Genomic DNA, 72,089 nt, shown 5'->3' with positions numbered 1-72,089 from the left:
TCCCCTACATGGTGTCAGTGGGCATTGATCCAGGAAGGCCAGAATGAAAAAGTTGAGGTGTATGTCTTAACCACCAATGCCAACACAACTGTAAGTATGGAACCCAAAGTACAATAGTAAAACTTCAAAATGTGTTTGTCAAGGAAATCGGTGGGAATGCAGGGAGAAATCGGTCATTTGTTGGTGGAGGATGCAGACACTGGTGGTGAAAATGCTCTACATCATTAATAATCAGGGAGATGCAGATCAAAACCACAATGAGATACCATCTCACACCTCAGTGACTGGCCCACATTCAAAATAACAAAAGCAACCAATGCTGGCGCGGATGTGGCGAGAAAGGGACACTCCTTCACTGTTGGTGGGAATGTCCACTGGTTCAGCCCTTCTGGAAAACAGTATGGACGATTCTCAAAAAATTAGAAATTGAGCTCCCATTTGACCCAGCAATACCACTCCTGGGAATAAATCCCAGAGAGGCAAAAATGTATAGTCGAAGTGACATCTGCAGTTGTTTGTTCATTGTAGCACTCTTTACAATAGCCAGAAACTGGAAGAAACCTGAATGCCCAAGAACAGATGACTGGTTAAAGAAACTTTGGTACATCTACACAATGGAGTACTATGTAGCTGTTAGAATAGATGAAGTCATGAAATTTACATACAAGTGGTACAACATGGAAAGTATCATGCAAAGCGAAATGAGTCAGAAAGACAGGGATTGACATAGAAAGATTGCATTCATCTGGAGGATATAAAGTAAGAAAGTATGAGATTAATACCCAAGAATAGCTGAGATCAGCACCAGGAGGATTACTCCATAACTTAGAGGCCAGCCGGGTATCCTAGAGGAAAGGGCAGTTCAGATAGAGAAAGGAGCACCAAATAAAGGATGTTTGGAGGATCCTCCCAGGAGTGGATATGCATGTCGAAAGTAGACTATGGACTGAACTTGTTTGCCACTCAATGCCTCTTTTGCAGACCACAACACCCAAAAGGAGAGAGAGAACACAGGGGATTGCCCTGCCACAGAGACAGGGGGGATGGGGGGATGGGGGTGGGGGGATGTTATCCATGGTGGTGGAAAATGGCACTGGTGGAGGGATGGGTATCTGATCATTGTATAAACGAAACCCAAGCACAAAAAATTGTAAATCTACAACTGTAAAAAAAAAGAAAGAAAGAAAAAAAAGAAAAAGAAAGTAAAAAAAAAGAAAAGAAAATGTTGGGGTATATGTCTTAACCACCAATGCCAACACTAATGTAAGTATGGAACCCAAATTACAATAGGTATACATCAAAACGTGTTTTTCAAGGAAATCGGTGGGAATGCAGGGAGAAATGGGTCATTTGTTGGTGGAGGGATACAGACACTGGTGGTGTGATTAGAATTGGAATATTGTATGACAAAACTCCATTATAAATGACTTTGAAAATCAAAATTGCCTAAATTTAAAAAAAAGAGATGTCAACTTACGTCTATATTTCAAGAAATCTTGTCTTAGCAAATTTTGGCAGGGAGACCATAGTTGGTAGTGAGAGGGAGAAAGAAAGCGAGAGTTGACAGTTGGGAAGAGAAGCCTGGATATCATGGAAGAGATGAAAGCTGATCTTAGAAGATTTGGAGCCATCAGAGTTTAGAGAGTTAAATGGTGAGAACATTGCAGTTTAGGTAGTTAAATAGAGAGATTGGTTTCAGTCATCAGCAGTGTATACATAGAGAGAGTTCAAAGACCTCACTGATATTCAGGCTATATTAACTAACAAGGGAAGCGTTTTTTTTTTTTCCTGATGCACTATGTAAGTACGATATATTGCCAGGAAGAATGATAAGAAGTTGGTTCTCTTTTTCACAGATTAATAAATTAGCGATGAAAACTTTTGTACAAAGGAATCTATCATCTTGTCCTGTTGCTCTGTTTTCTTGTCATCATTCCATTCTCCCCCATGACCCTACCTAACCAGGGCTCTCCATATTTCTCAGCAGTGTCACCACATAGCCTCAGACCTGCGTTAAATGCCAGTAGCTCACAGCTCTCATGTTTTACCCACACCCAGGCCAGAGCCATCCTTCTGAAACCAAGGATATTTGCTGAAGGCCTGTTCTTCCTTGAATTGGCAGTCATGGTTTACCACTTCTTAATCATTGTGTTTACAAATTTAGATGAAAGTCACTATACTAGTGACAGGGATTTTCCAAACTAAGGAAAGCATAAACATTTCCCTTTCCCCCAAGAATTTGGGGCTAGTTCTTATCTATCCACTGCTAATAATTTGTGATAATGAGGAAACAGAACTGAAGTCAAAACAGGGACATTTGTCAATTTGGTGCCATGACTAATCAGTCTTAGTATAATTATATATTTCTAGGGAAAAAAAGCAGAAGAAAAGGAGTTGGTTGCTATCAAAGAACGCCAAATCTCTGCTAAGACATTTTTTTAAAATAAAATTGTGACTATGCACTGTACATTCTTGCCACTCAATGCCTCTTTTGCAAGCCACAACACCCAAGAAGAGAGAGAGAACAAAAGGGAATCCCCTGCCACAGAGGCAGTGTGGGATGGGGGGATAGGTGTGAGAGGGATACCCGAATCCATGGTGGTGGGAAATGGGCACTGGCAGAGGGATGGGCAATTTCTCATTGTATAATCAAAACCCAAGAACAAAAATTTGTAAATGTACAACTGCACCTCATGGTATTTCACTAATAAAAATTTTTAAAAAATAAATAAAAATAAAATAAAATTTGTTTTGTCTGCCAGAGATCAGCAGATGGGAACCTGAGTGAAGGCAAAAGATTAAATTGGTTGACTTTTATTTATCATTGAGTGTATTAATTTGATTTTGGAGTCAATTTATATGACAGATCATCAAGACACAGAAATTGTCGGCACTTCTCTTGTTTAAAAGTATAGTGATACACCATATCTCTATCTCACATTCTTTTTATTTCTGATAGTTTGACACAAAAGATACGTCGAAGTTATAGATAAATGTAAATTATTTAAATACTTTTTTGATTATTTAAAATTACATTATAGAATTACATTACAGAGTTTCATAAATTTTTGGATTATGCAGAATTAACGTGCATGTATCATATTACACTCACTACTGAAAAGCCTACTCTGTCATTCACCATTGTTCAGTTTTTCCACTTTTATTACACCTTTCTATCTGGTAACTAAATATTCTTATAGTTCTACAGTTTGTATTTATTGCTTTGAAAAGATCAAAATTATGCCATTTTCAACATTGGATGAAACTAGAGGATATCATGCATGTAAAGTTAGGCTTAAGGAAAGGAACAAATACAGAGAGATTTTTCTCATATCTGGGATGTAAGGACACACAGCAAGGTAGCAACAAAGGTTCAAGGGCAATGTAAGGGGAGAACTGATCCACACAATTGAGTCAGGAGATTGGGAGTGAGGGATTCTGGGGGTTTGGGGGAGAGGGAGGGTTTAATTTTTAAAAGGATGAGGAGTGTCATGTTGGAATTATGTGTATTAGAAACCATTATTAATTGAATTATAAATCATAGAATATAAATATTGTTTTAGACGTTTGTCTGTCTCATTTTATTCTTTTAATTTGCTTTCTACATATGCCACTTATAAATGTACTTGTATGATGCCTATCTTTCTCTGCTTGGTTTATGTCACTAAACATAATATCCTCATGTTATCCATTTTTATACAAGTAATAAGATTTCCTTTCATACAACTGATTAGTATTCCATTGCCTTACCACCTTTCATTTTCAAAATTTGTGGTTTAAAAGATACAAATGTTGGTTTTAACAAGGCTCTGGTGTCTTAACAGATGTGATAAATGCCAGGTTGTTCTCTCTATGGCTTAGAGGCCAGCTGCACTCTCTAGGGGTAAAGGCAGAGCAGATAGAGAAGGGAGCACCAAATAAATGGTGCTGGGAAGATCTGACCAGGATGGGAGATGCCTGCTGAAAGTAGTTTATGGACTGAACATGATTGCCACCCAATGTTTTTTCTGCAGAACACAGCACCCAAAAGGAGAGATAGAACAAAAGGGAGTGCCCTACCAAAGAGGCAGGGTGGGATGGGGGATGGGGGCTGGGAGGAATATGGGGATTGGTGGGAGTGGAGATTGGGCACTGGTGGTGGGATGGGTACTCGATCATTGTATAACTGAAACCCATGCACAACAACTTGTAAGTCTACAACTGTACCTCATGGTGTTTCACTAATAAAACAAAACAAGACAAAAAATTAAAAATAAAAGTAAATTGCTCTTGTGTTTACAAGTCATTTCACTAGTCATTTACTAGTCATTACTAGTCATGGACATATCTCTCTATTATGACTACCTAATGTGAGTAGCTTGAATGGTAGTTTTCACTTTAGGTACCAGAGGGTTGCCTTAGACAAACACTGAAATGCTATACACATTTTATTTATTCTAATATATTTTTTCACAAATTTAAGTGATGCATCATAGTTAATTGGTTGATAATAAATGTTATGAAGTTTGAGATGCTGTGAAATGTGGTTGTTTTGGGTAGGGGCTGGGGGTTGAAGATGGCATGGGAAAGAGTGGGAAGTTATAGAGAGGACAAAGGGGGAATAGACAAGACTCTGAGAAAGAGAAACTTGGTCCAGGGTTATAAAGGCCATAAGAGGAGTAATTGCATGGGCCTGGTGAAGAGTGGGGTAGGATCAGAGGAAGAGTATAGCTGATAGGGCATTTGCTCTGCAAGCAAGAAGGACCCAGTTCAATTCTTGCAATCCTTTAGGTTCCCCAGAGACGCACCAGATGTGAAACTTGAGCGCAGAGCCAGGAGTAAGTCTAGAGCACAGTCAAGTATGCCCCATCCCGGGTGGCCTCCAAAAAAAAAATGGGAGAAATGGCACGGTCTGGGGGTTTGGATTAAAAGAACAAGGTTTACACATCAAGGTTCAGTCCTCCTGAACCTTGTTTTTATTGCCTATGGGTATTATTTTTACACTTGATCACTTGACATCCCCTTACTCATTAATTTGCACGGGCGGGCACCAGTAACATCTCCATTCGTTCCTCTTGGTTGCTAGTGTAGCCCAATGGCGTCTACTCATTCCAGAAACACAAAGAGCCTCAAACCATCGTTCAGGGTCTTGATAAAAAAGTCTGACCATCTCATATATGGGCGACCACATGATCTTCTGACTTCCCATGCAATCCAGTTGGTAATGACTCTAGTTCAGTGGTCATCTCCAAATCGCATTACATGTCCAGCCCATATGATTTTCAAAGCCTTAGCAAACGGGACAGTCTCCCTGATTCTCGATCACCGACCAACGACTGAACTTTGGATTCCTTCCCTCACTTGAGTCAATCCTGATAGTCTAAGCATAGCTCTTTGGTTCCTCTTTCCTTTTTCTTTTTCTTTTTTTTTTCTTTGCTTTTGGGTCACACCCGGCGATGCACAGGGGGTTGCTCCTGGTCAGGCACTCAGAAATTACTCCTAGCTATGCTCAGGGGATCATATGGGATGCTGGGAATCGAACCCAGTTTGGCTGTGTGCAAGGCAAATTCCCACTGTGCTATTGCTCCAGCCCCTCAATACCTCTTTGGGAGACCCAAATAGCGTTCTTACCCTGTTTTCAAAGGGACCACGTCTCTAATGTATGTTAAGGCAGAAAGAATAGTAGAGTCGAAGAGATGTGCCCGGAGCTGGAGGTTCTTCATGCTCTTAGCTATTTCTTTGACACTCTTGACGGCATTCCAAGCTGTTCTCTTTCTCTTGCACAACTCAGGTGCCAGGTCGTTTGTCATGTTGAGTTCCCGACCTAGGTACATATAACTGCTGCATTCAGAGATGTTCTTTTATTTGAGAGTGAATGGAATGTCAGGAACGAGTTCCTTTCTCATGAACATTGTCTTCGTGGGATTCAGCTGCAGTCCGACTTTCCACACTTACTGACGAAGTCGGCCAGAATTTCTACCACTTGGCTAATATTTGGTATTATGAGAACGATGTCATCAGTGAAGTGCACGTGGTGTAGTTGCCAATCTTCTTTCTTCACTCCCGTTCCTTCCCATTCTAGTCATCTCATGATGTATGTGAGTTTGAACGAGCTGTTTGGCTAGGGCTTCGATGACTGCTTCCATCTCAACAGAATCAAAGGCCTTCTTTAAATCAGTAAATGTTAGACAGAGTGGCATCTTGAACTCCCGAGAAACCTCAATGAGCTCGGTTACTGTGTGGATATGGTCGATAATGCTTATTCCTTTTCAGACTCCGGTTTGTCTCATGGTTGTCCTTCATCTAGTGTTCTAACAATCCTCTTCTGGATAACTCGAGTGAAAAGCTTGTAGAGGATGGACTATAGGCAGATTGTGCAATAGTTGCCAAAGTCATGGATGTCTCCCGTCTTGTACAGTAGAACAGTCCTGCTGGTTTTCCATTGGGTCAGAAACTTGCATTCAGACAAGTAGCGTGTGAAGAGCCGAGCCAGTGTATGGATGAGTACTGATGGCAGATTCTTCAGGTGTTTTGATCTTACCTTGTGTGGGATGGGTGCTGTTCGCTTCTTTACTGATGAAATGTCCTGTCAGATTTCGGAAGGGAGAAAGTTGGAACCACATATCCATCCTGTGGAATTTGGTATGTGGGCAGGTGGACATGGGTATTGAAGAGATCTGAGTAGAAGTCATGGAAATATTCTCCATTAACCTCATGGAACATGTGATAGATCCATCAGGACTTCGGAGGGCAGTCATCTTGGTCTTGTAGTTGGCGAAGGACAGGCGGGTGTTATGACTACTTTTCTCGGCTTCTGCTGCATCAGCCAGCACTGCTGCTCTTCTCTCTTTGGGGTCTTCCTTTATTGCTTCTCTGCACTGCTTTGCGATCTTGAACATTAGCTTAGGGTTGCCTGAGGCTCCTGCCAAGCCACATTGGCAAAGGAGCACAAGAGTTTCTGAAGAAAGGCATCTTTTTGTGGATTTCGCTCTTTTGACGTTCCTTGCACAATCGTGGAGGTGCTGAACCAGTCGATCGTATTTTTCATCAATGTTGAAGATGCCATCAATGATGGCATCTTCCCATGTTGCCACAGTTGTGCCAAAGAGCTCCCAGTTGGTGGTCGTTCTGGGAGTTTTCTTCTTAAACTTTGCAGCCCTTTCTCCCCACTCTGTGAAGTAGAATTTTGCACTACCGAGCTGCTGCCATGCTCCAGGCCTCTTTCCGGACTGGTTGGGCCAACTCTCATGCGTGAGTGAAGCCCCACAGAACTACATAAAGTGGAACTTTGTCTCCTTGGACTCCAGGCTCAATGGACCCGGAAACAGAGATCCTCTGCCTGCTTCCACCAATCTACGGTGACCCAGGGATCACACCCAAAAGACCCAACCTGCCAGAGCCAGATAAATACCTCATTGGCCGACCTCTACTACCTCCACTACCCAGCCGCCGCCATGCTCCAGGCGCCTTTCCAGACCACGTGGGCACTTTGCAGCCAAGTGAAGCATCATAAGACACTTCATACCCATTTTTCATTATTGCTGAACCATATTTGATGGGGTTTAAATACGGTTTGAACCATAGGAACACCTGCAAGAGTGGTTAGAGACTTCCCTAAAAGCCTCTATCCCTCTCAGAGACCCAGGCAAGCTACTGACAGTATCACACCTGCACAGCAGAGTTTGGCAAGCTATTTGTGGCATATTCGTCATGCCACATACGCAAATACAATGGGTCTAATTCCCCTGACCCTGAAAGAGCCCCCAATACAGCAGCGTTAAGAAGAATGAGCAAGTAGAGGCTGATAATATCGCAGCGCTTAAGTAGACTGCCAAAACGAAGGACTAAAACAACTGTCTGTATTTTCAACGCACTTACACTCACACTAGAAGCATCCATCAAGGACCTGATAGTGCAAGTGTGGAAGATCAAGCACGACATCATTGGTCTGGCTGAGAGTAGAAGGCATTGATCACATACATGCCATTTTCAACCCTGGAGAAGGAGTGTTCCTCGGAACATGAAACCAAAGAGGTGATGGTGTCGATGACCTTGTCAACACAAACTTGGCCTGGAGTATTGACTCATTCAAATGCCTAACATCCTGAATCCAATGATCGTTCTTGAATAGATGTCTACTACTACTGGCAGCTTCTATTTGCGTTGTCTATGGACCAACATCCAATTACGATGAAGAAGAAATTGAGACGTTCTACATGGAGCTAGAGAAGTTCTATAAAGAAGACCACACCTTCTACAAGATCATTGTCAGTGGTTTTAATGCAACCATAGGACTGAAAAGATAAAACAAAGAAGTCCACATTGGAACCCATGGCCTAGAATGGAACGAACGGGTGAAAGACTGACTTCATCATGTCGACCAAGTCTATCCAGGGTAACTAACAGGTCCAGAAGCCCTAATCTAAACGTTGGACATGGGAGTCTCTTGGTAGACAGTTCCCCAACAAAATTGGCCACATTATATTCTGTCAATGGTTTTGTCGGACCAATGTCGCTGTCGTTCTAAAATTCCAACAGGATTGAACCAGCATTTCCATCGTGCTGAACATGATATTTGAAAAACTATAGAGGGTCTAGATATTTTTCTCTCTTTTCACAGAGGATTTGCCTGTCTTTTGTAAGGCAGCAGAGTAAGAGCGCATCTTAGCCCAACCAGAGAGTGACAGGCCTAGATGCAGGAAGCATCTTCACCACACGGTTAGGGCTCACTCTTTCCAAGGGTACAGCTATGCTGGAACTTCATCTTAAAACTGGGAGTAGTTCCCAGGGTATCTCCCTTTGGCAGGACCCCATATTTGATTTTTTTTTTGTTTCCAGAATTCCCAAAACTCACCTCTCCCAGATTCCTTGTACCTGCAGCACGGAGATAACTCACCTATTGAGGTTATTGCATCAAGGTGATTCACACCCCAGTTTTTGCTGGAATCTTGATCACTTGGGCTCTAATGGAATTGGTAGAGCCCACATCCTATTTATGTCTACAAATCCCCTTCCCACCAGATTGAGGAGACACCCACTGGCTTCTCTGTCTCTTCCTGTTGAAGATCAGCACTCATGACCTGAAGTAGCAGCTGAAGAAAGTATATCTAACTCAGTAGATGTTTCTACTCACTAAGAACTTACCTCTCAAATGTTGCTATTTATAGTTGTTTGCTTCTGCCATCAAATATTTCATTATTAGGTCCAGAGGGATAGTGTAGTGTGTAGGGAGCTTGTCTTGCACATGAGAAAACCCAGGTTCAAAACCTGGTTCCACAGAGGGTCCTCTGACCTTCCAGGAGTGATATCTGAATGCAAAACCTTGGTAAGCCCTGAGTACCATCATGTGATCCAGCCCCCAAAAGAAGTCATTATTAATTGCTCCATTTTTTCTAGTTGCTCTCAGTAAAAAAAGTAGTTCTATAACAAGGTGTCTCAAGATTGCCAGATGCTGAAGTTTATACATATAAGGATGTGTCCTTAGCAATGAGTATAAAACAAGGCAGATTTGGATGGAATCAAGGGATGAGGAAATTTAGAGCAGCAACAAGAAAAGATAGAAGAGGTGGATTATAAAATCTAAGCTGCCTAAGAAAGGGGTGAAGACTCGATGTGCCCCAGAGGGGGCGGGTGAGACCCCCTCCCCGTCTTCAAGCGACCCAGCCCCAGCAGCAAAAACCTCTAGCACCCATCCTCCGCCATGCTCATGGCTGCTCTCTGCATGCCTGGGCTGAGCATCACCATGAGCATGGAGCTGGCTGGGTTCTGGAGGTTTTAGGCTGGTAAGAAGGTGTAATTGTGGTGGGATTGGTGTTTGGATATTAAATGTAATAAATATTGTGAACTCAAGAAGAAAATACCCAACTAAATCAAAAAATGGGGCGAGGAAATGAACAGAAAGTTTTGCAAAGAAAAAATCCGAATGGCTAAAATGCACATGAGAAAATGCTCTACATCACTAATCATCAGAGAGATGCAGATCAAAACAACAATGAGATATCATTTCATACCACAGAGTCTGGCCCACATCCACAAGAACAAAAGCAACCGGTGCTGGCGCAGATGTGGCGAGAAAGGGACACTCCTTCACTGCTGGTGGGAATGCTGACTGGTCCAACCCTTTTGGAAAACAGTATGGATGATTCTCAAAAAATTAGAATTTGATCTGCCATTTGACCCAGCAATACCACTCCTGGTAATATATCTCAGAGAGGCAAAATGTATAGTCGAAGTGACATCTGCACTTGTTTGTTCATTGCAGCACTCTTTACAATAGCCAGAATCTGGAAAAAACCTGAGTGTCCGAGAACAGATGACTGGTTAAAGAAACCTTGGTACATTGACACAATGGAGTACTATGTAGTGGTTAGAAAAGATGAAGTCATGAAATTTACCTACAAGTGGTACTACATGGAAAGTATCATGTTAAGTGAAATGAGTCAGAAAGAGCGGGATAGACATAGAAAGATTTCATTCATCTGGGGATCAGAAAGCAACAAATTGGGAGACTAACACCCAGGAGTGGCTGATATTAGTACCAGGAATTTTGCTCCATGACTTGGAGGCCACGTGCTAGGGGACAAGGAAGCTCAGATAAAGAAGAGAGCAACAAATAAACCAAATAAAGGGTGTTGGGAGTATCCTCCCAGGGTGGGAGAAGCATGCTGAAAGTAGAATATATACCAAACATGATTGCCACTCAATGCCACTCTTGCAAACCACAGGACCCTAAAGGAGAGAGAGAGAACAAGGGGGAATGCCCTGCCACAGAGGCAGGGTGGGAAGGGGGGGATGGGGTTGGGAGGGATGCTGGGACCTGTGGTGGTGGAGGATGGGCGCTTGTGGAGGGATGGGTACCTGATCATTGTATAACTGAAACCCGAGCACAAAAATTTGTAAGTCTATAACTGTACCTCATAGTGTTACACTAATAAAAAATTTTTAAAAAATATAAAAAAGTAAATAAATATTGTGAACTACTTTTCTGGGGGGTTTTGGCCTCCAGGGTTCTCCTGGGGTAAGGCGGGAAACTCAAAGTGCCCCCTTCCAGTTTGCACTGGTGAAGATCTTGGATAGTAACCCTTTATCAGAAAACATTTCTGAAAATGTTTTTTCCCTTTCGGTAGGGTCTTTTAACTAGGACTCAGGATTAATTTTTTTTCTTTTTTTTGGAAATTTTTATAATTGGAACAATAGCATAGTGGGTAGGGTGTTTGCCTTTTACATGGCCAACCTTGGTTCTATTCCTCCAGCCCTTTCGGAGACCCGGCAAGCTACTGAGAGTATTTCACCCACACACAAAGTCTGGCAAACTACCTGTGATGTATTCGATATGCCAAAAACAGAAACAACAAGTCTCACAATGGAGACATTAGTGGTGCCTGCTTGAGCAAGTCAATGACCAATGGGAGGACAGTGACAGCGACAGTGACTTTAACAAATAATAAAATTTTAAAAAGAGAGGGGTGAATATTGAAGAATATTTAAAAATACAAAGGCCAGCCTATTATGAGTCACTAATGGTTAGGATGGGCTGGAGCAATAGCACAGCGGGTAGGGCGTTTGCCTTGCAAGCAGCCAACATGGCCAACCTGAGTTCAATTCCTCTGCCTCTCTCGGAGAACCTGAGAAGCTACCAAGAGTACCTCGCCCTCATGGCAAAGCCTGGAAAGCTACCCGTGACACAGAGGCAGGGTGGGATGGGGGTATGGGGTGTGGGATGGATACTGGGAACCATGGTGGTGGGAAATGGGCACTGGATGGGTATTTGATCATTGTATAATTGAAACCAAAGCACAAAAATTTGTAAGTCTACAACTGTACATCATGGTGTCTCACTAATTGAAATTTTAAAATAAAAAATAAAGAAAATTGGAACATAAAGTAAAAATAAAACAAGAGAAAGTTCTAACAATAGCAAAGAGGACTATAGTACTCAAAAAGTTGAAAAACAGGCACATTGGCAAGTATTTTTAAATAAGCATCCAGGAGACAATATAGCATTGTTCGTGAACAAATCTACTCTATGGATTCACCTAATCCTTGAAATGGAAAAGGACAATTTGTTAGTTACAAATTTGCAAATAAGATATATATCATCTATTTTTTGCTATGTTTCTATGCTTTACCAAGTATTATTCTAATTTTTAAATTTACTTTACTGATTAAAACAGTATTTGCCTGCATTAAACTTTTTAATTAAATGTTTTATTAGAAATGATTTTTAATTATTAAAATGTTTTATTACGTGTCATTTTTAAAAAGAAACATATAGGCTATAGAGCTAGTGAAGTATGTAGAGGGTGTTTACCTTGTATGCACCTAACCTGAGTTCAATCGCAGGAACCCTGAGACTGCCAGGAGTGATCTCTGGATACAGAGTAAGAAGTGAGCCAGGAGCACATCTGGGTGCAATACCCTCCCCTCAAAAAAAGGAAGAAAAGAAAAGAAAAACATATAACTGATTCTTGAATAACATAGAGGTTAAGAGTGCTAGCTCCTATATAGGTGTTGAAAACGCCCAAATTTAATGGAGAGTCTGCTATTGACCAAGAAGATGGTTTTTTAACAGTATTTAATTACATTGTCTACAAGTAGTGATATGTGTGGTCTGTAAATGTGTAAATTTTGATACATTCAAAAATTTACAATGGATTTTATAATAGACTTTATAATACATTTGTATTTCATGGTAATAAGTGATAAATTATATTTCTGTTTTTTGCGGGGTATTTGGGTCAGAGTATGTGGTGCTTGGGACTTCAGACTCTGTGCTCAAGGGTCATTCCTGGTGGTGCCAGCCATTAATTTCTGTTGACTGTGTGCATGGTAAGTGCTTTAACCCCTATACTAAGTCTGGGGTCCAATCAAATCAATTATCTACATATATTTTATACGTGCATGGCATACTTTTTCTTAGATTTTTTGATATTTCTAGGATATATTGATCATCTTTAATTATTTCACATCAATACCAATGTCCAAATATTTTCAAAATATAATTATTGAAAAAAATCATATAGAAGTCAAAATTTGTATTGTTCATGGGATAACTATATTAAGAAGAAAATAGAACCACAAAATACATACAAGTAAAATGAAGGTACATTTCTTTGGAGTCTTTCAATTATGTATTTATATTAGTATATATACAAGTATAATTTTTAAATAATCAATTGCAGTTCCTATAAAATGTTTATTGATATTTTATAATTGTAATGCTGCGGGGAATTTGCTGCTAAGATGACTTTGATGTGAACATTTATATCTATTTGTCTACTTTTCTGATTGTTTACTTAAGACCAATTCTTAAACGTAACTTACTTATGACCAGATATGTAGCTCGGGACAAAAGAACTTGGCTTGCAAGTATGAAATTTTTAAAATATTTGCCTCACATTTCTGAGGTTATGCGTTTGATCCCTGAATTTCCATATACACACACAAAAGCTAACTTGCAAAAAAGTCTCACACTGGAGATGTTACTGGGCCCTCTCGAGAAAATCGATGAACAACGGGAGTATAGTGACAGTAACAGTGACTTAAAGAACATTAAACTGCTTTAAATTCTGTATTGCCTAACTATTATACAGATTTAATTCTCAATAAAATAACTTGAAAAGGTCTATTTTCTAACATCTTTGCTAGGAAAAGATATTACCTGAGCTTTCAATATTTGTAATTTGGGGGGAAATTTTAATTTCTCATTTTAATTTGTGCTCTTTGTCTACTAGTGAGCTTGAAAATTGCTCTTGTGTGGTACTACATGAAAATGGTATGCTAAGCGAAATGAGTCAGAAAGAGAGGGACAGACATAGAAAGAACACATTCATCTGGTTAACATAAAGTAACAAAATAAGAGACTAACACCCAAGAATAGCTGTGATAAATATACAGGTTGTTCACTCCAAGGCTTAGAGGCCAGCTGCACTCTCTAGGGGTAAAGGCAGCGCAGATAGAGAAGGGAGCACCCAATAAAGGGTGTTGGGAAGATCTGCCCAGGATGGGAAATGCCTGCTGAAAGTAGTCTATGGAACAAACAGGATTGCCACCCAATGTCTCTTCTGCAGACCACAGCACCCAAAAGGAGAGATAGAACAAAAGGGTGTGCCCTATCAAAGAGTGAGGGTGGGATGGGGGATGGGGGTGGGAGGGATACTGCAATTGGTAGGAGTGGAGAATGGGCACTGGAGGTGGGATGTGTACTCGATCACTGTATAACTGAAACCCAAGCACAACAAGTTTAATTCTACAACTGTACCTCATGGTGTTTCACTAATAAAACAAAACAAAAAAAATTCAGAAAAAAGAAAATTGCTCTTCTGTTTACTAGTCATTTACACTTTTTTCAATACAGATTATATGATCATGGTTTATGCTTATTTTTTTATTCAAGTTTGATACTTAAATACTGATTTATTTCACAGCACTAATTTATTAAAAACATTCATCCTTGGCCTATCATATTAATTGCCAGTATTTGTTGGTTTTGCTTGTTTTTTGATCACTTAATTTGTTTTTTATCCCTTTTTTTTCAGATAGTAAAATTTTGACACAAATGAGCATATGATTTTCTTTATCTTCTACAGTTTTAAACTGAGAACAAATGTTTGTTTTGTATAAATAAGATACCTTTGCATTTACTATTTCTTCTCATTTTATTTACATTTTAACACATCTCGATTCATCTAAAACTTATCCTAGTAAGTATTGTCATTGAAAGAAACCATCATTTTTTTCAATCATAGCATTGTAGCACTGTCCTCCTGCTGTTCATCCATTTGCTTGAGCAGGAAGCAGTAACATCTTACACAAAATTGTGAGACTTGTTGTCACTGGTTTTGGCCTATCGAATACGTCATGGGGAGCTTGCCAGGCTTTTGCTATGTGGACGAGATACTCTGGGTAGCTTGCCGGGCATTGAAATCGGAATCAGGGTTGGCCTTCTGCAAGGCAAATGCCCTACCCGTTGTGCTGTAAACGTTATATAAAATATACTAGTAATACCGAGTGCTGTTTCTTTAACAGTGCAATAAAAATTATTACTTAGTAATTTTCTTGATTTATTAATGAAATATGTAAGCACTGGAATATAATGGGAGTATTTTTCTAACACAGGCATCTGTTATAACTGTCTTGTAGGATTCCATCTCCCTAGCCTGCTTCATTCTTCCTCTCTCTCTAACCAATCCGGTCTTTTTCTTGGGAATCTGACATCCTGATTGGCTAGCCTCTACCTTTCAACTGCCTACTTTATGACATCATTCTCCCACCAAGTAAACCAACAACTGGTAGAATCTTGGGGTTCCCATGCAGTTGTTTGTAAACAAATTTGAAACATCATGGTAAGTGACCAGTGACCAATGACCAATCACCAGTGAGCAGTCATCTGTACTGAACAATTGTGGTCTTAAGCTGCTTCAGTGTTCAGAGGTAATCTCGTACCATCTCCATTTCTCGTCTACCTTTCATCGGTATTTTCTCCTCTCTCAGCATGTCAGGTAAAGAATATTACTTTTCAAAGCTTTTCATTAGATTTATCATCCCTAAACTTAGCAGCCAAGTAAAAACATCATGTAGTAATGAAAGAAAATATTCAAGTAGAATTTTATAAGCCACATTTTAGTTTGACTTTGACATTTGATGTGTTATTTTAGACACTGGCTTTCTTTTTCTCACATACAAAGTCTTTTTTCTCGTTGATTACATTATATTTTAGACATACTTAGGAGCGCAAATACATGTATATATGTAAATGAGTGTTGATACCCTGTGTTTCTTTTTCCTTTGCATAGTGAATTTTACATGATGTCTATTGAAAAAAAGTAAAACAGAGACTTTTTTTTTACAGACTCAGAAAATAGAAACAGAAAATAGAAAATAGAAACCAATATGATATGTGGGGGAATAAAATAGGAAAGAAAGAAAGAAAGAAAGAAAGAAAGAAAGAAAGAAAGAAAGAAAGAAAGAAAGAATATGGATGGTGATTATCAAGGAATGGGAAAAAGTTTGGAGAGAATATTGAAGACAACCAAAGATTTAAAATAAAAAACAAAGAATATATATTAAATATGCTGAGATAAACACACTGAGAGCAATTCAAAGCAATTTACTTCAATAAATTCCAGGACTAGAATGTATACTATTGTTTGAGTAGGGTACCAGAGGGAAAACCAGTTTATCAGAAAACCATCCTTGGTGGCTTTTTTCCCTTATTATATCTTAGAATATAGTACCTGGTACTTGACAATTTGGAATATAAACATGCTTCAGAAATAATGCTTCCCATAAATAGCTAATAGTGGTTATCTACGGGGGTGGAAGAAACAGAATCTTCAATGGTTTTATTACGTTCTGGTTTTTAAGTACATGGACGCGCTGCCATTTAAATAAAAAATAAATGGTATATTCTATCTTGAATCAGGATATTTGATTCATTTGTGTGGTTAGTAGGTTCCTGGTTAAAGCTTCTTGTCATCTTTACAAATATTATTTTACGTGATTTTGTTTCCTAACATGAGAGTATTTGGAAAATAGTCAATTTCTGTTTTTAGATCCTAAGAGGAAATAGAAAAATCAAGTCTCATATGTCTAATTACACATTTTTGTCCTATTTGCGAATTCTGAGTTTTCCTATACTAAAGATATTTTATTGGATTTTGGTGCTTATTCATTAAACATTGAGAAGAACGTTTTCCTGGTTGATAAAGATAATTCTAATCCTGGGGGTGAAAGCAAATTTACAATATTTTGTGATCATTTTTTAAATGGTCTTTTCTCTTTCTTGTGTGATCAAGTGAAATCCTATGCTATGTTTATCACATGTTGTTTGCTTGTTAATATTCAGAGCTATTGATGAGATTAATTTTTTGTACTTACGAAGTTTCTTTCTGTATTTTACTCATTTGAAACATTTCTTGTCTATGAAATACAATCACGTTTATTCCTATTTTCTTTTTTTATGTAGTTACTGGTAAATCTTTTCTCTTTAATGGACTCATAAAGTGTGCACTCAAAAATCACCTACTATTCAATTTTTTGGCTAGCAGTTTTTTCTAAAATAGAATAATGTCTTCATATTGCATATATGGAACAATTTATTAATAACCTTATTGGCCTGTTTTATTTGATTTTGTTATGGACCACATCCACCATTATTCAGGGCTTACTCTTGGGTCTGCTCTCAATAACTTACTATACTATGCTGCTTGCTACATAGCCCAAATTTCATTAATATCTATATACATGTTTTTCAGTTCTGTGATACATATTTTTCACGATGTTTTCTTTACACTTACTCCTATGTAAATCATATGAAATAGAAAAATTATATTCAAGTATGCATTATTATTCTTAGAGTTATTAGTAACTACATTGTAGATAAACAACTTAAGACACCGAATGTAAATAAAGTTTTCCTTCCAAAAACATTTCTTGGGAAAAACTCAAGTAGTCATTTTTGAAGTGGATTAAAACTCAGGGTAACCTTCAATGCATCAACAAGATTAAGTCGTATGTGAACCATAAGTAACAGATACTCATTGTACAAGTCAAATGGAAACCTGATGATTGCAATGGTAATAGTTGTAAAGTCTCCAATGCCTATATTAATGTAAGGTATATTCCTTTCGGTTTCTGGCCTTGTAGTGATCATGCAGAGTCCTGGCAAGAAGTCCACATGCTTTAGGTTGCCTAACCTGGAAATTCTTAAGGGCCAGAGAGAGAAAGTACTGGAGGGGATAAGTCACTTGCCTTGTACACAGCCAATCAAGTTGAATCTCTGTCATGGCATACACTCTACTGAATGTTCTAAGGGGTCACTCCAGAGTGTAGAGCCAGGAAGAGCCCAAGATCACTGTCAGTTATTGGTCCACACTCTACACCACCCCACGACCAATAAAATTATTGGAATATAGGAAATCTCTTTGCCATCTCTGGGTCTCAGTTTCTTCTTGTCCAGAGAATGTTTCCCATTATCTTAGACTTCCTAGTTTGAAAAAGCTTCCATTCTAGGAAATAGCATAGGACTCAATAGGAGAGCAAGCTACAGGCATTTCTAGGGTAAGGATAAACTATCTTTAAGCAAGAAATCCAGGTTTAGATAAGACCCACTGGTTCTTCTATAGTTCTCTGTTCACAATGGGAGCACGATACCAAATACACAAAGTGCCAAAATTTTCCAGGCTTTGAATAACCCTAAGTTGTTGGAATTTGGGAAACTCAGATGACTGTTCGTACTAGAAGCATCTCAATGGCTTAAATTTTAAGTTAATATTGTTCCTCTCAGCGTTGAAGGAGATTATTAGTCTCACAGATTTTTTTCATCACCCTCTTGGTTCTTACAGAAAGTTATCAAAATCTATCTGTATTTGGAACTGTACATACTCTGCAGTTTTCCCTTCCTGTGGTGAATGATACAGCTTCCCTAACAGGAAGTGTTTGCAACTACTCCAGAGTATCTGCTCCAGTGGGTAGTTCTGCTTGGCTCCTGCCCTCATCCTCTGGCACCTGTTTCCAACCACTGATGGGTAGTGCCTAGCTTTACGAACATTTCAGCACAACAGTTCTATCTGGAGTGTTTCACCAGAGTCATATATCCACCTCAGCTGCTTCCTACCCGAGTGTTTTGGAATGTGATATTGCAGGAAGTGCTGAAGAGAAGTCTTCCATGGAAGATTTTTCTGTGACTGTCCTTGACCAAGACTCTGCTGTCTCTTCCATGTCTATGTCAGCTCGCTATGAGAAAATCCTAGATACCAACAACATGGTGTCTGTGTACCCATCACTTTCTGCCAGTCTTGTTGAGAGAACACCATCTCAGGTTCCACATCAGAGTAAAAGCCTGTCACTTCCATTACAGGAAGGAAGCCAGGTGTATTACTATCATCAAGGCACTCTGGGAACTCTCCGTTCTGGCCTGCAGTCCTATGACTCCATGTCATACACAGGACAAAAGGGCTCTGCCCCCCAAACTTACAGCAACTCATCGCGAGAAATGGTTACGGTTCTGAAGGAGGTTCAGCCCCCAAATAACCAAACACCAGCCTCCTTTTCTGGAATCGACTTCTCTCTGTCTACTCAACCCAACACAGAATCGAGTTATCAAGGTAGGTAAAACTAAGAGAAGGGAAAAAAAAATCAATAATTGAGGTCAAAAAAGAGGAAAACTGTCCATAGACAGGTGGTATTTAAGTTAAGTACACTGAGATTATTAAGTTTATGAAATGAACTTGAAAGAAATCAGTTCATGTTTAATCCTCTCACTCTTTTTACAGCATGTTATTTTCACACTCAACGTAAGAGCTCCTAAAGGAGATTGGAAGATATGATAGTATAATGGACATCTAGGTTTCATGTAATGAAACTTCGGGAGCACACAAAAGAATACCACATTTTTCCCTAGTTTTTCCATTTGTTAAAAATTTTTATAAGTGATACATCATGAGGTACAGTCGTAGACTTACAAATTTTTGTGCTTATGTTTCAGTTATACAATGTTCAAGTACCCATCCCTCCACCAGTGCCCATTCTCCACCACGACGGATCCCAGTTTCCCTCCCATCTCCAATACCCACCATCCTACCCAGCCTCTGTGGTAGGGAATGCCACATTTTTCACTGTTCTAGTTCAGCAGTCCTCCAAAATAACCACACTAAAATAAAATACATGTCTTAAACTAATATTTTTGTATGTTCTCGAGACATTTCAAAACTCTTATTGTGATAGTATCACTTTAACTTTCCCTTCCATGAATGAGCAACAAGGTTCTGAATACACTTGGGTTTCGGTTCTCCTGTCTTAAGTCATCAAACCTAGAATCTGTACTTCAGCACAAATTTCATGATAAAGTGGTGCTTCATTCTAACTCCTATTCCATGATATCAACTTCCTATTATATTTTCAAGAAAGCAAATGAATTGAGACTAGACTACTTTACAATGCTAAGCTCTGGATCGATAGCACAGCGGTAGGGCGTTTGCCTTGCACGCAGCCAACATGGCTGATCCAAGTTCGATTTCTCCACCCCTCTCAGAGAGCCCAGCAAGCTACCGAAAGTATCTCGCCCGCACAGCAAAGCCTGGCAAACTCCCCGTAATGTATTTGATATACCAACTACAGTATGGAACTTAATAGTTTAAAAATATCTATTTTTTTAAAAAAAAGCTTTTGTTTGGATCAGGTTGAATCTGGGTCATAGCCCGTACTGCTCAGGGAATATTCATGGGTCTGTGCTACGGATCACTGCTGAATGTGCTTAGGAGAACATACGTGATACTAAAGATCAAACTGAGGTCAGCTGTGCACAGGGCCAGTGCCTTACGAAATGTACTATCACTCTGTCCTAGGTCTCTTATTTTCAAGTGCAATATATACAGAAACTCTTTCAAATACAAAGAAAACCAAAAATCAACAACACCACATGGCAAACAGTAAGAACTACAACATTTACCTCCACTTCTAGCACAGGGCCTTGTCCATTATCCTTAGAATAGCCAGTAACAATGCCTTGCCTATTTCTGGTAGGTGCACTGTCGTGGAGAACTGATCCACAAAATTGAGTCAGGGGATTGGGAGGAGGGATTTTGGGGGTTTGGGAGAGAGGAAGAGGTTAATTTTTGAGAGAATGAGTAGTGTTATGTTGGAATTATGTTTATAAGAAACCATTATTAATCGAATTATAAATCATAGAATATATATGTTTTAGACGTTTGTCTGTCTCATTTTATTCCTTTAATTTGTTTTCTCTATATGTCCCATATGCATGAACTTGTATGATGCCTATCTTTCTATGCCTGATTTATGTCACTAAACAAAATACCCTCATGTTATCAATTTTTCTACAAATAATAACATTTCACATCATACAACTGAGTAGTATTTCATTGCTTTACCACCTTTCATTCTCAAAATTTGCGGTTTAAAAGAAACAAATATTGGTTTTAACAAAACTCTGGTTTTTTAAATTTTTAGTTCAATGAAGCAAAATAGATTTTTCAAACAATACTTAGAAACTTGTGACAGAGTTGTAGTGTGAAAAGTAATATATGTTCAAGAGAGAAGACTCATTTAACAAAGCAAGCAAAGAGAGACATAGAGAAAGGAAGCACGGTATTTCCTCAAGGGAGAACACAAGCTTGAGAATCAAGCCGACTCTAGTAGTTTAGGAATAAGAACTTGGAGTGGTATGAACTTAACTTGTGCACTTTAGGGGAGAACCTGAGTGAAACTATTAGAAGCAGTTTCAGGAGCATCATAGACTGGAGTCTGCAATTGGAGTGAGGAGGGTAGAGAGTTCTTTTGGAAGATCTGGACTTTGGAGAATAGTAATATTATACCATTAATGATAGTAGCTTTCCGTGGGATTCCAAAAAAATTTTAAACTGTGTTGTCAGAAATGATAACATTCTTAGGTATTTGGATTTCCTGTGGAAACTACTGGAAAGTTGAGTTTATGCTCTCGTTGCCTCCGCCTGAAACAAGGTCAACAAGTCATGAATGAAAAATTGCAAGTTACAAGGATCAAGGATTCTGATCCCATTGGAAGACTAGCTTTTGGGTGTACAGTTTTTACTGATGGACTGATGTAGATTGTGATCCAGGAATACGTAACAGAAAGGAGGTTGTGAAAGGTATCCTCAGAAGTTGAAGCCTCTGAGATAGAATTCATTTATGCCAACTTATGGGTTATCAATGCTTGCTCATGGCTGCTACCATTATAACATGCCATTCAATGGTTCTGTGGTTTCAATTTACTGTGTCAATGTAAAGATGAAGTTTCTAAATGGAAGGTAGAAATCTGAGGCCCTCAAGATGATGAATTATGCGGAGGGGGGAGCTGGAGCAATAGTACAGCAGGTAGGGCATTTGCCTTGCACACGGCCTACCCAGGTTAGATTCCCAGCATCCTGTATGGTCCCCCCAAGCACCGTGAGGAGTAATTCCTGAGTACAGAGCCAGGAGTAACCCCTGTGCATCGCCAGGTGTGACCCATAAATGCAAAAAAAAAAAAAGATGATTCCTTACCTTTAGATACTTTGAAGTCAAGTAGAAACAGTCAGAAAGCTCCCCAGAAAATGCTTCTCCAGGGTCGAAAACATCATCACCTGTAGCGTGAGAGCATACAGAAAATAAGGTGTCCATTTTATGTCAAGTTAAAGCAAGTCAGACATGATCTTGGAAAGTTTGTCAAATGAGAGCATGGATATAGAAGAATAAGGTGCCAGCTGAATCTTAGAGGTAAAATATACAAAGGTCAACAAGTAGGAGGTACAGTGGCGACCAGGTCTACTAAGAAAAGCATTTTTTAAAAAAGAAAATGCAATGAAACATCAAATAAGACCTTTTTAAATGTTTAAGAACAGGAATATAACTCAGTGATAGAACATTTGACTTCCATTGTATAATGATCTGCGTTTGATCCTTAGCACTGCAACGAGCATTATTTTTAATTTTTAATTTCTTTCTTTCTTGCTTGCTTGTTTGCTGTTTTGTTTTTTGGGTCTCACCTGGCAAAGTATAGGTGTTATTTTTAGCTTTTAAGAAAAGTTATAATTTTACATTTTTACCTGTGATTTAAAAGGAAATCTAAAATATTTTAGAGTAAATATATGTGAAGAAGAATAAAAGTCACAGGAATTATTTAGTATATTTAATGATACAGCAGTCAGAATTTTGAGGTTAATTTTATGGGTATTGCATAAATAATTTTTCTCCAATATGTGGGCTGTCTTTTTATCATGGTCACCATTTTTTCTGAGTTGCAGAAATTTCTTAGTTTAATGTAGTCTCATTTGTTTATCTTCACTTCCTCTTCCTTGGTCAATGGTGTTTCATTCTAGAAGTTTCCCTTAGCTTTAATGTCATGGAGGGATCTTCCCACATTTTTCTCCATATATCTTAAGAATTCAGGTATCATATTGAGGTCTTTAATTCATTTGATCTGACTTTGTTCCTGGCACTATAAATAGGTCTGACTTCATCTTTTTTGCATGTTACTGTCCAGTTTGCCCAGCACCAGTTGCTGAAGAGACTTCCTTGCTCAACTTCATAGTTCTTGAGCCTTTATGAATGATTAGGTAATAATAATCTGAGGGTCAGCGTCAGGATATTTGACGACATTCCATTGATCTGAGCCCTGTCTTTATCTGAATACCATGCTTTTTTGATTACTACGACTTTGTCCTAGGATTTGAAGTTGGGGAAGGTGATCCCATCTTCTTTTTCGAAAGATTGGTTTAGCTATTCATGGGAGTTTATTGTTGTTTATGAATTTCAAGAATTTTTAATCTGTTTCTTTGAAAAATGTTATTGGTATACTTATATGAAGCGCATTGAATCTTAATAGCGCTTTGGGGTGTATTGCTATTTTGACAGTGTTAATCCTCTCAATCCATGAGCATGGGATGTGATTCCAGTTCCTCATATCCTCTTTTATTTCTTGAAGTGGTGTTTGTAGGGTTTTTTTTTTTTTTGGTATAGATCCTTAACCTTCTTAGCTGTTTCTAATATACTTGATTTTCTGATGTATTATTGTGAATGGGATTGTTCTTCTCCTATCTCTTTTTTCTCTTTCATTATTAGTATACCGGAAAGCCATGGACTAATGGATATTGATTTAGCAAATAGTAAAAGCTTGAGTTTTTCCTTTTTTATCTGGATGCCCTTGATATCTTTTTCTTACCAAATCATATGGCAAGTACTTCAAGTACTATGCTGAATAGGAGTGGTGAGAGTCGGTAACTTGGTTTGTGCCTGATTGTATTTTGGGATTCTAGCTCATTGATTTCTGACCCAAGCCTTTAGTTTTTCCCCGTTGAGAATAATGCTTGCTGTGGGTTTGTGATAGTTTGCTTTGACTATATTGAGGAAAGTACTTTCAACTCCCATTTTGTTGAGAGTTTTTCATCATGAATGGGTGCTGGATCTCATCAAATGCTTTATCTACATCTATTGATATGATCATATGACTTTTATCTTTATTTTATTGAGATGGTGTATTCTGTTGATTGACTTGAGAATGTTAAGTCATCCTTGCATCCCAAGATAAACCTACTTGGTCTTAGTGTGTGATCATTTGTTGAGTTTCTGGATTTTCTTTGCTGTTATTTTCTTAAGGATCTTTGCATCTGTATTTATCAAGGAAATATCTGTAATTATCTTTTTTTTTGTGGTTTCTCTGTCTGATCTGAGTATCAGGATGAACTTTGCCTCATAGAAACTGTTTGGTAGTATTTTTGTTTCTTTAACTTCCTGGAAAATCTTAAAAAATGTTGGCATCAGGTCCTCTTTAAAGGTTTGAAATATTTCATTAGTGAATCCATTTGGGCCTGGGCTCCTGTTTTAGGGGATACTTTTTATTATCATTTCAATTTGCTTGGTAGTGATAAAGGTAAAAGGTAAAGGCCCTCCCTTTGTTCATCGATTTGCTCGAGCGGGCCCAGTAACGTCTCCATTGGAGACTTTTTTGTTACTGTGTTTGGCATATCAAATACGTCACTGGGAGCTTGCCAGGCTCTGCCCTGCGGGAGAGATACTCTCTTGGTAGCTTGCCGGGCTCTCGAGAGGGGCGGAGGAATTGAATTCGGGTCGGTCATGTTGGCTGCGTGCAAGGCAAACACCCTACCGCTGTGCTATCATATTCGAAATCTTCTTGGTTCAGCCTTGGGAGGTAATTGGAATCCAGTAATTTATCCATTTATTCAAGATTCTCTCATTTCCTGCTGTAAAGATTCTCAAAATAATCACTGATGATCCTCTGGATTTCTGTAGTTTCTATTATGATGTCCCCCTTTGCATTTCTGATTCGTTTATTAGGATTCGTTCTCTTTGTTTATTTGTGAGTCTTGCTTATAGTTTATTGATCTTATTTATTTTCTCAAAGAACCATGTCTTGCTTTTTGTTGGTCTTCTGGATTGTATTTTGGGATTCTAGCTCATTGATTTTTGCTCCAGGGTTTATTATTTCCTTCCTCCTGCCTAGCTTGGACTCCTTTAATTGGTCATTTTCCAAAATCTTGAACTGTAAGTTATTTTTGTAGGCCCTTTCTTTCTTCCTGATGAATTTCGCAGAGCTAAAAACGTTTCTCTTAACACTGCTTTTGCTGTGCCCCACAAGTTCTGGTAGCTCCTCATTCTCATTTGTTTCTGGAATCTTTTTATTTCCTCTTTGATTTCTATTCTAAGCCAATGGTTGTTTACTACTTCCCTCAAATAAAATATTTTCTTGCTGAGTTTTTGTCTGTTTAATATATTGAGAAGTGAGAAAGTACTTTCAAATCTCCATCTAGTATTGTGTTGCTATCAATGTTTTTCTTTAAGTCTGTTAGAACTTGTAACATATTTTGCTGGTCTGTCATTAGGAGCATATACATTGAGGAGGGTGAGTTTTTTCTGATGTACAGATACCATGATCATTAAGAAATGACCTACACTGTCTCTTATAACCTTTAGCCTGAAGTCCATGTGGTCTGATACTAGTATGGCCACTCCAGATATTTGGAGGTGTTCTTTACTCGAAGAATTGGTTTCCCAGCCTTTGAATTTGAGCCCATGTGTTCTTTGATTATTCAGATGTGTTTCTTGCAGGCAGCAGAATGTTGGGTTCAGTTTTCTAATTCATCCTGCCATCCTCTGCCTTTGAATTGCTGCATTTAGTCCATTGACATTGAGAGAGATCATTGTGATGGGGATTTGTGCTAACTTTATGTCGAAATTTGGAGTACTTGTGGGGCTTGTCTTAGATTAATGTAGCCCTGTTAATTCTTCTTGCAGCAAAAATGTGGAACACTTTACAAGTTTGCATGTCATCTCTGTTCAAGGACCATGCTAATCTCTGTATCATTTCAATTTTAGTACATGTGTTGCCAAACTGAGTATAAGAGTTGTTTTTTTCCCTATTTTTCTCTTCTGATTTTTTTGAGTGTTGTCCTTACTCACTCCTATGGCAGACGGTGATTCCTAATCAAGGTAGGTATTTCAAAGCAGCTTGAAGCTATAGATTTAGAACCTTAATGTCCCAGAAGAAAAAGTATGGTTTTTACCATATTCTCTTTTACCATACCCAGGGCGTCAGCTGTGCACATTATTTCTTTTGGAAGATGGTGAATCAGTCTTGTTTAATGCCCTTCCCTGAAACCTTCATTAAGACCATTAAAATAGAGCCTTTTGCTGTTCTCACCTCGGTCCCGTGTACATCTCCAGAAAAAGATGGATGGCATTGTCTGCACTTTGACCACCTTGAATGTAAGTAGGATTTTTCTCCTGAAGGAAGAGGTGAGAAGCATATTGATGATTTAATTCCACCTTATTACAAGTTCAACTTGAACGGAAGGTGAGATTCATGAGGCTCCTGCAAAGGACAGAAAAAAGGGTCTCAGTGAAGTTTAATGGCCAACAAACATTAACAAAACAGATGTCTCAAAGTAACCTGTGTGCATCTTCGTGTGTATAGTGAGTTTTTTATCTACTCATAGTGATTCTCAGTCGTTCCACATGGGCAAAGCACACCTGTAATTAAAAATCGAGTTCTCTGAGCAGAGGGGGTTTTCTTAGGTCATTGAAGAAGTGTATAATAATTTATTGCTAAGCATATACAGCAGTTTGAATGATGTGTACTTTTCGATCTAAAATTAATTCCAAATATGTCTAAAATGACAGTCTCCTGACCCCGCATCTGGCTTTCCTCACTGAGGGCCCTTTGCCCTTGTTGGTGAGGTTCCCTCACCACCCCAAGCAGAGCTCCGGCAGCTGCAGACCTCTGCAACCAGCCATAGGTACGCTTTAGACCACTCTCCCCAAGCTTGAAGGAGCCTCATGCATGAAGGAACTGGCAGAGGATCCCAGGTGTGCGGGACCCGGGGCGGAGACATCCAAGGCTGCTCGGATCAAGACTGGGACTCCTCATCCAGATCCCTCATCTTCCAGTAGCTAAGTGTTACACCCACGAACTTCCCTTGGAGCCATGTAGTCCCATGAATGGCCAAGATCCAGAGACTGGATCTTGTTGATAATTCAACAACTCTTTTTGTCCAGTTCTCTTTCTTGGAGAACCTGGCAGGTTACCGAGAGTATCTTGCCCACATGGCAGAGTCTGGCAAGCTCCCCGTGGTGAATTCTACATGCCAAAACCCACTAACAATAATGGATCTCATTTCCCTGACCGTGAAAGAGCCTCCAATGTGGCACTTGCTAAAATCTCAGGGCTAGGACGAATGGAGATGTTACTGGTGCCTGCTCATGGAAATCATTCTCTACCACCAATGAACCCAGTATTCCTCCCAACATGCCCCCCACCCTGCTTCTGTGGCAGGGCATTCTCTTTGGTTCTCTGGGGCCATGGACAAGCCAGAGAGCTGCTCATGGTGGGCAACTCATGGTCTTGGCGGGGCAGGAAGAATGGGCTGTTTCTACCCCCCACCCCCTATCCCACGAGGCTGTAGTAGCCCTGTCACCGCTAGCTCATACCTGGCTATCCAATAGTCTCTGAGGTGATTGCCATTGTGCTGCCAGGGGAGATAAAGGCAGAAGGGACAAACACCCTTTCCCACCTGGTGTAGAATGGTGACATAGCTTAATGCATAGTTCAGCCACATTTCGGCCAAAAGCCGCTGGGTTCCGAATTGGGTCCATCTGCCTCTGGGGCCATGGTGGTTCTGGAGAGCCACTTGTGGGGGTCAAATTGTGGACTCGGTGGGGGAGAAAGAATGGGTCTATGGTCTACTCTTGCATGAATCTCCCAACTCAACTGGGTCCTCCAAACACCCTTTACTTGGTATTCTGTTCTCTGTCTGAGCTGCCTTTACCCCCAGCATGTGATGCCGGCTTCCAAGGCCTGGAGCAAACCTCCTAGTCCTTATCACTCTATTCTTGGGTATTAATCTCCCATTCTGTTACTTTATATTCCACGATGAGTACAATCTTTCTATGTCTGTCCCTCGCTTTCTGACTCATTTCACTTTCTATATTGATCCACTTTCATTCAAATTTTATGACTTCTTTTTTTCTAAAAGCTTCATAGTATGCCACTGTGTAGATAAATAAACTATCATTAACCAGTCATCTGTTCTTGGACACTAGGGATTTTTTTCCCCCAGATTATGGTTATTGTGAACAGTGCAGCAATGAACATACAAGTGCAGATGTCATTTCGGCTGTACTTTTTTGCCTCTCCAGGCTATCTTCCCAGGAATGATATTGCTGGGTTAAATGGGAGCTCAATTTCTAGTTTTCGGAGAACCATTCATACTGTTTTCCAAAATGGCTGAACCTGTCCGCATTCGCACCAGCAGTGAAGGAGAGTCCCTTTTTCCCCACATCCACGGCAACACCAGTAGCTTTTGTTCTTTTGGATGTGGGCCAGTTTCCGTGGTGTGAGGTGATAATCTCATTGTAGTTTTGACCTGCATTTCCCTGATGATTTGTGATGATGAGCATTTTTCATGTGCCTTTTGGCCATTCGGTATCTTCTTTGAGAAAGTTTCTGTTAATTTCATCACCCCATTTTCTGATGGCGTTGGACGATTTCTTCTTGTACAGTTCAACCAGTGCCTTGTATATATTTGATATGAACACCTTATTACATAGGTATTGGGTGAATATCCTTTCCCATTCTGTAGATTGTCTTTGTATTCTGGTCACTGTTTCTTTTGAGGTGCAGAAGGTTCTTAATTTAAGATAGTCCCCTTTGTTTATCTGTGTTTCCAATTTTTTGGCAGTGGTGTGTTATCTTTGAAGATACCTTTAGCTTCAATGTTGTGGACGGTTTTGCTGACCTTGTCTTCAATGTACCTGATGAATTCTGTTCTGATGTTGAGGTCTTTGACCCATTTTAATATGACTTTTGTGCATGCAGTTAGGTAGAGGTCTGAGCCCATTTTTTTGCATGTAGCTGTCCAGTTTTTCCAGCACCATTTGCTAAAGAGGCATTTCTTGCTGCACTTCACATTTCCTGCTCCCTTATCAAAGATTATTTGAACATATATTTGAAGGTGTGTGTCAGTATATTCAATCCTGTTCCATTGGTAGGCGGCTCTGCCTTTGTTCCAGTACCATGCTGTTTTAACTATTATCGCTTTGTAGTAGAGTTTGAGGTTGGGGAAGCTGAGGCCTCCCATCGTCGTTTTCCCAAGAAATGCTTTAGCTATTCGAGGGCGTTTGTTGTTACATATGAATTTCAGGAGCGCTTGATCAATTTCTTTGACGAATGTTATGTGTAACTTTATTGGGATCACATTGAATTTGTACAATGCTTTGGGGAGTATTGCCATTTTGACAATGTTAATTCTCCCAATCCATGAGCAGGAGGTGTTTTCATTTCCTCGTTTCCTCTTATTTCCTGTTGTATAGGTCCTTTCCCTCCTTAGTTAAGCTGATGCCGAGATGTTTGATTTTCTGAGGCATGATTGTGAATGGGATTGCTTTCTTCATGTCACTTTCTTCTCTCTCATTATTTGCATATAGAAAAGCCATAGCCTTTTGGGTAATGATTTTATAGCCTGCAACTTTACTATATAAGTTGTTTCTAGGAGTTTTTTGGTAGAGGTTTTAGAATTCTCTAAATATAATATCACATCTTCTGTGAATAGTGAGAGCCTGATTTCTACATTTCCTACATGAATGCCTTTAATATTTTTTTTTATCTGACTGCTATTGCAAGTACTTCCAGTACTATATTCACAGAAGTGCCCAAATGAATATTTTTCTTTTTGGGTTTCACCCAGCGATGCTCAGAAGTTACTCCTGGTTCATGCACTCTGGAATTTCTCCTGGCAGTACTCGAGGGACCATATGCGATGCTGGGAATCGAACCAAGGTTGGCTGCGTGCAAGGCAAACGCCCTATCCCCTGTGCTATTGCTCCAGCCCCAAAAATGAATTTTTACTTAACACTTTCTATCTGTAAATTTCTATGCTAAGAACAGAGGTATAAACGGTGATATCTGAGTAATTTAAAAGTAAACTATGAAGACAGATAATATAAAGAATTTCTTTGTATTAATTTCTAAAATGTGTAGCTTTTATTAAATATATTAAGAATGAATGAGAGGTCTTGATTATACCATGAATATTATTTCCCTGTTAGAAGTTACCCTTCTAAAATGCAATAAAGTGACACATTTTGAAAATGTTTATTATTCATTAATTCAGTGAATATTTGTTAGTCTGGGGGTTCAGTGCCTCCAAGAAGTCAACCTGAACCCTCAAGGTTAGTGCATCTACAGTCTGATGGTGCCTTCATGCTGCATGATAACCCCAGATTTCCACTGTGCCTCTAGCTGGATCCCAACACCTCAGGAGTAAGTTTCCCGAGAAATTAAACTCCGAAAAGATATGTGGGAGCCATGTTAACAAACCACCCCTGGCTCAGCTAAACAAGCTAATGTATTGGTCTTGCTTCAGAGACCCATAAATAAATCCATCTCAGGATGGATTTCACTGAAATATAGGTAAAGGTAAAGGCCCTCCCATTGATCGTCGATTTGCTCAAGCGGGCCCAGTAACGTCTCCATTGGAGACTTTTGTTGTTACTGTGGGCTGGAGCGATAGCACAGCGGTAGGGCGTTCGCCTTACAAGCGGCCAACGTGGCCAACCCGAGTTCAATTCCTCCGCCCCTCTCGGAGAGCCCATTAAGCTATCGAGAGTATTCGATATGCCAAACACTGAAATATGACAGCTGAAAATTCGGATATGCGGGTTTTGTGACTGAAATCTCCAGGCTTTCTCTGAGTCAGGGTGGGCAGCCCACTCTCACTGCCCTGTACTTATGGAAGCCTCAGCATAAGTGAGGCTCAAAGCGGCTCCAGCCCTAACTTCCTGATAAAAATACTAAATTCCAGGACTGAAGCGATAGCACAGTGGGTAGGGTGTTTACCTTGCATGCGGCCGACCCGGGTTGGAATCCCAGCATCCAATATGGTCCCCTGAGGTCCACCAGGAGTAATTCCTTAGTGCAGAGCCAGGAGTAAGTCCTGAGCATTGCCGGGTGTGACCCCCCAATAAAAATACTAAATTCCTTGAACAAACATGATGAAATCTTAGTAACTGTATGAGAACCATAATGCACAAAATGAAAAGGAGACAGAGAGAAAGAATTAAAGAGCCTGCCATAGAGACAGGCTGGGAGTGGGGGTAGGGTGTTGGGGGATGTTGTAGGGAACCAGGGACATTGGTGGTTGGAAATGTACACTAGTGGAGGGAAGCATGTTGGATCGTTGTATGACTGGAAGCAAATTATGAATAGCTTTGCAATGGTCAATCTCACAGATATTCAATAAAAATTTAAAAATATATATCCTTCATTGGTATCTCAGACTACTGGTAGAACTTTAAAACCCAGCATATCTATTTTTGTTTTCTCAGTAGTAAAAAAACACGTTAATCACCTGTGTGCCAATAGCTTGAAGAATGCTAAATCCAAAGATATATCAATGACTGTCTTTGGCAAGAATACTGTAATTGCAGGTATGTTATGTTTTAGAATCAGTTCATGCACAAGAAATCAAGAGGAGCAAGTGGCAAAGAGCATCAATGTTGAATGGATAATGTTTGAGGAGCTTTCAAGGGAGACAGAAAGATTTGGCATGAGAAGAGGGAAGAAACAGAAGAGTGAAGTACTAATAAGTATCATGAGAAAAATGCAAGGGAGGACACTTCCTGGCAAGTGTCACACTCTGTTGAGCTTTTGGTGAGGATAAGTGTTAGAAAGTATCTTTCCCATTTAGTGGTAAAAAGGTAACTTTGATGGGTGTATTTAAAATTTACTTTAACAATTAGAATTACTAAGAGATACACAATTACAAAGTTGCTCATAATTGAGTTTTAGTCATCTAATGTTCTAGAACCTTTCCAGTATATTGGGGGTATTTTTGAAGGATTATACCTGGTGCGAAGACTTGGGCATCAGAATCTTAACACATTTCACCAAATATATGATCTGTACTCACATGATTTACACTGTCTCCCCTGCTCTTTGATTTATGTTTTCATGCAATATTTCCTTGTGAACCTCACCTCAAGTGAGGGTCCCTATTTAAAACAAATACATATTTCTGGGGAATTATATATTTTTGGTTGCTGGGAGAGTCTCTAAAGCAATGCTCAGGAGGTGTGGGGGCCCCACAGACAATTCTCAGAAAACGTGGCCATGGTGTTTGGTATCCTCCGAGGCTATAGGCCTTTGATAATCTGGCAATCAGGTGGTGCTGGGAGTCAAATTTAGTGAATGGGAGACAAGTTCCATAAGCACTACACTATCTCCTGCGGCCCTGGGTATAAGATTGATGTCAGCATTCTGAGGTCCTCCCTTTTGTCAGAAAGCAGAAACTTGTGCAGGAGAAAGTGGAAGAGACCTTAGGGTTTAGCTAGGTTGACTGAGTAGATGGTGGTAGTATTAATATTGGAACATAAAGTAAAAATAAAACAAGAGAAAGATCTAACAATAGTAAAGAGGGCTTTAGTACTCAAAAAGTTTAGAAACAGGCACATGGCAAGTAGTTTTAAAAAGCATCCAGGAGATAATATAGTATTGTGAGTGAACCAATCTACTCTATGGATACATCTCATCCTTGAAATGGAAAAGGACAATGTATTACAGTTAAAAATTTACAAATAAGATATATACGTCTATTTCTGCTGTGTTCCTATGCTTTACCAAGTATTATTCTAATTTTATATTTACTTTAATGATTAAAACAGTATTTGCCAACATTAAACTTTTAATGAAATGTTCTATTAAAAATTTTTTTTAAAAAATTTATTAAAAATGTTTTACTAAAATGTTATTTAAAAAAGAAACATATGGGCCAAAGAGGTAGTGCAGTATGCAGAGGGTGTTTACTTTGTATGCAGATAATTTGAGTTCAATCCCCTGAACCCTGAGCCTGCCAGAAGTAATCTCTGGATAGAAAGTCAGAAGTGAGCCTGGAACTCATACAGGTGCGCTCCCTTCCCGAAAAAAAGGAAGAAAAGTAAAACATATAACTGATTCTTGAGTAGCATAGAGGTTAAGGGTGCTAATTCCTATATAATTTTTGAAAGCCCCAAATTTAATGTATAGTCTGCTATTCACCAAGCCCCGCATCTTTTCCCCCTGAACTCGACACCCTCCACAGGGGGACACCTTCTCCAGACACCTAGAACAGCTCCATGGGACTGTCCATCACCTAATCAGCCCCTCCCCTCCAGGTGGGTAGGGGGAGCATAAGCCAGCTTCACTGCTCCTCACGCCCAGCCCTGCGCATTTTCCTGCAGAACTGGACACCCTCCATCAGGGGACACCTGCAGCAGCTCCATGGGATTTTCCATCGCCCCTCCTACATTCCAGGATCCTGGGTGGGAGTGAACCTGCGATCAGACAGGGGCATGCCCGCCATGTAGGGGGAGTGGCCTCCCAGAAGTGGGCGTGGCCACCTCCTGGGTGGGCAGCCACAGTTATATTTCCCAATCTGGGCACTCAGGACTTTCATCCCTCACTTTGTCGCCTAGTACTGGCTAAGAATATCTGACCACCTCTACTAGAATTAAACAACATCCCACTCGCCTACTCCATTTCTAATAAACGACCAGTATGAAATGTGATGTACAAGCACAAATGTAAAAAGTACCTCCTCCAAAGCTTCACTCAATGTCAGTTTTAAAACAAAGAATAAGACCTGATTGAGAAGAAGGTCGGAATCTAGAATGGGAGAAGGTTGGCTACCATCGACAAACCTTATCCAAAATCCTTTCCCATGGTAAGAGGGAACAGTACCTGTGATTTCAGGAGTCTACCTCTAGGTTACCATAACAACATGAAGAAACAGCGCAAATCTCTACCACAAGGAGAATATGAAGAAAAGAATCCCGAATCCTTAACCGAGGTTGTCCACAATTGCGCTCTCTTTGATAAGGAATTCCAGTATAAAATGCGGAGGGTGTTCAAGGATCTACTCAAAGAATCAATGGAAGAGATATCCAAAGACTAAAAGAAGAAATGAAAGAAACAATGGAACAGATAGTCAAGTAAATACAGGAAGAAAAGAGAACAGAATTTAAAAAAAGCTACAAAAAGGAGAGTCACAAATAAAGGATTCAGTGGATGAAATTAAAAAGACAGTAAGTGCCCTTAACAATAGGACAAGTGCAGCTGAAGAGAGGATCAGCAAGCTTGAAGATGAGCAACAGAAATCCCATCGGGAACAACAAGCAATAGGTAATGACCTCAAAATGGCTCTAAGGAGAATCAAAGACCTAGGGGATGACGCCAAGAGGAACAACATTAGAATCATTGGAGTACCAGAAGGACAGGGAGAAAACCCCAATGAAAAAAGCTAGATTCAAAGAAATCATTGCTGAAAAGTCCCCAGAGTTATGGAAAGCACACATCCAGATCAAAGGAGCCAGAAGGGTACCAGCTAAAGGAGACCCCAGAAAAAACACTCCAAGGCATATCATAGTCAGAACGATGGATGCTGTGGACAGAGACACAATATTACAAGCAGCAAGGTCAAAGAAGGAAATTACATACAAAGGAGCACCCATTAGATTCACAGCTGACCTATCAGTAGAAACACTCTAAGCCCGAAGGAAATGGTGGGATATAGTGAAAAAATTCAATGAAATGAACGCCTCACCGAGAATACTCTATCCAACTAAACTCTTACTCAAATTCGATGGAACAATACACCACTTTTTAGATAAACACAAGCTCAGGAACTTCATATACTCCAAACCAAATCTAAAAGTAGGACTAAAGGGGCTCCTGTAAGATAAGGAAAACACGTGTAAACACAATCAACTCCTACAGGAAGATGGCACAAAACCCCATGACAATAATCTCCCTTAATGTCAATGGTCTAAATGCACAACCAAGAGACACAGAGTGGAAAAATGGATCCAGAAACAGAACCCAACATTCTGCTGTCTACAAGAAACTCATCTGAACAATTAGAGCAAACACAGACTCAAAGTGAAAGGATGGAAAACAATCCTGCAAACAAACAGTTCCCTCACAAAAGCTGGGGTGGCCACACTAGTATCCGACAACATTAATTTCAGGCTGAAAAAGATTAGAAGGGACAGCGAAGGCCACTTTCTCTTCATCAAGTGATACATACAACAGGAAGAAATCATACTCTTAAATGTATACGTACCTAATGAAGGAACAGCTAGATATTTAAAACAACTGCTAACAAAATTTAAAGAGGACAGTGCTAGCAACACAAGAGTAGATGGAGACTTCAACATCGCCTTATCACCTCTGGATAGATCAACAAGAATAAAACTCAGCAAGGAAAAATTGGCTTTGAATTAAGAAATAGAAGAGAAAGGACTTATAGACCTATACAGGGCTTTACATCCCCCAAAAAGAGAATACACATTCTTCTCCAGTGCCCATGGAACATTTTCCAAAATATACTATGTGCTAGGTCACAAAACATACCTCAATAGAATCAGGAAGATAGAAAGAGTATCAACAATTTTTTCAGACCATGATGCACTGAGGATAGATGTGAATCACACACAGACACGAACACCTGAAAACTAAACAAGTCACTGCTGAACAATGAGTGGGTCAGGAAGCACGTCTAGGAAGAAATCAAAAGATACCTAGAAACAAATGAGAATGAAGACACGAACTACCAGAACTTATGGGATGCAGCTAAAGCCCTATTAAGGGGAAAATTTATAGCTCTGTAAGCATATCTAAGGACGGAAGAAAGGATGCACATAAGCAACTTGACTTCATAGCTCAAGATCTTAGAAAAGGATCAAGAGTAGGAGCCTAAATCAGGCAGAAGGAAAGAGATCATAAAACTTAGAGCAGAAATCAATACATGGAAACCTAAGAAACAATCCGAAAGATCAATGAAACCAAGAGCTGGCTCTTCGAGAAAATAAACAAGATAGATAAACCACTAGCAACACTCACAAAGAAACAGAGAGAGAGAACACTAATAAACCGAAGCAGAAATAAAAATGGCGATATCACAACGGAAACCAAAGAAAGTCAAAAGATCATCAGAGTCTACTTTGAAAGTCTGTATGCCAAGAAAAAAGAGAAGTTAGAAGAAATGTACAAATTCCTGGATTCCTATAATCTCCCAAAGCTGAGTCAAGAAGATATAGAATACCTGAATACACCTAGTCACATCAAGGAAATAGAAACTGTAATTAAAATTCTTCCCCAAAACAAAACCCCAGGTCCAGATGGATTCACTACCAAATTTTTCCAAACATCTTAAGAGGATCTACTGCCAGTCCTTCTCAAACTTTTCCAGGAAATTGAAAAAACAGATACTCTCCCAAACAGTTTCTATGAAGCCCATATCTCTCTAATACAAAAGGGAAACAAAGACACCATGAGAAAAGAAAACTACAGGCCGATATCACTGATGAACATGGATGAGAAGATTCTGAACAAAATACTAGCAAATAGAATTCAACAACTCATCAAAAAGATCATACACCATGACCAAGTGGGATTCATCCCGGGGATGCAAGGATGGTTTAACAATCGGAAATCAATCAACATAATCCATCACATCAACAAAACAAAAGATAAAAACCATGTGATCATATCAATAGATGTAGAGAAAGCAATTGACAAGATCCAGCATTTTTTTTTGAAGAAAACCCTCGCCAAATTTGGGATAGAGGGAATTTTCTCCAATATAGTTAAAGCCAGCTACCACAAGCATACAGCAAGCATAATTCTTAATGGGGAAAAACTGAGAGCATTCCCCCTAAGATCAGGAACGAGATAAGTATTCCCACTCTCTCAACTGCTGTTCAACATAATACTGGAAATACTAGCAATAGCAAGTAGGCAAGAAAAAAAGATTAAGTCCATCCAAATAGGAAAGGAAGAAATCAAGTTCTCACTATTTGCAAGTGATATGATACTATACTTAGAGTACCCTAAAAACTCTACCAAGAAACTCCTAGAAATGATAAACTCGATAGTAAATTTACAGGTATAAAATAAATACCCAAAAGTCCATGGCTTTATTATGCACAAATAGTGAAAGAGAAGAAAATGACAAGATGAAAACAATCCCATTACAATTGTATGCCAGAAAATCAACTACCTAGGAATTAGTTTAACTAAGGAAGTAAAGGAACTATATAAAGAAAACTACAAAACGCTCCTTCTTTAAAATAAAAGAGGACGCGAGGAAATGGAAAAATATCCCCTATTCATGAATCAGGAGAATTAATATTGTCAAAATGGCAATACATCCCCAAGCACTGTACAAATTCAATGCGATCCTTATTAGGATACCCATGACATTCTTCAAAGAATTGGAGCAAACACTCCTGAAATTTATATGGAACAATAAGCCCCCAGGAATAGTTAAAGCAATTCTAGGGAAAAAGAAAATGTGAGGAATTAACCTCCCGAACCTCAAACTCTACTACAAGTAGTAATAATTAAAACAGCATTATACTGGAACAAAGGCAGAGCTGCAGACCTATGGAACAGGGTTGAATATACTGACATCTCCCCTCAAACATATGACCATCTAATCTTTGAGAAAGGGGCAAGAAATGTGAAGTGGAGTACGGAAATCTTTTTAACAAATGGTGCTTGCAAAACTGGACGACTACATGCAAACTACTGGGCTTCGATCCCTGCCTAACACAATGTAAAAAGTAAGATCAAAATGGATCAAAGACCTAAACATCATACCGGAACCCATTAGGTACATTGAAGACAAAGTTGGCAAAACCCTCCATGACATTGAAGCTAATGGTATCTTCAAGGATGTCATGTCATTGGCCAAGCAAGTGAAAACAGAGATAGACGAATGGGAATATTTAAACTAAGAAGCTTCTGCACCTTAAAAGAAACAATGACTAAAATACAGAGAGAGTCTACAGAATGGGAAAGGATATTCTCCAAATACACATCTGAAAAAGGGGGTGATATCAAGTATATACAAAGTACTGGTTGAACTCCACAAGAAGAAAACATCCAACCCCATCAATAAGTGGAGCAACGAAATGAACAGACTTTCTCAAAGAAGAAATCCGAATGCCAAAAGACACATGAGAATATGCTCTACATCATTAATCACCAGGGAGATGCGGATCAAAACAACAATGAGATATCATTTCACACCACAGACACTGGCCAACGTTCAAAAAAACGAAAGCAACCTGTGTTGACAGGATGTGGCGACAAAGGGACCCTCCTTCACTGCTCATGGTAATGCCGACTGGCTCAACCCTTTCGGAAAACAGTATGGATGATTCTCAAAACATTAGAAATTGAGCTCCCATTTTACCCAGCAATACCACTCCTGGGAATATACCTCGGAGAAGCAAAAAAGTAGAGTCGAAATGACACCTGCACTTATTTGTTCATTGGAGTACTATTTACAACAGGTAGAATATGGAATAAAACCGAATGCCTGAGAACAGATGACTGGTTACAGAAACTTTGGTACATCTACACAATGGAGTACTATGTAGCAGTTCGAAAAAAATGAAGTCATGAAATTTACTTACAAGTGCTACTGCGTGGAAAATATTATGCTAAGCGAAATGAGTCAGAAAGAGAGGGACAGACATAGAAAGACTGCATTCAACTGGGTAACAAAATTAGAAAACTAAGAGAATAACACCAAGGATAGCTGTGATAAATATCAGGTTGTTCACTCCATGGCTTAGAGGCCATCCGCACACTCTAGGGGTAAAGGCAGCTCAGATAGAGAAGGGAGCACCAAATAAAGGGTTCTGAGAAGATCCACCCAGAATGAGAGATGCATGCTGACAGCAGTCTATAGACAGAACATGATTGCCACCCAAAGTCTCTCCTGCAGATCACAGCACCGAAAAGGAGAGATAGACGAAAAGGGACTGCGCTGCCACAAAGGCAGGGCAGGATGGGGGATGGGGGGTTGTGAGGGATACTGGGAGTGGTAGGGGTGGCGAATGGGCACTGGTGTTGGGGTGGGTACTCGATCATTGTATAACTGAAACACAAGCACACAACTTGTAAGTCCACAACTGTAACTCAAGGTGTTTAACTAATAAAACAAAATAAAACAAAAAACAAAACAAAACAAAATAAAACAAGAGAAATATCTATCAATAGCAAAGAGGACTGTAGTACTCAAAAAGTTTAGAAAGAGGAACATTGGCAAGTATTTTTAAATAGGCATCCAGGAGAGAATATAGCATTGTGAGTGAACAAATCTAATCTATGGATTCTTCTCATCCTCAAAATGGAAAATGACAATCTGTTACAGTTACAAATTTCAAAATAAGATATATACCATCTACTTTTTTGCTGCGTATTTATGCTTTGCCAAGTATTATTCTAATTTTTAAATTTACTTTAATGATTAAAACAATATTTCCATGCTTTAAACTAATTAAATGTTTTATTAAAAATGTTTTTAAAAATTAATTAAAATGTTTTACTAACATGTCATTTTTTTCTGTTTACTATGCTTTTTTTTAAATGATGAAATATTTCTCACAGAGTAGTCACATATGGAACAGTTTTTTTATTATTTATTTTTTTAAATTTTTAGTGAAACAGCATGAGGTACAGTAGTAGATTTATAATTTTTTCTGCTTGGGTTTCGATTATACAATGATCAAATACCCATCCCTCCACCAGTGCCCATTTTCCACCACCATGGATAATAATCCTCCCACACCCATCCCTCCCATCTTACCCTGCCTCTGTTGCAGGGCAATCCCTTCTGTTCTCTCTCTCCTTTTGAGTGTTGTGGTGTGCAAAAGAGGCTTTGAGTGGCAAACATGTTCAGTCCATAGTCTACTTTCAACATGCACATCCCCTCCTGGGAGAATCCTCCAAACACACTTTATTTGGTGCTCCCTTCTCTATCTGAGCTGCCCTTTCCCCTAGAATGCCTGGCTGGCCTCTAAGCTATGGAGTAATCCTCTGGTGTTGATCTCAGCTATTCATGGGTATTAATCTCATATTTTGTTTCTTTATATTCCCCAGATGAATGCAATATTTGTATGTCTATCCCTCTCTTTCTGACTCATTTCGCTTAGCATGATACTTTCCATATTGTACCACTTGTATATAAATTTCATGACTGCATCTTTTCTAACAGCTACATAGTACTCCATTGTGTAGATGTACCGAAGTTTCTTTAACCAGTCATCTGTTCTTGGGCATTCAGGTTTCTTCCAGGTTCTGGCTATTGTAAAGAGTGCTGCAATGAACAAACAAGTGCAGATATCATTTCGACTATACATTTTTGCCTCTCTGGGATATATATCCAGGAGTGGTATTGCTGGGTCAAATGGGAGCTCAATTTCTAATTTTTTGAGAATCGTCCATACTGTTTTCCAGAAAGGCTGAACGAGTCGCCATTCCCACCAACAGTGAAGGAGTGTCCCTTTCTCGCCACATCCGCGCCAGCATCAGTTTCTTTGTTGTTTTGAATGTGGGCCAGTCTCTGAGGTGTGAGATGGTATCTCATTGTGGTTTTTATCTGCATCTCCCTGATAATTAATGATGTAGAACGTTTTCTCATGTGCTTTTTTGCCATTTGGATTTCTTCTTTGAGAAAGTTTCTTTTCATTTCATTGCCCCAATTTTTGATGGGGTTGTATGTTTTCATCTTGTAGAGTTCAACCAGTATTTTATATATCCTTGATATCAACCCCTTGTCAGATGTGTGATGGGCGAATATCCTTTCCAATTCTGTAGACTGTCTTTATATTTTGGTCACAGTTTCTTTTGAGGTGCAGAAGCATCGTATTTTAAGATAGTCCCATTTATCTATCTCTGTTTTCACTTGCTCGGCCAGTGGCGTGGCATCTTTGAAGATACCATTAGCTTCAATGTCATGGAGGGATTTGCCAACTTTGTCTTCAATGCACCTTATGGATTCTGGTCTGATGTTGAGGTCTTTAATCCATTTTGATCTTACTTTTGTACATGGTGTTAGGCAGAGTTCTGAGCCCACTTTTTTTCATTTAGCCATCCAGTGATGCCAGCACAATTTGTTAAAGAGACTTTCCTTACTTCATTTCACATTACTTGCACCTTTATCCAAGATTAGATGATCATATGATTGAGGGGAGATGTCATTGTATTCAACCCTGTTCCATTGGTCTGCAGTTCTCCCTTTGTTCCAGTACCATGCTGTTTTAACATTGGATGAAACTAGAGGATATCATGCATGTAAAGTTAGCCTTAAGGAAAGGAACAGATATAGAGAGGTTTTTCTCATATGTGGGATGTAAAGACACACAGCAAGGTAGCAACAAAGGTTCAAGGGCAATGTAAGGGGAGAACTGATCCACACAATTGAGTCAGGGGATTGGGACTGAGGGATTCTGGGAGTTTCGAGGAGAGGGAGGGTTTATTTTTTGAGAGAATGAGGAGTGTCATGTTGGAATAATGTGTATGAGGAACCATTGTTAATTGAATTATAAATCATAGAATATTAATATTGTTTTAGACGTTTGTCTGTCTCATTTTATTCTTTTAATTTGTTTTCTCCATATGCCACATATGCATGAACTTGTATGATGCCTATCTTTTTCTGCCTGACTTATGTCACTAAACATAATATCCTCATGTTATGATTTTTTATACAAATAATAAGAAGATTTCACTTCATACAACTGAGTAGGATTCCATTGCTTTACACCCTTTCATTTTCAAAATTTGGGGTTTAAAACATACAAATATTGATTTTAACAATGCTCTGGTGTTTTAAAATTTTTAGTTCAGTGAAGAAAAGGTAAAGGCCCTCCCGTTGATAGTCGATTTGCTCGAACAGGCCCAGTAACATCTCCATTGGAGACTTTGTTGTTACTGTGTTTGGCATATCGAATACTCTCGGTAGCTTGCCGGGCTCTCCGAGAGTGGCAGAGGAATCGAACTCGGGTCGGTCATGTTGGCCGCTTGTAAGGCGAACGCCCTACCGCTGTGAAGAACAATAGATTTTATTGAACAACACTTAGAAACTTGTGAAACAGGCATAGGGTGGAATGGAATATATGTTCAAGAGAGAACACTCGTTTTACAAAGCAAGCAAAGAGTGACATACAGAAAGGAAGCACGGTATTTCTTTAAGGAAGAACACAAGCTTGAGGACCAAGCCCACTCTGGTAGTTTAGGAATAAGAACTTGGAGTGGTATGAACTTAACTTGTATACTTTAAGGGAGAACCTGAGTGAAACAAATAGAAGTACGTTCAGGAGAATGATAAACTGGAGTCTATACTTGGAGTGAGGAGGGTAGAGAGTTCTTTGGGGAGATCTGGACTATGGAGAACAGTAATATTATAACATTAATGATAGTATCTTACCGTGGGATTCCAAAAAAATCTTTAACAGTGGTGTCAGAAATGGTAACATTCTTAAGTATTTGGATTTCCTGTGGAAACTACTGGAAAGCTGAGTTTATGCTCTGGATGCCTCTACCTGAAACAAGGTCAACAAATCATGAATGAAAAATTACAAGTTACATGGATCAAGGATTCTGATCCGAGTGGAAGGCTAGCTTTTGGGTGGACAATTTCTACTGATGGCCTGATGTAGATTCTGATCCTGGGATATGTAACAGAAAGGAGGTAGTGACAGGTATCCTCAGAAGTGAAGCCTCTGAGACAGAATTCATTCATGCCAACTTCTGGGTTATCAATGTTTGCTCATGGCTGCTACCCTTATAACATGCCATTCAACAATTCTGTGGTTTCAATTTACTGTGTCAATGTAAAGATGAAGTTTCTAAATCAAAGGTAAAAATCTGAGGCCCTCAAGATGATGAATTATGGGGAGGGGGGTGGAGCTGGAGCTATAGTACAGCAGGTAGGGCATTTGCCTTGCACACGGCCTACCCAGGTTATATTCCCAGCATCCTGTATGGTCCCGCCAAGGACCGTGAGGAGTAATTGCTGACTGCACAGCCAGGTGTAACCCCTGTGCATCGTCAGGTGTGACCCAAAAACGCAAAAAAAAAAAAAGACGATGACTTACCTTTAGATATTTTGAAGTCAAGTAGAAACAGCCAGGAAGCTCACCAGAAAAGAGTTCTCCTGGGTCAAAAACATCATCACCTCTGGCGTGAGAGCATAGAGAAAATAACGTTTCCATTTTATGCCATGTTAAAGCAAGCCAGACATGATCTTGGAAAGTTTGTCAAAGGAAAGCATGGCTATAGGAAGGATAAGATGACTACTGAATCTTAGAGGTAAAATATACAAGTGAAGAAAAGGTCAAGAATTAGGCGGTATGATGGCGACCAGGTATAATAAGAAAAGCATTTTTTAAAAAATAAAATGCAATGAGACATCAAAAAAGACTTTTTTAAATGTTTAAGAACAGGGATATAACTCAGGGATAGAGCATTTGCGTTCCATTGTATGATGATCTGGGATTGATCCTTAGCATTGCAAACAGCATTATTTTTTAATTTTTAATTTCTTTCTTTCTTGCTTATTTGCTTGCTTGTTTTTCTTGTTTTTTTTTTTGGATCGCACCTGGCTATGCATAGGGGTTATTTTTAATTTAAAAAAAATTATAATTTTTATTTTTTACCTGTGGTTTAAAATGAAACCTAAAATATTTTAGAGTAAATATATGTGAAGAAGAATAAAATTCACGGGAACTATTTAGTGTTCTTAATGATAAAGCAGTCAGAATTTTGAGGTTAATTTTATGGGTAGTGCATAAATAATTTTTCTCCATTATGAGGGCTGTCTTTTTAGCATGGTCACCATTTTTCTAAGTTGCAGAAACGTCTTAGTTTAATGTAGTCTCATTTGTTTATCTTCATTTCCTCTTCCTTGGTCAGTGGTGTTTCATTCTAGAAGTTTCCCTTAGCTTTAATGTCATGGAGGGATCGTTCCACATTTTTCTCCATATATCTTAAGAATTCAGCTATGATATTGAGGTTTTTAATACATTTGATCTGACTTTGTGCCTGGCACTATAAAGAGGTCTGAGTTCAATTTTTTTTTTTTGCATGTCGCTGTCCAGGTTTCCCAGCACCACTTGTTGAAGAGACTTCCTTGCTCAACTTCATATTTCTTGAGCCTTTATGAAAGATTAGGTAATAATAATCTGAGGGCCAGCGTCAGGATATTTGACTATATTCCATTGATGTGAGGCCTGTCTTTATCTGAATATCATGTTATTTTGATTACTACGACTTTGTAGTAGGGTTGCAAGTTGGGGAAGCTGTTCCCTTCTTCTTTTTACCAAATATTGCTTTAGCTCTTCATGGGAGGTTATTGTTGTGTATGAGTTTCAAGAGTGTTTAATCTATTTCTTTGAAAAATGTTATGGGTATCCTTATAGGAAGTGCAGTAAATCTTTATAGAGCTTTGGTGTGTATTGCCATTTTGACAGTGTTAATCCTCTCAATTCATGAGCATGGGATGTGATTCCATTTCCTCGTATACTCTCTTATTTCGTGAAGTAGAGTTTGTAGGGGTTTTTTTTGTATAGTTCCTTAACATTTTATCATTTATCACTTAACTTCCCCTTAGTCGTCGATTTGCTCGAGCGGGCGCCAGTAACGTCTCCATTTGTCCCTGTCGCGTGCTAGTGTAGCCCAATGGCACCTGTTCGATCCAGGAACATGAAGGGCCTCAAACTGATCGTTCATGATCTTGACGAAGAAGTCTGACCATCTGGAAGGTGGGCGGCCACGCGGTCTTTTGACATCCCGTGGAATCCAGTCGGTAACAGCTCTAGTCCTGCGGTCGTCTCTAAATCTCATTACGTGACCAGCCCATCTGATTTTTGACACCTTGGCATAAGAGACAGCGTCCCTGATTCTTGATCGGCGATGGATGTAAGAACTCTTGATTATCTCTCTCATTTGAGTGAAACGTGATATTCCAAGCATAGCTCTTTCTATTCTTCTTTGGGAGACCTGAATACTGTTCTCATGTTGTTTGCATAGGGCCCAGGTCTCTGAGGCATATGTTAATGCAGGAAGAACAGTGGAATCAAAGAGATATGCCTGGAGCCGGAGGTTCTTCTTCCTCTTAGCTATTTATTCGACGTTCTTGAAGGCGTTCCAAGCCTCTCTCTTCCTCCTACACAGCTCGGGTGCCAGGTCATTTGTCATGTTGACCTCTCGACCTAGGTACACATAGCTGTTGCATTCAGAGATAGTCGTTCCATTGAGAGCGAATGGGGCATCAGGAACAAGGCTGTTTCGCATAAACATTGTCTTCGTAAGACTCAGCTGTAGTCCTAACTTTCCACACTCATGGTCAAAGTCGGCCAGCATTTGTGCTGCTTGGCTGATGTTTGGTGTTATTAAAACAATGTCATCAGCAAAGCGGAGATGGTGTAGTTGCCAGCCATCTAGCTTCACTCCCATTCCTTCCCATTCCAGTCGTCCATGATGTTCTCGAGGGTGGCACTGAAGAGTTTCAGTGAAAGGGAATCACACTGCTGCACCCCTCTCTTGACATCAACGATCACTTATTTGTAGAATGGTGAGATCCTGCTAGTGAAACTGTAATACAGCTCACGGAGGATCCTGATGTACTGGGCTTGAATGCCCTGATTTGCTAGGGCTTCAGTGAGCACTTCCGTCTCAACAGAATCAAAGGCCTTCTTTTAATCAATGAACATTAAACAGAGCTGCACCTTGAACTCCCAAGAAACCTCAATGAGCTTGGTTATCGTGTGGATATGGTCGATGGTGCTGAATCCTTTGCGGAACCCTGCTTGCTCACATGGTTGTCCTTCATCTAGTGTTCTGCCAATCCTATTTAGGATGACTCGAGTGAACAACTTGTAGATGACAGACAATAGGCAGATCCGGCGATAGTTGCCAATGTCATGGATGTCTCCCTTCTTGAACAGTAGTATGGTCCTACTGGTTTTCCATTGGGACGGAAACTTGCATTCAGACAGGTAGCGAGTGAAGAGCCGAGCCAGTGTATTGATGAGTACTGACTGCAGGTTCTTCAGGTGTTCAGGTCTGACCTTGTCTGGGCCGGGTGCTGTTTGTTCCTTTACCAACGAAATGGCGTGTCGGATTTCGGAAGGGAGAACGTTGGGAACAACATATCCATCCTGTGGAATTTGGTATGTCGGCAAGTGGACATGGTTATCGAAGAGATTTGAGCAGAAGTCATGGTAATCTTCTCCATTGCCGTTCTGGAGGATGTGATGGATCCATCAGGACGTCGGAGGGCAGTTTTCTTGGTCTTATAGTTGGCGAAGGACAGGCAGGCATTACGAATACTTTTCCTGGCTTCTGCCGCATCTACCAGTACTTCTGCTCTTCTCTCTTTGAGGTCTTCCTTGATCGCATCTCTGCACTGCTTTGCGAGCTGGGACATTAGCTTGCGGTTGCCTGAGGCATGCGACAAACCAAGCAGGCGAATTAGCTCAAGAGTTTTCGAAGATAGGCTATTTTTTGTGGCTATCTCTCTCTTGGCATTCCTCGCACATTCATGGAGGTGCTGAAGCAGTGGATCGTATTCCTCGTCAATGTTGTCAACAATGGCATCTTCCCATGTTGCCGCAATAGTACCAAAGTATAGTTCCTTAACATTTTAGTTGACTCTAATATACTCGATTTTCTGAGGTATTATTGTGAATGGGATTGTTTTTCTCTATCTCTTTTTTTCTCTTTCATTTGAAATATATGGGAAAGCCATGGACTACCGGATATTGATTTTGTAATATTCTACTTTACTAACAAATCTATTGTTCCCAGGAGCTTTTTTGTAGATTCTTTGGGATTTTCCAAGTATAGTATCATGTCATCTCCAAATAGTAAAAGCTTGAGTTCTTCCATTTTTATATGGATGCCCTTGATATCCTTTCTTTTTACCGAAATCCTATGGCAAGTACTTCAAGTACTTTGTTGAATAGGTGTGGTTAGAGTGGGTAAATTGTTTTGTGCCTAATTGTATTCTGGGATTCTAGCTCATTGATTTCTGCTCCAAGCCTTTAGTTTTCTCCCCGTTGAGAATAATGCTTGCTGTGGGTTTGTGGTAGTTTGCTTTGACTAGATTGAAGAAAGTACTTTCCACTCCCATTTTGTTGAGAGTTTTTCATCATGAATGGGTGCTGGATCTCATCAAATGCTTTATCTACATCTATCGATATGATGATATGACTTTTATCTTTATTTTATTGAGATGGTGTATTCTGTTGATTGACTAGAGAATGTTAAGCCATCCTTGCATCCCGGGATAAATCTACTTGCTCATAGTGTGTGATCTTTTGTTGAGTTTCTGGATTCTCTTTGCTGGTATTTTCTTGAGAATCTGTGTATCTGTATTCATCAAGGAAATAGGTCTGTAATTTTCATTTTTTGTGGTGTCTCTGTCTGTTTTGAGTATTAGGGTGATCTTTGCCTCATAGAAACTATTTGAGAGCATTTCTGTTTCTTCAATTTCCTGTAAAATCTTGAAAAATGTTGGCAGCAGTTCCTCTTTAAAGGATTGAAATGTTTCACTATTGAATCCATCTGGGCCAGGCATTCTGTTTGGGGGTATATTTTGATCATCATTTCAATTTCCTTGGTAGTGATAGGTTCAAGTACTCCAAATCTTCTTGGTTCAGCCTTGGGAGGTAATTGGAATCCATTAATTTATCAATTTATTCAAGATTCTCTCATTTCCTGCTGCAAAGATTCTCAATATAATCTCTGATGATCCTATGGATTTCTGTACTTTCTATTAGGATAACCCCCTTTGCATTTCTGATTTGATTTATTAGAATTCTTTCTGTTTCTTTGAGAGGCTTCTAGAGGTTTATTGATCTTGTTTATTTTCTCAAAGAACCAGCTTTTGCTTTTATTGGTCTTCTGGATTGTATTTTGGGTTTCTAGCTCATTGATTTATACTACAATTTTTATTATTTCCTTGCTCCAGCCTAGTTTGCACTCCTTTTATTGTTCATTTTCCAAAATCTTGAGCTCTAATTTATTCATGTAGGCCCTTTCTTTCTTCCTGATGAATTCTGGCAGAGCTATAATCTTTCCTCTTAACACTGCTTTTGCTGTGTCCCACAAGTTCTGCTAGCTCGCGTCCTCTTTCTCATTTGTTTCTGGAAACTTTTTATTTCCTCTTTGATTTCTTCTCTAAGCCAACGGTTGTTCATCACTTCCCTTAAATAAAATATTTCCTTGCTGAGATTTAGTCTGTTTGATCTATTGAGAAGTGACAAAGTAGTGTTGAAATCACCACCTAGTACTGTTTTGCTATAAATGTTTTTTTTAAGTCTATTAGAAGTTGATTTTAAGTATTTTGCTGGTCTGTCATTGAGCATCTACATTGAGGAGGGTGAGTTCTTTCTGATGTACAGATCCCATGATCATGAAGAAATGACATTCACTGTCTCTTATAACCTTTAGCTTGAAGTCCATGTGGTCTGATACTAGTATGGCTACTCCAGCTTTGTGGAGGTGTTCTTTTCTTGAAGACTTGTTTTCCAGCCTTTTACTTTTAGCCCATGGTTGCTTTGATTGCTCAGATGTGTTTCTTGCAGGCATCAGAATGTTGGGTTCAGTTTTCTAATTCATCTTCCTATTCTGTGCCTCTGAATTGGCACATTTAGTCCATTGACATTGAGAGAGATTGTTGTTATGGGGATTTGTGCTATCTTTATGTAGAATTTTTGTACTTGTGGGGATTGCCTTAGCTTAAAGTAGCCCTGTTAGTACTTCTTGCAACAAAAATATGGTACTCTTTACAAGTTTGCATGTCGTCTCTGTGCAAGGACCATCATAATCTCTGTATCATTTCAATTTTAGTATATGTGTAACCAAACCTAGTAGGAGTTAATTTTTCTCTTCTGATTACTTTGAGTGTTGTCCTTACATACCCTATGGCAGAGAGTGGTACCTAATCAAGGAAAGTATTTCAAAGCAGCTTGATAGATTTAGAGCTTTAATGTCCCAGAAAGAAAATATGGTTTTTACCATATTATCTTTTACCATAATCAAGGCATCAGTTTTACAAAATAATTCTTTTGGAAGATGTTATATGAGTCCTGTTTAATGCACTTCCCTGAAACCTTCATTAAGACCATTAAACTAGAGCCTTTTGCTGTTCTCACCTCAGTCCCGTGTACATCTCCAGGAAAAGGTGGATGGTGTTGTCTGCAATTCGACCACCTTGAATGTAAGTAGGATTTTTCTCCTGAAGGAAGAGGTGAGGAGAATATTGATGATTTTATTCCACCTTATTACAAGTACAACATGAATGGAAGGTGAGACTCATGAGGCTCCTGTAAAGGACAGAAAAAGGGGTCTCAGTGAAGTTTAATGGCCAACACACATTAACAACACAGATGACTCAAAGTAGCCTGTGTGCATCTTTGTGTATAGTGAATTTCATATCTACTGAGAGTGATTCTCAGTCATGACACACAGGCAAAACAGCCCTGTATTTAAAAATCTAGTTCTCTAAGCAGAGTGGGGTTTCTTAGGTGATTGAACAAGTGTGTAGTAATTTATTACTAAGCACATACGTAGTTTGAATGATGTGTACTTTTTGATCTAAAATTAATTCCAAATATGTCTAAAATGACAGTCTCCTGACCCCGCACCTGGCTTTCTTCACCAGGGTCCCTTGGAGGGGGTGTGTTGAATTTCCCTCACCGTGCCAAGCAGAGCCCCGGCACCTGAAGACTTCTGCAACCAGCCATAGGTACGCTTTAAACCACTCACCCCAAGCTTGAAGGAGCCTCATGCATGAACGAATCTGACAGAGGAACCCAGGTGTGCGCAACCGGGGGATGAGATCTCCAAGGGTGCTCAGATCAAGACTGGGCCCCCTCCAACCAGATCCCCCATCTCCTAGTAGCTAAGTGTTACAACCACGAACTGCCCCTGGAGCCATGTAATCCCATCAATGGCCAAGATACAGAGACTGGATTTTGTTGATAAGACAACAACAATTATTGTCCAGTTGTCACTCTGAGAGAACCTGGTACGCATCTGCGAGTAACTTGCCCTTGTGTTTACCAGTCATTTACGCTTCTTTCAATACAGATTATATGATCATGGTTTATGCTTATTTTTACTATTGAAGTATAATAGCTAAATACTGATTTATTTCACAGCACTAATTTATTAAAAACATTCATCCTTGGCCTATCATAGTAATTGCCAGGATTTGTTGGTTTTGCTTGTTTTTTGATTACTTAAATTGATTTTGGCCCTACCCACTGTGCTATCGCTCCAGCAAATGTTTAGTTGAGATTACTGAAAACTGGGCCTAAATTGAAGTTTGTCTTGATTGGTACAAGTAGAGAAGGAGATCTAGGCATGGAATTAGAGATCATAGGTTACCACATTCAGTTCCTAATAAAACAAGTAAAGGACAGTGTCCCAAATAGATTATTGAAAAAGATATTCATCTCTATTTAACCTGTAAATTCAGCATTTTCTATATTAAATTAAAAATGAAAGAATGTTCCTATATTTGGTCTTTTAAAGACATTCCACGTTGGTTAAGGAAACAAACACTGCCTATGAAATCATAACAACTTAATCATAAAAACCTGATTACTACTTAGATTTACAAGAATGTCAGTGCTAAGAATTATTTCCCTGGATCTCAATAGTGTACATGATATTCATATGAATACATCTGTGTGGAAACATCGCTGGTATCTAATTTAGAGAATAGATATATAGAGATTAGATCACATAGCTGAGTGGGATCTCAACATTTCTAGACACTCCCCTACCCCACACACACCCAAAGACTTGTACTAATCCTTATGGATCCATGACTTTTCCTCCTCCCCTCTCCCAGAATCTTTTAAAATTTCTTTTCAAGTACTAATGTAATGCGCTTTAGAAAATATTGAGTTAAACTTAATTGTTGTCATTTAGCTTTTAGAAAACCGAGAAAATCTTATTAAAAGTGTATTTTTGTATTCTTTGAAAATGGTAATAAGAACATTATCATTGAGTCCCTGAATATACATTATATAAAGAATTTTCTGAGAAATTCCCTGTACAAATCAATACTCGAAGAAATAAATGACTTCTCTGAATGAGAATGAACTGGGACATTTCAAAGTATCAATCAGTGAATCAAAGATGAATCATAGCATCCTATAGATAAAAATGATCTTGATGTAATCTAGTCAACACTATTACATTTTTTTTCTTATACCAGCTGATAGCACTTTTAACTTTTTAGTTTTTATTTATTTATTTTTATTAGTGAAACACCATGAGGTACAGTTGTAGACTTACATACCTTTGTGCTTGGGTTTCAGTTATACAATTATCAAGTAACCATCCCTCCACCAGTGCCCATTCTCCACCGCCAAGGAACCCAGTGACCCTCCCACCCCCCATCTCCCCAAATCCGCCCCGCCTCAGGGCATTCCCTTTTGGATTTTCTTTGCTTTGGGGTGTTGTGGTTTGCAATTGAGGTCAATACCATTACATTTTCAAAGAAGAAAATAGGCCCCAAGATGTTCAAGACACTGCTAGTGTCCTGGGTTTCTTCCCAGCATGTACCCTGCTCCAAGCCCGCCCTTTGGAAATATGCTGGGAAGGAAAACTGGATGTTCCTTTCCTCACACTGACCTGAAAGACTCTTCCTGATTCTCAGCCAGATCAACTATTTCATTTGTTGCCTGATATCACCTCCTGTCCTTTATTTAAAAAAAAAAAAAAACATTTGATTTGTTTCTGGAATATAAAGAAAAAAACTGAATGGAGTAATAAAACAAAAGCAAAATTAAACCTTTACACTCTGACATCAGAATTGTCCTTACAAGAGGGGAAGTAAATGACTGAAATGGGTAGGGGACTGCTGTTAGTTGGTTGTGCACAGTAGCTGGATATTTGAAAGTGCATGGAGTATGAATACACAGTTGCTGAGATGAGGAAGTCTGTATTTGAAGGGAATACAGTTTGTTAACTAGTCATCACAATTACATGATTGCCACTCAATGCCTCTTTTCGTATGTTTTTTAGATAATTCTTCCCCTCCTCTGTTTGCTTAGGACCGCACATTGTCTCTCCCCTCGTGTTCTTTCAGGAAGCCAGAGAGAAGTCTTCAGGCAGGAAGAGCATGAAATTTACATAGGAGTGGTAATACCTGGACTGTATCATGTTCAGCGAAATGAGTCAGAAAGAGAGGGACAGAAAGAACAAGATTGCATTCACCCGGAGAACGTAAAATAACAAAACAGGAGACTAACTGCCAAGAGTGGCCGAGATTAGTGTCAGGAATTTTTCCTCATAGCTTGGAGACCAACCACACAGGCTAGCAGAAAAGGCAGCTCAGATAGAGAATGGAGCACCAAATAAAGGGTGTTGGGAGGATCCTCCCAGGATGGGAGAGAGTGCTGAACATAGACTAGAGACCAAGCATGATTGTCACTCAATGCCTCTTTTGCAAACCAGGACACCTAAAAGGAGACAGACAAGAAAGGGGAATGCCCTCCCACAGAGTCAGGGTGGGATGAGGGGATGGGGGGTGGGAGGCATACTGGGATCCCTGGTGGTGGGAAATGGGCACTGGTGGAGGGATGGGTATTTGATCATTGTATAAATGAAACCCACGCACAAAAATTCATATGTCTACAACCGTACCTCATGGTGTCTCACTAATAAAAATTTGAAAATTAAAAATAAAAAAATTGGAACATAAAGTAAAAATAAAACAAGAGAAAGATCTAACAATAGCAAAGAGGCCTATAGTACTCAAAATGTTAAGAAATAGGCACTTTGGCAAGTATTTTTAAGTACGCATCCAGGAGAGAATATAGAATTTTTTGTGAACAAATCTACGCTATGGATTCATCTTATCCTTGAAATGGAAAAGGACAATGTGTTACAGTTACCAACTTTCAAAAAATATATATATCATCTATTTTTGCTATGTTTCTATGCTTTACCGAGTATTATCCTGATTTTTAAATTTACTTTAAGGATTAAAACAGTATTTGCCTGCATTAAACTTTTTAATTAAATGTTCTATTAGAAGTGATTTTTAATTATTAAAAATGTTTTATTCACATGTAATTTTCTAAAAGAAACATATAGGCCAAAGAGCTAGTGCAGCATGTAGAGGGTGTTTACCTTGTATGTAGCTAACCTAAATTCAATCCCCAGAACCCTGAGCCTGCTAGGGGTGATCTCTGGATACAGAGTCAGAAGGGAGCCCGGAGCACATCTGGGTGCACTCCACTCCCCACATAAAGGGAAGAATAGAAAAGAAAAACATATAACTGATTCTTGAGTAACATAGAGCTTAACGATGCTAACTCATCTATAATGTTTGAAACCCCCAAATTTAATAGATAGTCTGCTATTAACCAAGAACATGGTTTTCTAATAGTATTTAATTCCATTGTCGGCAAGTAGTGCTATGTGTGGCCTGTCCATCTGCAAATTTTGATACACTTCAAAACTTTAATCGATTTTATAATAGACTATATAATACATCTGTATTTGATGTTATTAAGTGATAATTTATATTTCTATTTTTGTGGGGTATTTGGGCCATAGTATGTGGTAAATGGGACTTCACAATCTGTGCTCACGGATTATTCCTGGTGGTGCCAACCATTAATTTGGGTTGACTGTGTGCATGGTAAGTGCTTTAGCCCCTATATTAAGTCTGGGGTCCAACCAAATCATTTATCTGCATATATTTTATACATGCATGCATGGCATACTTTTTCTTAGATTTTTTTATATTTCTAGGATATATTGATCATCTTTAATTATTTCACATCCATACCAACGTCCAAAAATTCTCGAAATGTAATTATTGAAAAATATAATATAGAAGTCCAAATTTGTATTGCTAATTGGATAACTATATTAAGAAGAAAATAGAACCACAATAAACATACAATTAAAATGGACATACATTTCTTTGGAGTCTTTCAATTATGCATTTATATTAGTCTATATACAAGTATGATTTTTAAATAAACAATTTCTGTTACTATAAAATGTTTATTGAGATTTTATAATTGTAATGTTTTCCAGCTAAGATGACATTGATGTGAACATTTATATCTATTTGTCTACTTTTCTAATTGTTTCCTTAATATCAATTCTTAAAAGCTAACATACTTATGACCCGATATGTAGCTCAGGACAAAAGAACTTGGCTTTCATGTATGAAATTTTGGTTTCTATTCTTCGCACTATAGAAGCAAAAGCAAAATCATTAACTCTGGTTGGAAAAATAGCTCGGTGGTAAAATATTTACCTCACATTTCTGAGGTTATGGGTTTGATCCCTGAATTTCCATATACACACACAAAAGCTAACTTACAACAAAGTCTCACACTCGATACCTAACTGGACCCGCTCGAGAAATTCGATGAACAATGGGAGGACAGTGACAGTGACAGTGACTTAATGAACATTAAACTGCTTTAAGCTATATATTGCCTAAATATTATACAGATTTAACTCTCAATAAAATAACTTGAAAAGATCTATTTTCTAGCATCTTTGCTAGGGAAAGATAGCACCTGATTTTTCAATATTTGTTATTTGGGGGGAAATTTTAATTTCTCTTTTTAATTTGTGCTCTTTGTCTACTAGTGAGCTTGAAAATTGCTCTTGTGTGGTACTACATGGAAAATATTATGCTATGGGAAATGAGTCAGAAAGAGGGGCACAGACATAGAAAGATTGCATTCCTCTGGGTAACATAAAGGAACAAAATAAGAAACTAACACACAAGAACAGCTGTGATAAATACCAGGTTGTTCACTCCATGGCTTAGAGGTCAGCTGTACTGTCTAGGGGTAAAGGCAGCGCAGATAGAGAAGGGAGCACCCAATAAAGGGTGCTGGGAAGATCTGCCCAGGATGGGAGATGCCTGCTGAAAGTAGTCTATGGACCGAACAGGATTGCCACCCAATGTCCATTCTGCAGACCATAGCACCCAAAAGGAGAGATAGAACAAAAGGTAGTGCCCTACCAAAGAGGCAGGTGAGATGGGGGATGGGGAGTAGGAGGGATTCTTGGATTGGTGGGAGTGGAGATTGGTCACTGGTGGTGGAATGGGTACTCGATCACTGTATAACTCAAACCCAAGTGCAACAACTTGTAAGTCTTCAACTGTACCTCATGGTGTTTCACTAATAAAACAAAACAAAACAAAACAAAAATTCAAAAAAAAGAAAACTGCTCTTGTGTTTACTAGTCATTTAAACTTCTTTCAATAGACATTATATGATCATGTTTTATGCTTATTTTTTCTATTCAAATTTAATAGCAAAATACTGATTTATTTCACAGCACTAATTTTTTAAAACCTTTCATCCTTGGCCTATCATATTAATTGCCACTATTTGTTGGTGTTGCTTGTTTTTTGATCACTTAATTTGGTTTTTGTCCTTTTCTTTCAGATTGTAAAATTTTGGACAAATGAGCATATGTTTTTCTTTATCTTCTACAGTTTTACACTGAGAACAACTGTTAGTTTTGTACAAATAAGATACCTGTGCATTTACTATTTCTTCTCATTTTATTTATTTTAACGCATCTCGATTCATCTACAACTTATCCTAGTAAGTGTTGTCATATTGAAAGAAACCACAATTTTTTTCAATCATAGCACTGTAGCACTGTCCTCCCGCGGTTCATCCATTTGCTCGAGAGGGAACCAGTAACGTCTTACACCAAATTGTGAGACTTGTTGTCACTGGTTTTGGCCTATCGAATAGGTCATGGGGAGCTTGCCAGGCTTTTGCTATGTGGATGAGATACACTGGGTAGTTTGCCGGGCAGAGGAATCGGAATCAGGGTTAGCCTCCTGCAAGGCAAATGCCCTACCTGCTGTGCTGTAAACGTTATCTAAAATATACTAGTAATACCAAATGTCGTTTCTTTAACAGTGCAATATAAACGATTATTTCGTAATTTTTTTGATTTGTTAATGAAATATGTAAGCTCTTGAGTATAATGAGAATATTTTTCTAACACAAGAGTCTGACAAAGGTGAAACTGTTATAACTGTCTTGTAGGATTCCATCTCCCTAGACTGCTTCATTCTACCATGCTCTCTATCCAATCCGGTGGTCTTCTTGGGATTCTGACCTCCTGATTGGCTAGGCTCTAACTTTCAACTGCCTACTTTATGACATCATTCTCCCACCAAACCAACCACCAACTGGTAGAATCTTGGGGGTCCCATGTAGTAGTTTGTAAACAAATTTGAACCATCGTGGCAAGTCACGAGTGTCCAATGACCAATCACGTGTGAGCACTCATTTGTACTGAACACTTGTGGTCTTAAGCCGCTTCAGTGTTCAGACGTACTCTCGTACCATCTCCTCTTCTCGTCTACCTTTCATCGGTATTTCCTCTTCTCTGACCATGTCAGGTAAGGAATAATAATTTTCAAAGGTTTTCATTAGATTTATCATCCATAAACTTAGCAGTCAAGTAAAAACAGCACGTAGTAATGAAAGTAAGTATTCAAGTAGAATTTTATAAGCCTCATTTGAGCTTGACTTTGATATTTGCTGTGTGATTTTAGACATTGGCTTACTTTCTCTCACATACAAAGTGTTTTTCCTCATTGATTACATTATATTTTAGACATACTTAGGAGCTCATATACACACACATACTTAAATATATATATATATGAGTGTTGATTCTCTGTGTTTCTTTTTCCTTTTAATAGTGAATTTTTCATGATTTCCATTAAAAATAAGTAAATCAGAGACAGTATTTTCACAGAAACCGAAAATATAGATGCTGTGGAAAACTGTTAATATATACTAGCATGTTTTATCTGTAATGGTCTCTCCACTTGTATTTATAATTCAGTATTTTGAATATAATGATATTACAAAGTAATAATCATTGATCTTTGAGATTTGATTTTAGCCAGGTAATAAAAATATATGGGGCATGAGTAAGTTGTGGAGTGCTGAGGGTAGGGAGGCAAGCACTCAAAGTTAAGAAAGTTTGGGATCACTTTCATCAAACATTGACCAATCGAAACCTAGACGATATGAGGGAGAAATAAATAGGAAAGAAAGAAAGAAAGAAAGAAAGAAAGAAAGAAAGAAAGAAAGAAAGAAAGAAAGAAAAGCAAGCAAGCAAGCATAGGGATGTCGATTATCAAGGAAGGGGAAAACGTTTGTACAGAATGTTGAAGAGAACCAAAGATTTAAAATCAAAAAAGAAAGGTACCAGTAGGAAAAGCAGTTTATCAGAAAGCCATCCTAGCTGGCTTTTTTCCTTATTATCTCTTAGAACACAGTACTTGGTACTTGACAATTTGAGTATAAACACGCTTCAGAAATGATGCTCCCCATAAATAGCTAATAGTGCTGGTCTAGGGCGGTGGAAGACAAAGAATCTTCAATGTTTTTATTACGTTCTGGTTTTTAAGTACATGTATGCGCTGCCTGTTAAATAAAAAAATGGTATATACTAACTTGAATCAGGAGATTTGATTCATTTTTGTGGTCAGTAGGTTCCAGGTTAAAGCTGCTTGTAATCTTTACAAATATTATTTTATGTGATTTTTTCTTCCTAACATCAGAGTATTTTGATAATAGTCAACATCTGTTTTAAATCCTAAGAGGAAATAGAAAAATCAAGTCTCACAGGTCTAATTACACATTTTTGTCATATTTGTGAATTATGATTTTTCCTACATAAAAGATATTTTATTGGATTTCGGTGCTCATTTATTAAACATTGAGAAGAATGTTTTCCAGGTTGATAAATATAATTCTAATGTAGGGGTTGAAAGTAAGTTTGCAATATTTTATGATCACTTTTTAAATGGTCTTTTCTGTTTCTTGTGTGATCAAGAGAAATCCTCTGCTATGTTTAACACGTGTTGTTTGCTGGTTAATATTCAAAGGTACTGATGAGAATAATTTTTTGTACTTTCGAAATTTCTTTCTGTATTTTACTCATTTAAAACATTTCTTGTCTATGAAATACAATCACGTTTATTTCTATTTTCTTTTTGTTATGTAGTTACTGGTAAATCCTTTCTCTTTAATGGAGTGGTAAAGTGTGCACTCAAAAATCTCCTTCTATTCCATTTTTTTGCTAGCAGTTTTTTCTAAAATAGAATACTGTCTTCATATTGTATATGTGGAACAATTTATTAATAAACTTATTGGACTCTTTTATTTGGTTTTGCTTGGGCTCACATCCACTGTTATTCAAGGCCTACTCTTGCGTCTGCTCTCCATAACTTACTGTAATATGCTGCTTGCTACAGAGCCCAGATTTCATATTCTCCTTTTTCAGTTCTGTGATACATATTTTTCATGATGTTTTCTTTACACTTCCTCCTATGAAAATCACATGAAATAGAAAAATAATATTCATGTATGCATTATTTTTCTTAGAATTATTAGTAACTACATTGTAGATAAACAACTTAAGACACAGAGTTTAAATAAAGTTTTCCTTCCAAAAACATTTCTTGGAAAAAACTCCAGTAGTCCTTTTTGAAGTGGATCAAAAATGAGGGTAAACTTCAATGCTTCCACAAGATTAAGTCGTATGTGAACCATAAGTAACAGGTACTCATGGCACAGGTCAAATGGAAACCTGATGATTACAATGGTAATAGTTGTAAAGAACCCAAATGCCTAAATTAATGTAAGGTATCTTCCTTCTGGTTTCTGGCCTTGTAGTGATCATGCAGGATCCTGGCCAAAAAAACACATGCTTTAGTTTATGTAACCTGGAAATTCTTAAGGGACAGAGAGAGATAGTACTGGAGGGGATAAGGCACTTGCCTTGTATACAGCCAATCCAGTTGAATCTCTGTCACGGCATACACTCTCCCCAATGTTCTAAGGGGTCACTCCAGAGTGAAGAGCCAGGAAGAACCCAAGATCACTGTCAGTTGTTGGTCCAAACTCTACACCACCCCAAGCCCCGCCCAATAAAAATTATTGGAATATATGAAATCTCTTTGCCATCTCTGGGCCTCAGGTTTGTTCTTGTCAATTGAATGTTTGCCTTTCTCTTAGACTTCCTAGTTTGAAAAAGCTTCCATTCTAGGAAATAGTATAGGACTCAATAGGAGGCAAGCTACAGGCATTTCTAGGGTAAGGAGAATTATCTGTAAGCAAGAAATCCAGGTACAGACACCATCACCTGGCTCTTCTACAGTTCTGTGTTCACTTTGGGAGCACGATAGCAAATACACTAAGTGCCAAAAAGTTCCAGGCTTTGAATCACCCCAAATTGTTGTAATTTTGGAAACTCAATTGACTTTTAGTACTAGAAGCATCTCGATGGCTTAAATTTTAAGTTCAGATTGTTCCTCTCAGCGTTGAAGGAGATTATTAGTCTCACAGATTTTTTCATCACCCTCTTGTTCCTTACACAAAATTTTCAAAATCCATCTGTATTGGGAACTGCACATGCTCTGCAGCTTTCCCTTCCTGTGGTGAACGATGCAGCTTCCCTAACAGGAATTGTCTGCAACTACTCCAGAGTATCTGCTCCAGCTGGTAGTTCTGCTTGGCTCCTGCCCTCAGCCTCTTGCACCTCTTTCCAACCACTGATGGGTAGTGCTTATCTTTACCAACATTTCCGCACAACAATGCTATCTGGAGTGTTTCACCAGAGTCATATATCTACCTCAGCTGCTTCCTTCCCAAGTGTTTTGGAATGGGATATTGCAGGAAGTGCTGAAGTGATGTCTTCCGTGGGAGACTTTTTTGTGACTATTCTTGACCAAGACACCGCTGTCTCTTCCATGTCTATGGCAGCTCGCTATGAGAAAACACTAGTTACCAACAACACGGTGTCTGTACCCATCACTTTCTGCCAGTCTTGTTGAGAGAAGACCATCTCAGGTTCCACATCAGAGTCAAAGCCTGTCACTTCCCTACAAGGAAGGAAGCCAGGTGTATTACTATCATCAAGGCACTCTGGGAACTCTCCTTTCCGGCCTACAGTCCTATGACTCCATGTCATACACAGGGCTAAATGGCTCTGCCTCCCAAGCTTACAGCAACTCATTGCGAGAAATGGTTAAGGTTCTCAAGGAGGTCCAGCCCCCAAATAACCAAATACCAGCCTCTTAGTCTGGAATCGACTTCTCTCTGTCTGCTCAACCCATCACAGAATCGAGATATCAAGGTGAGTAAAACGGAGAGAAGGGAAAGAAAATTCTAAAATTGGGGTCAAAAAAGAGGAAAACTTTTCGTAGACAGGTAGTATTCATATACACTGAGATTTTTAAATTAAAAAAAAATTCAGTTCATGTTTATTCCCCTCACTCATTTTACAGCATGTTATTTTCACACTCAATATAAGAGCTCCTAATGGAGATTGGAAGTTATGATAGTATAATGGACATCTAAGTTTCTTATAATGAAACGTTAGGAGCAGAGAAAAAAATAGCGCATTTTTCCCTTATTATTTCATTTTTTTAATTTTTATTAGTTAAACGTCATGAGGGACAGTTGTAGACTTACAAATTGTTGTGATTCGATTTCATTTTTACAATGAGGGAGTATTTATCCCTCCACCAGTGCCCATTCTCCAGCACCACGGTTCCCAGTATTTCTCCCACCACCCATACCCCCATCCCACTCAGCCTCTGTGGCAGGGAATGCCACATTTTTCACTGTTCTATTTCAACAGTCCTCCAGAATTACCACACTAAAAGTAAAATACATGTCTTAAACTTGTATTTTGTTATTTTCTTAAGAAGTTTCAGAACTCTAATTGTAATGGTACCACGTTAACTTTCTCTTCCATAAATGAACAGCAAGGTTCTGAATACACTTGTGGTCAGAGATTCTGACTCAAATCATGAAACCTAGAATCTGTACCTCAGCACAAATATCATGATGAAGTAGTGCTTCATTCATACTCTTATTCTATGATATTAACGCCCTTTTATTTTTCCATGAAAGTGAATAAATTGACAGTACAATACATTACAAATCTAAACTCTGTATGGCACTTATTAGTTTGAAAATCTTTAATTATTTTTTAAAAAACCTTTTGTTTGGAGGACATTGAATCTGTGTCATAGACCGAAGTGCTCAGGGATTACTCCTGGATCTGTGCTGGGGATCACTGCTGAAGATGCTTAGGAGATCATAAGTGATACAAAGGATCAAATTGAGGTCAGGTGTGCGCAGGGCCATTGCCTTAACAAATGTAATATTGCTCTTCCCAAGTCTCTTATTTTTCAAGTTAGTTTACACAGAAATTCTTTCAAATACAAAGAAAACCAAAAAACAAGAGCAACACATGAAAAACAGTAAGAACTACAACATTTACGTCCAATCTTTGAGCACAGGACTTGTCCATTATCCGAAGAATACCCAGTAATAACCCATTGCCTATTGCTGGTAGGTGCACAGTTGTTGCACCACTAGTTTTGTGGACCGAATATCTCATTTTGAAGGCACTGATTTCTTCCTTGGTTCCTTTTTAGTGATGAATTTCCTGGGGATGGAGACTTCCCTGCCATCGCTACCTTCAGGTCAGACATATGGTCTGACACAAATTTCCGAATTGCCCACATCTTCCAGTAGCAGGATTCAAAGACCTGAGAGTAATCCACCACCTGAGCTTCGGGGAAGTTCCCATAATATCTCCAGCCCAAAGTAACCTGGCGCTGAACCCAACTCCAACTCAGGAACAAAAACCTAGGCAAACACTGACATGCCATACACCTTTTATTTATTCTAATATATTTTTTCAAATTAAAGAGAAGCATCATAGTTAATTGGTTGTTAATAAAAGCTATGAATTTTGAGATGCTGTCAACTGTGGTTGTTTTTGGGAGTGGCTGGGTGTTGAAGTATGGGATGGGAAAGAATGGGAAGTTAGAGATAGGAAAAAGGGTGAATAGACAAGACTCTACGAAATACAAACCTGGTCCAGGGTTATAAAACCCATCAGATGAGAAATTGCATGGGCCTGATGAAGAGTGTGGTAGGGTCAGAGGAAGAGTATAGCCTACAGGGCATTTGCTCTGCAAACAAGAAAGACTCAGTTCATTTCTTGCAGTCTTTTATGGTCCCCAGAGACCCACCAGATCTGAAACTTGAGCACAGAGTCAGGAATAAGACCAGAGCACAATCAAGTATGCCCCATACCTGGTTTCCTCCACAAGAAATTGGGAGAAATGGCATGGTCTGCAGTTTTTGGTTAAAAGAATAATTTTGGAATAGGCTGAGGAAGGCAGATGAGTCTAAGATGACCAGAAGAAAAGTAAAAATTCTTCCATGGAGGCTGTGTTTACGCCTCATGGCCACTTTTGGAAAATAACCAAATTTGAGACACATCACTAAAAGGTTTTTGTGGTCTATCCATAAATGATGCCTGGGGGATCCGAACTCATACACTGGGGAATAAACCTACCAGCTGAGTGATCAACGCCCTCAGAGTCATTCAAGGATGACTCTTAACAGGGACAAAACCAAGAGAACAATTGAAGCATGAAGCCTGAAGATCAGCTCCTGGGAGATGCAAGGATAAGTCACCATGCCCTCGGGCCCTCTGTTCAGCACCCCTAGCTGCAACATTTCACTTATTCCCAGCAATATTCAGAGTTGCTGTTACGGTGACACTTCACTAGCGTGTTTTCACAATGAGGTCCATTGCCTCTGTAAGTCTTTGGATTTGTAAACTCCCCAAGGTAGCCAAGCCAGTTATCAGGAAATTTCTGGTGGGGGGAGCTCAAATTATATTAGCTTGAGGGGCTGGTCCTTGGTCTTCCATGGTCCCTGGTTCCCGTAGCCTGCTCTAAACATCGCTGTTAACTGCAGCTCACACAAGAACCAAGGTTATAAATGGCTTTGGGGCTGCGTTGCCGGAAGTACCAGACTAAGACATGCGCACTAGGTCACCACTTCCAAAGCAGTAGGTACCGGTTCTCCTTCAGCCGGGAAGGTCTTGGTGGAAAGAGATGGCCCTAGGAGACTCAATGGGGTGATGGATGAATGGAAAGGAAACCGGGACGGGTAGAGAACTGGACAGCTGGTGATCTTCATGGGATGGTTGGTGGATGTTTTTCAAATGAGTTAAAATATTATTTGTAAATAAGATTCAAAACAAAAATACGAAAATAAGGTTCCAAAGAACAAGTTACATATAAGACCGAGAGAGCTGAAAGGGCTGGCATTCATTCTGGAGCTTTCAATCATACTATTTACTAAATATGTTACTTTCACATCACTTAGCTGTGAAGAGGAATAGTGAGAAACAGAATGCCACCAGAAAAGCAAACTGGATAACCACCTTCAAAAAAAGCCAGGTGGAAGGTGTTCACATGGATCCGAAGTGCAAATATACGTTAACGGGAACATAATTTTAACAAACTCTGTTTGGTACCAGTAACTACTTGGTTGAAAATGGGGGGAAATGAACGCTGTTTCTGACTGACCTGACACTAACCAGTCAATAGATTTTCCCAGGAAAGGGTAGTTGACTGGCTGGGAACAGAAAAACGTGAAAAGTGTTTTGCTACCTTTAATGTATGGCTAGAGGAAAATGATCCCAGTCAACCATCAAAACTAACAAGCTTCAACTCCCTTGAAAGAAAGTTGTATTAACTGAGGAAAAAATGCTGGGAGAATAGTCTGAAATGATGGGAAAAGAGACAATAAGTGCAAAAGAAGGACTTGAAATTTGGCGAAAACAAAGCTTGAAACAACAAGATCTGGTGGGAACATGATTTACTGGGAATGGGATCTGAGGAGGAGAAGAGTAATATCAGGGATGTGAACAAGGAAAATCCAAGTTAAGGAAGACTTAGCAAGCTGACTACTCCATGGGCAACATGGTTCCAAGAATACCAGAACTTACCAAGGAATTTACTTTAATTTTCTTTCTTTTATATGGTCAATTACAACATGTATTCTTTGCCTTCTTAAAACACAATTTGGAGTGTTCATTTCTTTCTCAATATTCTGTTCATTTGTGTAAGCATCTTAAACAACTGCTGGAAAACAGAATTATTTGATCAGACTTATTTTTTACTTTAATGTTTAGTTGAGTTTACTGAAAACTAGGTCTAAAATGAAGTTTGTCTTGATTGGTACAAGTAGAGAAGGGAGGACTAGGGATGGAATTAGAGATTATAGGGTACCACATTTAGTTCCTAATAAAACAAGTAAAGCACAGTGTCCCAAATAGACTATTGAAAAAAATATTCATGTCAATTTAACCTGTAAATTCAGCATTTTCTATATTAAATTAAAAATGAAAGAAGGTTCCTACATTTGGTCTTTTAAAGACATTCCATGTTGGTTAAGGAAACAAACACTGCCTATGAAATCATAGCAACATAACGATAAAAACCTGATTACTACTTAAATTTCCAAGAATGTCAGTGCTAAGAATTATTTCCCTGGATGTCCTTAGTGTACATGATAGTCATATGAATAAACCTGTGTGAATATATCGCTGGCATCTAATTTAGAGAATAGATATATAGAGATTAGATCACATAGCTGAGTGTGATCTCAACTTTTCTACAAACTCCCATGTCCCACACACCCAAAGACTTGTACTAATCTTTATAAATCCATGACTTTTCCTCCTCCCATCTCCCAAAGTCTTTTAAAATTTCTTTTCAAGTACTAATGTGATGCGCTTTAGAAAATGTTGAGTTAAACTTAATTGTTGTCATTTAGCTTTTAGATAGAGTTCCAAGAAAATCTTATTAAAAGAGTATTTTTGTATTCTTTGAAAATGGTAATAAGAACATTATCCTTGAGTCCCTCAATAGACATTATATAAAGAATTTTGTGAGGAATTCCCTGTACAAATCAATACTCGAAGAAATAAATGACTTCTCTGAATGAATCTCTCCCACTTTGCCCCAACTCAGGGCATTCACTTTTGCTTTTTCTTTGTTTTAGGGTGTTGTGGTTTGCAATGGAGGTCAATACCATTACATTTTCAAAGAAGAACATAGGCCCCTATATGTTCAAGACACTAGTACTGTCCTGCGGTTCTTCCCACCATGTACCTTGCTCCAAGACAGCCTTTTGGAAATATGCTGGGAAGGACAACTGGATGTTCCATTCCTCACACTGACCTGGAAGACTCTTGCTGATTCTCAACCACATCAACTATTTAATTTGTTGACTGATATCACCTCCTGTCCTTTATTTTTTTAAAAAAAATATTTGATTTGTTTCTGGAATATAAAGAAAAAAATAAAATGGACCAATAAACAAAAGCAAAATCAAACCTTTACACTCTGACATCAAAATCGTCCTTATAGGAGGGGAAGTAAATGACTGAAATTGGTAGGGGAGTGTTGTTAGTTAGTTGTGGACAGTAGCTGGATATTTGACAGTGCATGGAGTATGAATACAGTTCCAGAGATCAGGAACTCTGTACTTGAAGCGAATACAGTTTGTAAACTTGTCATCACAATTATATGTCCATATGAAATTTATCTACATATGCTTTGTGCCTTCCTTGCATGTATGTGTTATGCATTCTTTTATCATGGCCTCAGAAATGCATCTGAGGGGACTCGGAAAATTAGTTGAGCCCCAAGTATGAGGAGAGAAGTAGTAAAGAATTGGAGGAGGAAGAAATATGAGTTGGAGCTTAAGAGCCGTGTAAGAGGAATATATAGATATGTACGTGTGTAAATACACATATATATGTATAAATATATATATATGGGCTGGAGCCATAACACAGTGGGTAAGATGTTTGCCTTACACGTGGCCAACCTGGGTTCGATTGCTCTCCTCCTCTCAGAGAGCCCGGCAAGCTACTGAGAGTAACCCTCCCTCATGGCAAAGCCTGGCAAGCTACCTGTGAAGTATTCGACATGCCAAGAACAGTAACAACAAGTCTCACCATAGGGACGTTTCTGGTGCCTGCTCGAGCAAATCAGTGAACAATGGGAGGACAGTGCTACAGTGCTATGGTTAATTCAAACGTTGTTTATGTAAAATATGAAAGAATCAAATAAATATTCTATAAAGCTGATTACACCTATTAAATTAATATAACTTTAAATACTGTTTAGAAATTAAGTTGAAGAATTTTAAGGCTATCGAAAGATATTGAAAATATATCAAGAAACACATGGATTTTTGAGGACGAAGAACACGTAGCAGTTGTCCTTTCTTAAGGTTATTATTTTTGGCATTTATAGAATATGCTTTCCCTGAGTTTTTGTTAATAGCTTCCGTTTTTTAGAAAGCATCATAATAAACTATATTTTTTGAAAAAATTAAAAAAAAGCTCTGTTAGTGAGTGGATTCTGTATGTTTGGAACGTGGGAAGTATTTTCCTATGTAATTTACATTAAACATGATATTTATAACAGAAATACCATCTGCAATACTATTCACAATAGCCAGAAGAAACTATGGTATACCTACACAATTGAATACTACGCAGTTGGCAGGAAACTGAAATCATTAAATTTGCTTATAAATGGATGTACAGGGAAGAATATCATGTTCAATAAAATCAGTCAGAAGGAAAGGGGTATACTGATTGGACTACCCCATTTTTTGGATATAAAAAACCAGATTGTGAGACTAATACCCAAGGATAGCAGAAACACAGGCCAGGAGAATTGGTCAATGGTTTGACGCTTGCCACAAGTGCTGAGGGCGAGTATTTGGAATAAAGAAGGGACCGCTGTGACAATGATAGTTGGAAGTGATTACTCTGGATGAGAACTGAGTCCTGAAAGTAGGTTAATGAATAAACGTGAGAACCTCTCACTCTCTGTATTACAATCCATAATGCCCAAAGGATGTGTGTGTGTGTGTGAGAGAGAGAGAGAGAGAGAGAGAGAGAGGTGCCTGCCATAGTGTAGAGACAGCAGGCTGTCAGGTGGGGTTTAGGGTTGGGAGAGGTTGTGGTGGGAGAGAAACTGGGGACATTAGCAATGGAACTGTATACTAGTGGAGGTTAAGTGTTAAAATATCCTATGATTGAAACTGAATCATGAAAAGGTTTGTAATATATGTCTCCTGCAGATTCAATACAAAAACATGATATTTAGATTCTACCACCATGACTAACCTATGAATTTGCTGAAATTTATTTTTATCACCTTGGCTGGGCTCATTGCATGGATGGCTATGTGGTAAAACTTTTTCATTTTATGGGGACTGAAGAGACAAAAATCATAGGGTTGGGACTTCTGGTGGAAGGAGAGAAGAGCACAAAACTCCCTGTTGACTACACCTCAGCAGGGTCACCTAACTTGCATGATGACAGACTTCCTTCACTGATTTCTTCTTTTGTAATGTGGAAAAATGAAAAGAATTTGCAGGCTGACAAGGGGTTGTCTCCTCCAGTTCTCACTATTTTCTTTTCGATCAGAATTGTTTAAAGATTATTTGAAAAATTTGGAGCTTAATGATTTGTTCTCATATATTTCCCCTACATGGTGTTGGTGGGCATTGATCCAGGAAGGCCAGCATGAAAAAGTTGAGGTGTATGTCTTAACCACCAATGCCAACACTACTGTAAGTATGGAATCCAAAGTACAATAGTAAAAATTCAAAATGTGTTTGTCCAGGAAATCAGTGGGAATGCAGGGAGAAATGGGTAATTTGTTGGTGGAGGGATGCAGACACTGGTTGTGTGATTAGAATTGGAATATTGTATGACAAATCTCCAATATAAATGACTTTGAAAATCAAAATTGCCTAAATTTAAAAAAAAGGAGAAGTCAACTTATGTCTATATTTCAAGAAGGCTTGTCTTGGCAAATTTTGGCAGGGAGACCATAGTTGGTAGAGAGAGGGAGAAAGAAAGGGAGAATTGACAGTTGGGAAGAGAAGCCTGGATATCATGGAAGAGATGAAAGCTGATCTTAGAAGATTTGGAGCCATCAGAGTTTAGAGAGTTAAATGGTGAGAACATTGCAGTTTAGATACTTAAATAGTGAGATTGGTTTCAGTCATCAGCACTGTATACATAGAAAGAGTTCAAAGACCTCACAGATATTCAGGCTATAATTACTAACAAGGGAAGAGTTTTTTTGCCTGAAGCACTATGTAAGGATAATATATTGCCAGGAAGAATGATAAGAAGTTGTTTCTCTTTTTCACAGATTAATAAATTAGAGATGAAAACTTTTATACAAAGGAATCTATGATCTTGTCCTGTTGCTCTGTTTTCTTGTCATCATTCCATTCTCCCCCATGACCCTACCTAATCAGGGCTCTCGACATTTCTCAGCAGTGTCACCACATAGCCTCAGAGCATGTGTTAACTGCAGGTAGCTCACAGCTCTCATGTTTGACCCCATCCAAACCAGAGTCATCCTTCTGAAACCAAGGATATTTGCTGAAGGCCCGTTCTTCCTTGAAGTGGCAGTCAGGGTTTACCTCTTCTTAATCATATTGTTTACAAATTTAGATGTATATCACTATACTAGTGACAGGGATTTTTCAAACTATGGAAAGCATAAATATTTCCATTTCCCCCACGAATTTTGGGCTAGTTATTTTCTATCCACTGCTAATAATTTGTGATAATTAGGAAACAGAACTGAAGTAAAAACAGGGACATTTGTCAATTTGGTCCCATGACTAATCAGTCTTAGTATAAGTATATATTTCTAGAAAAAAATGCAGAAGAAAATGAGTTGGTTGCTAGCAAAGAATGCCAAACCTCTGCCAAGAAATCCTTTGAAAATAAAAATTCTGACTATGGACTGAACATGATTGCAATTTAATGCCTCTTTTCCAGACCACAACACCCAAAAGGAGAGAGAGAACAAAAGGGAATGCCCTGCCACAGAGGCAGGGTGGGATGGGGGGGATTGGTGTGAGAAGGATACTTGAATACATGGTGGTGGAAAATGGGCACTCGCGGAAGAATGAGCATTTGATCATTGTATAATCAAAACCCAAGCACAAAAATTTGTAAATGTACAACTGTACGTCATGGTGTTTCACTAATAAAAATTTTAAAAAAATAAAATAAAATAAAAATTGTTTCGTCTGCCAGAGATCAGCAGATGGGAACCTGAGTGAAGGCAAAAGATTAAACTGGTTGACTTTCATTTTTCCTTGAGTATATTAATTTGATTTTGGAGTCAATTTATATGAGAGTTCATCAAGACACAGAAATTTTTAGCGCTTCTCTTGTTTAAAAGTATAGTGATACACCATATTTCTATCTCACAATCTTTTTATTTCTGATAGTTTGACACAAAAGATATGTCATAATCATAGATAAATGTAAATTATTTAAATACTTTTTTGATTATTTAAAATTACCTTATATAATTACATTATAGAATTTCATAAATTTTAGGATTATGCAGAATCAACTTGCATGTATCATATTACACTCACTACTGAAAGGCCTACTCTGTCATTAACCATTGTTTAGTTTTTCCACTTTGATTACACCTTTCCATCTGGTAATTAAATAGTCTCATAGTTCTAAAGTTTGTTTTTATTGCTTTGAAAAGATCAAAATTATGTAATTTTCAACATTGGATGAAACTAGAGCATATCATGCATGTAAAGTTAGCCTTAAGGAAAGGAACAGATACAGAGAGATTTTTCTCATATGTGGGATGTAAAGACACACAGCAAGGTAGCAACAAAGGTTCAAGAGCAATGTAAGGGGAGAACTGATCCACACAATTGGGTCAGGGGATTAGGAGGGAGGGATTCTGGGGGATTGGGGGAGAGGGAGGGTTTGTTCTTTGAGAGAATGAGGAGTGTCATGTTGGAATTATGTGTATGAGAAACCATTGTTAATTGAATTATAAATCATAGAATAAAAATAATGTTTTAGATGTTTGTCTGTCTCATTTTATCCTTTTAATTTGTTTTCTCCATATTCCACATATGCCTGAATTTGGAGGATGCCTATCTTTCTCTGCCTGGTTTTTGTCACTAAACATAATTTCCTCATGTTATACATTTTATATACAAATAATAAGAAGAGTTCACTTCATACAACTGAGTAGTATTCCATGGCTTTACCACCTTTCATTTTCAAAATTTGTGGTTTAAAAGATACAAATATTGGTTTTAACAATGCTCCAGGGTTTTAAAATTTTAGTTTAGTGAAACAAAATATATTTTATTGAAAAACCCTTAGAAACTTGTGAAACAGTTGTAGGGTGGAATGGAATGTATGTTCAAGCGAGAACAGTCATTTAACAAAACAAGCAAAGAGAGACATAGAGAAAGGAAGCACGGTATTTCTTCAAGGGAGAACACAAGCTTGAGGAACAAGCCCAGTCTGGTAGTTTAGGAATAAGAACTTGGATTGGTATGAACTTAACTTGTGCACTTTAGGGGAGAACCTGAGTGAAACTATTATAAGTACGTTCAGGATCATGATACACTGGAGTCTGCACTTGGAGTGAGGAGGGTAGAGAGTTCTTTGGGGAGACCGGACTATAGAGAACAGTAATATTATAACACGAATGATAGTATCTTACGGTGGGATTCCAAAAAAATCTTTAACAGTGGCGTCAGAAATGATAACATTCTTAGGTATTTGGGTTTCCTGTGGAAACAACGGGAAAGCAGAATTTATGCTCTGGATGCCTCCAACTGAAACAAGGTCAACAAGTCATGAATGAAAAATTTCAAGTTAGATGGATCAAGGATTCTGATCCCAGTGGAAGGCTAGCTTTCGGGTGGACAATTTCTACTGATGACCTGATGTAGATTCTGATCCGGGGATACATAACAGAAAGGAGGTAGTGACAGGTATCCTCAGAAGTGAAGCCTCTGAGACAGAATTCATTCATGCCAACTTATGGGTTATCAAAGTTTGCTCATGGCTGCTACCATTATAACATGCCATTAAATGGTTCTGTGGTTTCAATTTACTGTGTCAATACAAAGATGAAGTTTCCAAATGGAAGGTAAAAATCTGAGGCCCTCAAGATGATGAATTATGGGGAGGGGGAGGAGCTAGAAATATAGTACAGCAGGTAGGGCATTTGCCTTGCACAAGGCATACCCAGGTTAGATTCCCAGCATCCTGTATGGTCCCCCCAAGAACCGTGAGGAGTAATTCCTGAGTGCAGAGCCAGGAGTAACCACTGTGCATCGCCACGTGTGACCCAAAAACTCAAAGAATGATGATCTGGGATTGATCCTTAGCATTGCAAATGGCATTATTTTTAATTTTTAATTTTTTTCATTCTTGCTTGCTTGCTTTTTTGTTTTTTGGGTCGCACCTGGCTATGTATAGGGGTTATTTTTTATTTTTAAAAAAACTTATAATTTTTCCTTTTTACCTGTGGTTTAAAAGTAAATCTAAAATATTTTAGAGTAAATATATGTGAAGAAGAATAAAATTCACGGGAACAGTTTAGTGTTCTTAATGATACAGGAGTCAGAATTTTGAGGTTAATTGTATGGGTATTGCATAAATAATTTTTCCCCATTACGTGGGCTGTCTTTCGATCATGGTCACCATTTTTTCTAAGTTGCAGAAACTTCTTAGTTTAATGTAGTCTCATTTGTTTATATTCACTTCCTCTTCCTTGGTCAGTGGTGTTTCATTCTTGAAGTTTCCCTTAGCTTTATTGTCATGAAGGGATCTTCCCACATTTTTCTCCATATATCTTAAAAATTCAGGTATGATAGTGAGGTCTTTAATACATTTGATGTGACTTTGTGCCTGGCACTATAAAGAGGTCTGAGTTCATTTTTTTTGCATATTGCTGTCCACTTTTCCCAGCACCAGTTGCTAAAGAGACTTCCTAGCTCAACTTCATATTTCTTGAGCCTTTAAGAAAGATTAGGCAATAATAATCTGAGGGCCAACGTCAGGATATTTGACTATATTCCATTGATCTGAGGCCTGTCTTTATCTGAATATCATGGTATTTTAATTACTAAAACTTTGTAGTAGGGTTTGAAGTTGGGGAAGGTGTTCCCTTCTTCTTTTTACCAAAGATTGCTTTAGCTCTTCATGGGAGTTTATGGTTTTGTATGAGTTTTAAGAGTGTTTAATCTATTTATTTGAAAAATGTTATGGGGATCCTTATAGAAAGTGCATTAAATCTTTATAGAGCTTTGGGGTGTATTACCATTTTGACAGTGTTAAACCTCTCAATCCATGAGCATGGGATATGATTCCATTTCCGCATATACTCTCAGGGGATTGCCCTGCCACAGAGACAGGGTGGATGGGGGGATGGGGGTGGGAGGGATATTATCCATGGTGGTGGAAAATGGGCACTGGTGGAGGGATG

General features: G+C 38.7%; 2 pseudogenes; both read right to left on the bottom strand.

The window, feature by feature from the left end:
- Positions 1 to 25,750: 25,750 nt before the first annotated feature.
- On the bottom strand, positions 25,751 to 25,847 carry LOC130036944 (uncharacterized; annotated as a pseudogene).
- Positions 25,848 to 48,614: 22,767 nt separating this feature from the next.
- On the bottom strand, positions 48,615 to 48,711 carry LOC130037045 (uncharacterized; annotated as a pseudogene).
- Positions 48,712 to 72,089: the final 23,378 nt, after the last annotated feature.

The sequence above is a fragment of the Sorex fumeus genome, unplaced genomic scaffold (assembly GCF_029834395.1).
Source record: "Sorex fumeus unplaced genomic scaffold, SorFum_2.1 ptg000070l, whole genome shotgun sequence".
Taxonomy (NCBI): domain Eukaryota; kingdom Metazoa; phylum Chordata; class Mammalia; order Eulipotyphla; family Soricidae; genus Sorex; species Sorex fumeus.
The sequence above is the reverse complement of the archived record's forward strand: the minus strand, read 5'-3'. Positions and strand labels throughout refer to the sequence as shown.